General features: G+C 36.9%; 1 protein-coding gene across 1 annotated transcript; it reads left to right on the top strand.

The window, feature by feature from the left end:
- The first annotated feature begins 44,329 nt into the window (after nt 1-44,329).
- CYP718 (cytochrome P450, family 718) lies at nt 44,330-61,809 on the top strand. The gene is made up of 3 exons (XM_089408282.1): nt 44,330-45,275; nt 60,904-61,091; nt 61,513-61,809. Exons 1-3 carry the CDS (start codon nt 44,330-44,332, stop codon nt 61,807-61,809), a joined length of 1,431 nt encoding a protein of 476 aa, XP_089264408.1.
- The last annotated feature ends 10,280 nt before the right edge of the window (nt 61,810-72,089 follow it).

Raw genomic sequence — 72,089 nt, 5'->3', positions numbered from 1 at the left:
TACGGATGTTGTTCTCCTCAAAAAGGTTGATTTGCTTGTTGAGGACCACAAAGGCATTGCGCATATATGGAGCATTCTCTTTTGTCGCATCCCTCTATATTACGTTGAAAAAGAGAGCTCAACTCCCCTCGCCTGCTCATTACGCCAATTACACTAACACGTCGCTCTCAGAAGCACCGCACCTTTTGAAGGATGATGGTATGGAATACACGCACCTAACCATTGGATAACTGCAACCAATGAAGCTGCCCAGATGTCAATTGGATGCCTGATGCCAAAGAAATTCAACAATGTCGCCACGTCTTGAGATCGAATCCCGCGATGGTGAACTGCAAGGTGGTTCTATGGATCTTTTTCTTTCTGTTTCTAATGGCATTGCTGGAGGATTTTGTTCACGTAGATCCGAAGGAAGTTTCCTGTCTCTCAGGCGTCAAGGGTTCAATCCAGGATCCTGCCAACAAGCTCACGCAGTGGACAAGAGACTACTACATTGACAACTATAAAACAACTGGTTCACCATGGCTATTTACCCCGTGCTCTATTTCATTGTATAAGGAGCGTTTCATTAAGATTTTGTCTCTGATTATCTTTAATATGTGAGATTAATTACACTGACATTATGGTGACCAGGAAATCAAATCAAACCTGAAGATGTAGAAGGAGCAGGATCTCGGAAGAAGAGGCCATATCACACGTACTGTCGATCCTCAAGATGGCATGGAGCATCAACATTCTGTTGTGCGCTTCGATTCCCCTGATGAACCAATCTTTCAATTAGTTGCTCGTTTGAATCTATGGAGTCTAAAGGTAACTGCTCGTTTGAAATCAGTATAATTTTTTTTTTTGGATCAATAACGAAAATGAGGGCAAACTAGAGACGGAAAAGGCCTCGCTCTTGCTCATGGTGCTAATCAGTTTGACCGTGGAGCAGAAGTTTTTTTATGTTGATACAAAATAAATTTTAAATTTTAGTTATATATATATAATAATAATAATAATAATAATAATAATAATAATAATCAAAACAAATTTTTGTGATTTCATTATTTTTATTTTATTTTTCTTTTTCTTTTTAATAACAATACCAAATAAATTTTAGTTTTAGAAAAAAACAGCAACAAAACACAAATACAAACTGATAATTTTTTTTTTACAAATGGAGGTTCATAACTCTTGAAAATAATTTATACTTTTTTTTTGGAATTACTTCAAAGGAACTTGCGCGCAAAAGCAACAGGTAAAAAAATTTTCATTTCATTTTGGTTGCTAAGCATTCATACTCATTCTTACATTTTATATCTTTAAAAAAAAGTTCTTACAGTTTTCATGCAGGATTTATACTAAGCTTTTACAGGTGCACGACGATCCAAGTCCCTGCGGATGTGATCTCCAGATATCGCATTCATCATTGAAAGCTTGAAGGAGTTAATTCCAAATGTCGTGACATTTGTCGCTACATTGAAATGTTTTGTTTTCATGATATGTTACCCACACTTCTCCTTCAAAGCCTCATCAGTCATCCATGTTAAAGTCCACTGATTCATTGCCCTCTCCATTATGACTTCATACATGTCTACTATTCTGAGTCGCATACATTTTTTGCCTTCTTTCTAGTTCATCTTTTTCCCTCACAAATAAACCAACCATCTCTCTACATTGCCTTGTTTTCCTCGCCATGCTGATCCACACTGCTTGTCCGTGAGTTCTTTCCATTTATAGTCCTACCAAATCTTTTTGTACAAACTCGCGTTGACTGATGTGGGATTCCTTAAAGCCCACCTTTCAACAAGTCTTGCCCCATCGACATCAACACCTTATCTGGGAAACATACTAGAGTTCCTTTTGAGTACCTAGAGGCTTGCATGCCTTAATGGCAAGTTCTCTCACCGACGATCATGGGAATACATCAATGTCCCTTGATCTTCAGATCTTGCAAGTGGCTCGACCTCAACACATCCATTCGCACTTCGCAAGATGTACTTGGGTACCTTGGCACTCATTGACATCAATGGTGAGTTGCCTCGCATTGGTTAACAACATGCATCAATGGCCGGTAATCCAATGATTTCTATTCATGCTCGACATCAACATATTCATTCGCATGATTAGCATTGTACCATCGGGTTTGTAGCGGGTGAAGACTATACACTTTTTCACGACTCCCTCAGCAGTTACAGTAGCATGCATTCTGATCTATGAGAGTACCACATTTCCACTTTCAACATTTATCTTTTCCATGATTCAGCATCAGCAGTTCAAATTCCTTCATTTCCCAGGATCCAGTTACAACAACATCAGTCACATTTTCCTGATCCAGCAGCAGCAGTAGCTACATTCCTATTGCATAGTTTATCATTCTTGGGTAAGTAGAGGTATGTTGTTTTCTAATATTTAATCATGCAATTCCTTATATGCTAACTTGAATATTTTGGAAAATTCCCTCACCATGCTACATTTCCTTTCATGAGCCATGTCAAGTTGCATGAGGACATGCAACCAATTCAATTGAGGGGGGGAGAACTATGTTCACTACATATTCACTTCCATGATTCCATTTCTTCACCACACTACATATTCACTTCCATGATTCCATTTCTTCACCACACTACATATTCACTTCCATGATTCCATTTCTTCACCACTATCACTCCATTTTTTTTCTCATTTACCATTCACCAACATTTATTTTCCAATGATACTTTGTTGCACTCTGCTTCATACGCAATATTGGCATGCTTCATTAATATTACAAAAGGGCTTTCTTATGCACATTATGATTTCCAGTGAGTGTTTACATTATTATTGAAGAAAAGAGAACAGAAAACGAAATGAATGTTGTTAACACAAGAACCAACATTCTTTGTATTCATGGTTGTCACACAAGAACCAACCATAAGAAAATGTAAGTTGTTACTCATGTCTTTCACATATCCTGGAAACATTCATTATTAAAAGACATCATCATGTAAAGCCAAAGTTCAAGATGCCAAATGTTCTTAAAGAGATCCATGCATGGTTGCATGAGGACATGCAACAAGTTCAGTTGGGGAGGATGTTGGGACTCAGAAATGTCATATTTTCATCCACCTTTTTCTTCACTATTCCTTACATTTCATCATCCCATTAACCTTTTGTCATATCATTTTCATAAATACATTTGGGTTTCACCTTCTTATTTTCCATTTTATTCATTTTTATATTACAAGTGAATTTATGATTAAATATTAGAAAATATACATATTTTTATATATATCTCAAGAATATGTGAGTTTTGTGATGTGTAGGAAATATGTGAAGAATTAATTGCAAGAGACTTCTCAAATATCTCCTCCACCATATTAAGGAGATAATTATGCAAGCCTATTCCTAAGGAGAAAATCATGGAGGATTTGGTTGGCATATCTTATCCATATCTCCTCCACCATATTAAGGAGATAATTATGCAAGACTATTCCTAAGGAGAAAATCATGGAGGATTTGGTTGGCATATCTTATCCAAGATATGTGAGAGATTTGTGGAGGATTCAAAGGGATCATATTTTGTAATAATGGGAAAGTAGTTGAAAATGCTTGAGATATTTGTGGAGGATTCAAAGGGATTAAATCTTGTAATAATGGGAAATTAGTTGAGAGTGCTTGAGAGAATATTGGATATGTAATTATGAGATGGTTATCTTCCTCATGTATATAAGAGAGTGCTCTCTCTTCATTTTGATAATAATGAATAATAGAGAATGGAGATTAGCTTTGATTCATATTCTTTTATTGTTATGCTTTCATGATTTGTAATTTGATTATTGTAATATAATTTGAGATAGTTTTATTGTTGTGAGCTCACATATGTTGTTTGTCATTCAATTCTTCACATGTTGTATTGCTTTTCTTTTATGCAATTTCTTGCTTTCATAGTTAATGTTTCAATGCCTTCTTAGATTAATTTGATTCCAGTAATTTAGATTAAATTAGTTCCACTTCAGTCCTTCATATATATTGCATGTGTCTCGTAAGTCTACGAACCTCGGATTGACAAATTAAATAGTTGGGCAAGTACTACAACAGAATTAAACAAACATATTTTCACCCAACAAGGCCAATATTTCTTAGAGAGCCAAAATTCTTATTGCTTAGTTAAGGACTAACTCTCATCAACTCCATTGTGAAATAGGACGCTGGAAAAGGCCAAAATAAGTGTGGGAGGAAAGAGTATGTATTTTTTGTTCTTCCGGAAAAGTGGAAACAAAAAAGCATTTCATTTTAGAATGCGAGGCCTTCAAAGACAACATGGAAAGTTATGCATATATTCTGGCAGCTACCTCTTGGGATAATCTATTTAGTGAGGGTTTTGTTGAGAAGATGGGATAATTTATTGTGAGGCTTCATAAGAAAAGGGCTGAATACTTTTTTTCCACAGGAAAAAAGCGGTAACCTTTTATATAAAAAATGAAAAGTTACACAAAGCATATGCATTGAAGCATTTCCAGAAGTTGCCCCTTGGGCTCGTGTGCTTTCGCACACAATGCAACGTAGCGAGGCTACCGTGCATTTAGAAAGAATGAGAGAAAAGAGAAAAGAAAGGAGGAAAGGACAGAAAAACTGGTTCCCGGGAGTGAGTAGAGGACTCACACCTCAAGTTTTTCTCCCCTTCTTCTTTTCGACCTTGCGCCACTCTCCTTGGGTGGGCTCGATCGAAGCTAGGACTAACTGTGTTTCTGCTTTCTGTGGAGCTGTATCCTTGTCTGAGTCTGAAGTGTCTGAGGGGTGATGCCGTTTGATCCCTCCCATAATCAGATCCTCGCTTGTCTTCTCTGCCTAATTTGAATGGAGTTGTGAAACCTTGTTGGCTGTAATGTTTCCCTTTTGAGTCTCCTTTCCTTGGGTAGGCTCAGTATTCTCTGTGGGGGTAACTTCCTCCTCTGCTTCTGATTCATCGTCCTCTAAGTCAGGAGGGGGGAATTGCCACCCTTTCCTCTGCTTCCCTTTCTGCTTCTTTTTATTGTTTGCTTTCTTGGCTTCTGGGCATGTACTTTGCAAGTGTCCTGTCAGCCTACAGTTCCTGCATCTGAAAGCAGTGTTTTCGTAGTCTAGTCCTTGCAACCAATTTTGTTGCTTGTATACCAGCCTTATGCTTTCTGGCAGTCCTTTACTTTGGTCTACTTCCACACAAATGCATGCAAAGGTGTAGATCCTCTCATCAGTCCTTTCCAGATCTGTTTTGATGTATTTCCCTATGTTGTTCCCAATTCCTTCCAAAACTCGTTCACTCCAAAAGTGAAGAGGAAGGTTATATAGGCGGACCCAGACCGACATTTTGGAGACAGTCATTTTGTTTGGATCAAAATCTGGAAACCATGGGGTCATAAAAAGACCCGATGTTCCCCAAAACCAAGGCCCTGTACTGATGATTGTATCTCTGACTTCCTTGGATGCGAATTTCACAATGAAAAACCCCTTGGAGCATAGATGCATATCACATCCCATGGTCCAATTGGTGAAGATCCAGTGGAACAGATCCATTGACTTTGGCCAAAAACTGTTAAATCGACAGATTAGTGCCTGTGTTTCATATGACTTGACGAAATCTTCAAGTCCTGTAGAATCAAAGTTTAGGGCTGGGGTTTGCCCTAGCTGATCTACTATGTATGGCCTAGGTGTATATCCACCTTGATCTGGAGGGGACCCTGGATCTCTGTTACCCTGTAAGATGTTTTTGTAAGAGGAGCCTCCCTTGGGTTGATGCTGAGCTGCTGTCTTTTTCCCCTTGTCTCCTCCTGAGGAGCTTGGATGTCCCTGGGGCAGAGCACCTCCTCTCAGCCTAAGGTTTAAAGAAATGGTTGTTTCAGGGCTAATATCGTAGTTTTTCAGGGTTCTGCTGTCCTGAAGGGACCACCTACCACTGACCAAATGTTGGATCTGAACAGGGTATCCCATCAATGCCCATATTTGCTGTTTCAACTACATAATGGTGCTTTCTGCATGTACCCATACTAGACTTGTTTTCCCCACAGGGGGTTTTATAAAAATCTGAAAACAAGTTGATGTTACCTGTTGCTTGGGTTCTGGCTGTGATCCTGATCTGCCTAACCCGGTATCGCGCATATATCCCTTCTGCTATCGATCTGCCTTAAAGATCAGGTCTGTGTGCTCTGGCTCTGTCGTGCCAAGATCTGTTCGCCCTTCCGGCCGATGATGCATGCCCCTCGTTAACTCGGCGGGAGGCAGGGGCGCGGAATTCTGTTCTACCCTTGCTCGTACAGCTATTTCTGGCCAGAGCCCTTCTTCCTCGTCCTTAAACGTGGCATGAAGATCAAACCCGAGAAAGAAATTGCTATTATCTTGCTGATCTGGTCGTTGCTGGGGAGTGCTGTTCATATCATATGCTGTTGCAGTGAATCCACGGACAACCTAGTGGTAAAAACCCCGATACAGGTAAGAAGATCGCGTCCGTGGCTTGAACGTGGGTTGATCTGTCGCCGGGGATCGATCAACCATGGGAGGTTTGTGATTTGGTTCATTACGGGGGTAAATTATTGGCAGAGTTACTGATTTGGCTATTCCAGCAATCGAGATCCCGCAGGGCCTTCCTGCGTTCTCAGTTCCTTTGCTGACGGCTGCGGCCCAGGGGAGATCAGAAACCCTAGCCATCTCTCTGATCCTCAGCTTCCCTCTCAGGACTTGTATTCTGAAAAGGGCTGAATACATCAACCAAATGAAGAAGCAATCTGTCCCATAGGCTATCTTTAGCCTCGTGGACGTTAAAATGATTTTCTTTCTTTCTTTTCAACTACACGACAAATTCTCTAGGTAAAATGCGCCAATTTTGCACACAATAGTTAATGGCTTTGTCCCATTATATCTTTATTGTTTTTTACTTTAATTTAACTATATTTAAACTAAGTGGCAGGGAGTTCCAATGGTCTTGTTCTTGAACATGATCATGATATTGTCAATGGTACATTTCTTAGAAAACATTAATGGTGTGAATACCCTAACACCATCAACCTAAATCCAAATCTTGATTAATTTGTTCGACAATCAAACTGTTTGGGAGGAAACCTATAGTGCTCATTTGCATCTATGCTGCCAGATATATCTTCAATTCTTTCCTTCCTCCAATGTTGGTCTTCCCACAACAAGGAGCAAATGTCAATTCCATTGTACTTTCTCTTGGAAATCTGGCAAAGTCAGAACACTTGCATCTTTGAAAATGCTGTTTCGAATCTAAGACTAACCTCTCTCAGGATAATGGGGTATTACATGGAGATTTGACCTTTATCATTTTCTAGTCTTTAGAGAGTCAAGCCTCTAAAGGATCTTGGTCATAATTTTCCAAGGGGGTTTCTGTGGGAGGAGCCTGTGATGCGACGCTGTCATCTCCCTTTCCCCTACCCATCATTAACTTTTCTACTAGTTTAGATGCTCCGACACTAATATTCAGGCTGAGCTGATCACCCCTTGGGGAATCCTTCGTTGGGCTATTTGGCTCACGGTGTAAGAGATCAACATCTTTAAGGATTCGAAAGTGGCAATCTTCTGGATGCTCCTGCTCTATAGATGTCCCTTATTTGGTTCACTGGTTGGACCAGATCATCTCTATGAAGGCTAGTCTTTGCTCCTCCTCCTTCAGTCACACCTTTCGGGAGCATAATTCTTTAGTGGATCAACTCTTCAAGCGTGGGGTCTTAGCTTTCCCTAGGTATTTCCACTATGATTATCAGGGCCAGAACTCTGTCATGAATTCTAGTTCTTTCATTTTTGCATGATGTATCATTCTTTATTGGTTGTGCTTCTAGTTGATAGCCATCTTCTTTAGTTTTTGCCTGATCATGGTCCCTCTCTTGGACCTCCCTTTATATCTAGAAAGAGCTTCTCTATACATTGTTTCGTAGAAAAAAGGCTTTGTCCTCTATTGGTAATATGCCTTGGCCAATTTAATAATTTGTGAAAGCTAATGTTAGTAAATATATATCACATATCTCTTGATTGATGTAACAACTTCTCTTTTATAATAGAAATTTGTTATTTTTTCCCATAATATATATATTTTTAATTAAATCAAAAATTATAATTACACCAATAAAATTTTAGTTACCCATTCCCCTAGGGCAATAATAATAAGTAATTTAAATTTTATTATTAATTTTTTCTTAGCAATAAGTAAAAATAAATTAAGGACGATAAATTTTCACTCAAATTAACTTAAAAATATATAATTGTCCATGGAAAACCACATAAAGACTTGACCACCTATGAAGACTTTCAAAATTTTCAGTGTCGGAGAGGGACAACCGGTAAAATTTCCAAATTTTTGTAATGGAGGACCATCGATAAAGATTTTCAAAAATTTCCTTAACCAATTAAAACATTTTTAAATTTTGGTTGAGAAGATTTCTGGATAACTATGTCTTGGGTTCATGGATTTGCTCAATATTTTAGGTAAACTTTTCACCTATTTTCCAGGATTTCAAATTTAACTGAAAAGAAGTGAGGAATTTATCAAGCTGAGCAAATCCATGAAAACAATACACAATTCTAAACTTCCATATAGTGAAAGACAACCTATAACGACTCTCAAAATTTTCCACCCTGGAAAACCTCCGATAGAACTTCCAGATTTTTCCTTGTGGTGGAGAACCATCGATAAAATTTGCCTCCATGAAAATTTTTCCTGATCATCGAGGACTACAGATAAAACTTTCAAAATTTTCCTTGCCGTGGAAGGCCACCACCCACCGTGAATTTTCCTTGCCGTGGAATTTCCCTAGATTTTCGTTTCACTCTACACACCTCTGCTTTATAAGTGAAATGCTGCGAGTAGGGAACTCACGTTTCTTAGACTTTGTAATCCGAAAGGGAGAAATGGATTTTCCTTCTTATCATATTAGTGCTTTTGTGCATGGCTGTCTCTTCTTTGCTTGCACCAATGTCTATTTATTTTAAAATAGAGAGAAAGTAGAGATTCATTAAACACAACACTAAACACAATATATTTTATTGATCTCACGGATATTATATATACAAGAATACGTGATCTTTCTAAATCTGAAAATGGTGGATCTAGATTACTAAAAATAGCTAGTACATTTATTAATCTAGGAAATCACACAATACAAATCAGGACAACCTAGAAGTCATGGAAGCATTACTTCCAACACCCTCCCTTAATGCTTACATGTAGAAAATATAAAAAGCCATATTATAGCAATAAATAAATCTTTTTCAATGATATGGTCATCATTAGCACCCACATCCACTCTGGAATTTTACAAACACCTCTCTTTCACCACCACATCTTCGAGCTATCACTTGGCCTCCATTTAAAACGTAACCACCTCCGGCCATCCTTGATGAACTTTGTAGAATTGACACTTCTTAACCTCCCGGAGCGCAACGGGTTAGTCTCGATACTGAACCATCCTATGGAACTGCCGCCATCTGTGAATCCACGGCCCCACAACCTTCATCAGTTATCTAGGATAGCATTCTGGATACAGAGTGTCTTCATTAGACAATTCTACGACTTGACCTTATAAAATAAGGTCCCAGGAGCACGATGGGTCACACCTGCTTAACCTTATTAAGAACTACCTGTGACTAATGTTCCCGAAGCATGATGGGTCACATTGATCTGTTGAATAATTGGCCTGTTCTTTGTGGTTATGTGTCATTTGACATTTTTTATTTTTTTATTTTACTCTTTTTTTTTCCATCAAATTTTCTACCAACAACCTTTTCCATTTTCTAACTTCTCGACAAACCATTATTATAAAATCAAAATAACACCAACAAATACTTCTACGGAGAAAGAAATTGGAACATGAAGATCCCAAATAAGATAGATGTCACAACAACATGCCCCGTCTCATTACAATTGTTTATATTTTGAAACCCGATTTCAACGAACCCGACCTATCAAGGATTTTCAAAATTGGGCATGCCATCGGAAACTTATGTGGACAATCCCATCGTCATATTAAAACAAACAAACATCACAATCAGTGTTTGCATGGTGTTCGTTGAAGAGCCACAACACGCTGTGGAAATTTGCGGCAGGGCTGGACATGGCTCCATTAATCCACTGTTTGCAAACCAAACAAGAAGACTAACAGTGTAATGACCTCTGCAAATGAGATCTCAGGTACAGGAGCTAAAATTTAATCTTCTTGTTCTCGAATCCTGACTCTGACATTCACATTTCTATCACTCAAATTTATCAATGGACAATTGGGGCATTGAAAAATAGCACTTTGTAGATCCTTGGAATTGTAGATCTCTTTAAAAAATGGAGCAAAACTCTAGCTTATGATCCAATCTAGATCTAGAAAACCATAGAAAACCACACTCACACATAGATATAAATAGGGAGAAATAAATCTCACAACAGAAATCAATGGTAACATATTTATATTAATCTATCTATGTACAAAACAATAATACTCAAAACTGTTTCACATATTCTTGGCTTTCCCGCGAGGGAATCAAGCCAGATCTAGCTCTGATACCATATTAGAAAATAGAGAGAAAGCAGAGAGATCCATTAAACACAACACCAAACATAATGTATCTTATTGATCTCACAGACATTACATATATAAGAATACATGATCTTTCAAGATCCGAAAAAGGTGGATCTAGATTACTAAAAATAGCTAGTACACCTATTAATCTAGGAACTCACACAATACAACTCAGGACAACTTGGAAGTCATGGAAGCATTACTTCCAACACCATTAAGCCATATTTCCATACCCACCATCATGAATATGGTATATATGTGGAAGACTTTCAGTCTCTGTATTACGAGACTAGTCATCAGGGAGATCGTTCATATGACCACATGGCCCATGGATTAACTTTTCTTCAACGTCATTCTGATTTTGGATGCATGCTGGAGGAAAGTGAATTCATAGCATCTTCAATGGAAGTCCACACTAAAATGAACCTCTATGCTCAGAAATAGCATCACACAGGATCCATATGGCTTGCTCTCCAACTGGATGACCCAAAACTCCAACAACATAGGTTTGTGGTACAACATTCGTGATAGATTACATATTAGTATAGATCCATTTTAAGCACAGATTTAATATAAATGGAGAGATGAAATTTCTTCACGTAAAAACTTATTTTAAAATAAATGAACTATTAATTTAGATGCATTGTTGGAAGGTACACTTTTTCAATGCCTTGTCAACCAAAAATGCCCATTTTGATAAAGGTCCAATGTTCTTAATACTTTAAACTAGCCCAACTCGACTGGAATAGAACCTGTAATAGAGTTATAGAATTATAGCTCAGGTCAAGTACTTGCTTTAAAACAATATCAAAGAGATTGAAAGTGTACAATAATGAGATGTTTGTAGATTGCAAATTCTGAAAATATCTTGAAATCTAATTATTCAATTCCAGTAATGTAATGAGATGTTTGTTAGCTTAAAGCCCTAAAACCACTAATGTATCTTAGCCTCAATTTTATCCCTTCTTCTATTCAAGGGAGTTGGGCCTGATGCAGAAACTAAAGTCCCTGATTCTAAAAGGCAACGACTTCTCAAGTAATATTCCAAGTCAATTCGATAATTTGACACACCTTACACAGCTATTGCTTTAGAGCCCTAACATTTCCAGTTCTATTCCTTTTGAAATATTTAGGATGCCACTCTCTTATCTATCCCTGACCTTTAACCTCACAAGGAGCATACCTAAAGCCGTTGCTAAGTTGACTAGGTTGAACTACTTAGAGTTTTCAGTTCTTGGGCTCACAACCATGATATTTGTTAATTTTGACAAAATTGATTTTCCTACAAGTCTTAGGAAATAAATTCACCACTCTAAGCATATTTAAATTCATTCTCAATTTGATTTGGGTTTATATCTTTTTCAAAATGACTTGAAAGATAGCTTTCGTATAGCCTTTACCAATTTGAGTCAACTGATTGTACTAATCTGAGTTATGATAAGTTATTTGGTAAGTCTAGATTCACCGTTAATTTTCTTTTTAAATTTATTTTTTATAAAACTTAAGCAATAATAACTTTGTAAGAACAATTCCAAAATTTATAAGAGAACTTCATTTGTTGGATTCTTTATATTTAAGTTTAAACAAATTCTATCAGAAAATTCCATATAACATTGGTCAATTAAAAATTCCATATAGCATTGGTCAACTAAAAGCTTTTATAGAATTGAACTTATATAATAATAGTCTCTATGGGAGTATTTTTGATAATGTTAATGATTTGGTTATATTTGAGATATTAGAACTATTGGAAAATAACTTGCTGGTTTGAAACGTCGATAAAAAAGAAACCTAATGTGATGTATCCGGAAGATAATCTACATAAACTTGGAGGGACCTATCTTTACTATGGGTATTTGCAATTTTAGTACTTTAAATTTTTTATTTGCTCTTTCTAATATATTCTTTAGAAATATATGATCATTTTGGGCCAATTGTACCAATTTTTGAATACTGGATTTAAAGGAGAGCTCCCTTCATACCTCATGAAATTTGGTACCTTGAAAATTTTAAGTCTTGCTTCTAATAATCTCCATGGCACAATTCCTCAATGGATTACAAATTTCACCTCATTGTTTGTTTTGGATTTATCAAATAATAGATTCAGTAGAAGAATACCATCTCATCTTGACAGACTCCAAGGTTTTGTAATAAGTCATTCTTTAGATGATGATGCCTATGGTTTTGATGCAATGACAATTGACATAAAAGGACATGAGTATAATGTGACATATATGTTGCCTACAAATATTATATTCGATTTGTCAAGGAATAATCCTACGAAAGAAATCCCTATAAGCATAAAAAGTATGAGCATCTTGCGTCTATTAAATTTACTTGGGATTAAGGGAAAATACCTACATGATTTAGTGAGATGTTTTTTTTTGGAGGAGTTGGACTTGTCCAAAAATAAATTGAGTGGAGAAATTTCTCTATAGTTCTTTAAATTATCAATGTTGGCTTCTTTGAATGTTTCATTTAACAATCTTTTTGGATAAACCCCCCAAGGGACACAATTTGACACTTTTAATGAAACTTCATTTCAAAGTAATAAGTGCTTATGTGGTTTTCCTTTATCACCATGCAATGATATGGATAAGCCAAAGAAAACAAAATTAGGAGGTGTGGAAGTAACATCAAAAGAGGATGATTGAGTCTTATAGATGAAAAAGTGTCCTTGATACCACTGGGGATGGGAATGGGGATTAATTTGGGGAAGTTGTAGCTATGTTCATTACTTGGGACAAATAAAGGCATTGGGTAGTGGGTTTGCCTCCATACAATAAGAAAAAAAGGCCCTTTTATGACCTTTACAAATTACCTACATAATTCAATAACACTTATCAATATGTTTCATTATCACATTTTGCATTAGTGCTTCCCTTTCTTAACCTTGAACACATACCTATTTGTTTGTCTCTTAGGGAAGGATGATATACAATGAATTTCATCCATGAACCTCTTCTGTTCAATAGAACCTTCTATAATCAGTTCAAGTAATTTATTTTTATTAAGGACATGGGTCCATGGAAAGACCCTAATTACACAAGTCCTAACTTTTAAGGATTGTTTCATACTTCACTAGAAGGGGTGTACTCCTAACTACAATGAAAATAAAGGATAAATTTCTCTAAGAAAGGAGTGAATGGTGAAAACTAATAGGTGAAAAGTGGATAATGTATCATATCTATATTATTTTGTTCATAATCACTAGGTTAACATGGCAAATTATAAGCAATGATTATGCTAATCATTTCATCAGTCACACTACTATTCACTTTGTTAATCGCCCCAATAATTAGTCCATATACCAATTTTGATCTATAAGTTGTCATGGATATTCCACTAGAATTAATCATCACAACATATTCTGTACTACTAATATATTCAATTATGTAGGTTTATTACCTTTGATCACATATTTACTATCACTAGCTTAGAGTTTGAATTTATGGAAATGACTAAATTGAAAAAATGAAAGAATAAGAAAATGAACACACCATCCACAAAAATGAACACAAGATGTATCATAGGAAACTTGAAATAGGATAAAAACCATCTAGAAGGTGAGGTATATGCTTCGCTCTCTTTTCTTCAACTATGAAATTTAAGTACAAGGAAAAGGGGAAATGACTATGGTGTTTCATTTAACATCATGACCTAAATGGATGCTACATAGCCTTATTCCTTCTCTATTATTATCTAAAATACTACTCCTAGATGTTATGCTCAACTATGGAACAAGCACAATGCTAAAAGAATGAAACCCCCTCTCTTCCAAGTGGTGTACTATATTCATCTAGGGTTAGAATTATTGCATCCTCAACCTTAAATTAGTGTTAAGCTTTGGATCTTCTAGAATTTTCTTGAAAGTCCACATGTGACTAGCCTCACATATGTAAATAATGGGGGTTGACACAGCATCCACTTGGTATCCTGGTCGTAAAAAAGGTAGGTCAACTTCCGTGAAGCATAATTTTTTCATATGATCTCTAATTGAGGCGATTTTTGAATCATGAGGAAGTTTTCAATGTATAGAATAACATCAAGGGGTTGGGAGCTATTCTTTCAAACCGTTGACCCCCAAAGAGTTCCATGTGATGCCTCAAATGGATTTGGAAGGTTTCACACCCAAATATCCACACTATGGCTTGCCACCAAAATGGGCCTTGCAAGAAAATCCCTCCAATTTTTCCACTCAAAATGTACCAAGATACATGAAAAATCATGTAGTGATCCATTCTATATTAGATTTTGACACTATGTATTCATATAACTATAAAATGGATTATAAAGTTTACAAAGTTTACAACTGCAACAATGTATCCTCTTGTTCATGTGTAGATGTTTTCGCATAGATTTTCTCTCTTCATTCATGCATATTTTCACCCTTCTCTAAATGTGGATATATCAAATAAGGAGAGAAAGATATAATGATACAATACTAAACTTAGTTAGGGGCTTGTGAGGAAGATGGGAAGATTAATCTATCTTTACATGTGATATTGCAATAAATTGAGGTGAACCTATACTCTTTGCAAATCCTAAGCTATGGATTATATAAGAAATATGAAATAGAGTGATCATTTAAAATCCATCAGGAATCCATGTTCCCTTTTGTATTTATATGAATAATCCAAAGTTGTTATGATAAGAGATCTTAGATAGAGTTAGATCATGGGTTATGCAACAATTTAATCCAATATTGAACAAGATTTTTAATGAAAAGAGCAACAACTTTTTTGGTCTTCATAATGAATCCATGATACTGATCCAAGGGATCAGTAAAGTGCTCAAAATTCAAAGTATTAAAAAGTGCTCGAAACCTATACCATAGTGTATATCTTGACGAACTAAATCTAGCGCAACTTGAATCGCTCAAAACCATATGCTCCCGATATCACGTTCTGATCATTTTCCCAAACAGGTAAACAATTTGCAGGTTGGATGCAAGACTTCTGATTGGGAAGGGTGATTGGACATGTTGACTGTACCTTGTGGGCCAATGGTATGCTGTCAAGTGTCTTATTGTAATTGGTTCAATTTTGGAAAGAAATTGATTGGTGGTTGAGTTTGTTATGTGGACCAATGGTGGGATGCCACGTGGCCCAGTCATGGGCTACCACATGGCACCCCGGGGTCAAACAAAATTTGGCAAGGGGTCGGCCAGAAGCCCGACTAGAATAGAAAGCAAGACCTATTTTCTGGGAGCACAAAGCCTTACCGCTCCACTATTGGGTGGATCTTAACATATGTAGTGGCGAACATATATTTAATATTTAAGTGTTGATGTATTGGGGGACGGGGCCGGGGCTAAGCCCTGGCACCTGATAACCCCACACCCACGAGACCACAGGTAGGGGAGCCAAGGGCTCGAGCTTAGCCCCAACCAAAGGTTCCGACACCCACAATCATTAACCACCGGACCACGACAATATATATTGGAGTGCCAACAGTTGTGGGGGGCTAGAGTTAAGCCTAGCCCACAATCGTGACACAAAACATGGAACCATGGCAGGTCATAGTGGAGAGCTTGACGACCAGGCATGAATAAATAGGTATAAATCCCGGTTATATGAAACTCCATGGAACCAATTGCTGAAGATTTGGGGGCTATGCCGACAGGGTTGTGCAGTTAGCCCAAGCCCCTGGGCGCATGGACCATGTGGCCTTATTGCTCATTTAAACGAAGTGACATTTTGCACCCAGTTCAACGCGAATCTTGTTGGTTCCAGGCGAAATTGTCGCTTGACACTTCCTGGAAAGGTATTATTTGTAGGATGGTTAGTAGGTCAGTGCAGTTTGTAGATTAGTTAGCAAGGAAAATTTCTAGAGAGCATAATTTCTTCAGTTTTTGGCCAAATTGAGCCCAACAAGAGCTAAGCTCATGGCCCAACCACGGGTTTTTGACTATTATGAAGCCATTGGAGAGATAATATTTACATTCTAAGCACTGTAATCCATGTAAACTCAAATTTGAGCACTTAATGAAAGAGGCCCAACAATGGAAGCTGAACCAAGAGATGTAGCCCAAGAGAGAGGTGAACTCCTTTATCATTTTTGCTATTATGTGTTTCTGATATAGTATATTTGTCTCTGTTTATGCTGTTAATTAAGTTTAAAAACCATTATTTTATATGCTTTGTAAAGTGATCCATTGCCTAAAATACATAAATATTTTACTTGCAATTTTTCCATCACCTTTAAGTTTGCTTTACAGACTAGTTTGGTATCAGAGCGCAAGGTTATTTTGAAGGTTTGATTTTGTTTGCAAGTGTTTTTTGATGCTTACAAGGTTGAATATTAAAAGAGGATAAGGAGAACTTGTGGAGCCAAGGTCTCAAATTGTTTCAAGGAAAACACACATACCTCAACCTTCACTAGTTATGGTACATGAAGAAGGTCCTGAAGGGATGTCTGAAGATGAGAGAACTTTCAGAAAATATTTCTTTGAAATGTATGAAATGGTAAAAGTTCTTTATGAAGAGAGGAATTCAAGGTTGCAAGGAGAGAGCTCAAAACCTCCAAAATGAGATGGAGGAAAAAGAGACAAACCTCCAAAAGGGAATGGAGAAAATAGTGTCAAGCCATCGCCTTCACCTCCATCCTCATCCTCATCTTCTTCTACTTCTACCCTTTCACAAACACTTCCAAATTCTCCATAGGGACATGGTAAAACTCCTTTGTTAAAGATTGATATAAAGTTTGAATTGCCTATGTACAATGGAGAGGTAAATGCTAAGAAATTAGAGAATTGGGTTCGTCAGATTGAAGTGTATTGCAAGATACAAATAATCAAGGATGATGAGACAAAAATTCAGCTTGCTTCTCTTAGGACATGAAGAAAATTGGTAAGGTTTTATCCTCTTGGAATGATTTTGTTATTGCAATAAGAAGTCAATTTTATCCATTAACATACATGCAAAAAATCTATAATGGATTGGCAAAACTTTAGACAAGATAAGGGTCAAAATGTGCAAAGCTATACTCAAGAATTTAGGAAAATAACATTGATTTTAGGTATATATTTATCCTCTCAAGACACTCTACTCAAATACATTGGAGGATTGCATAGTTATTTTAGACACATAATTATCATGTTTAACCCTACAAAACTAGATGAAGTTTGTGTACAGGAAACTCATTTAGAAGCAAGAGGGAATAATATTCGTCAAGAGAGCAACAAAAATCCATTCAAGAATGGAGACAAAGGAAAGGGGAAATTGAAAGGAACAGGGAAGAATAATGCTTCAGTCAAAAAAGGAGGGAGAAAAATCACATGTAAACACTATTGAAAACAAGGTCATGATGGACACCAATGTTGGAAACTTCATTATGAAATGAGACCCAAAACATTTAACAACAAAGGGAAAAAAAAGATTGCTGCAACTACACAACATGATTTAGTATCCGAATCCGGGGATGAAACAAAGATCACAACCATGGAATTTAAAGGTAAGGAATCTATTGCAAGTACTAGTTCTTCAATTAGCGTCAATGAAACTCAACATGAAAAATAAAGAATATATCTTTTCTACATTAGAGTCATTTCAAAACATACCAAGATAGATACATTGCTTGATAGTGGATCGCAAGAAAACCTTATTTCATAAGACATTGTTAAGAAATTAAATTTGGAAACCACTCCTCATCCTAAACCTTATCCTTTAGGTTGGATATGTGATAAGGCAAAATTGCATGTGACAAAAAGATGTAAACTGAGATTTTCCATCACTGCAAACTTTATAGATGAGGTAGAGCTTGACGTTATTACACTTGACATTTGTGGTATTGTTTTGGTAAGCCCATATCTATATGATAGGAGATCCATCTTTCATCGCCATTAGAATAAATATCACTTGTTTAAAGATGGGATTGATTACATTGTTAGAGCAAATAGCAAGAAGTTGGATTTATCACTTGTGAATGCTAGAAAAATGAAGAGGCTTGTTAATGCTAGTGAGAATTTTGTACTCTTGATGATCAAATCAAAAGATAATTTTGAAAATGAAGCCTTCCAAGGATGTGTTGCAAGGTTAAAATATGATTTTATTGAGGTTGTTAACACCTATGATGAGATGTTTCAAGAACCCAAAGGATTGCCTCTTAAAAGAGCAATCCAACATGAGATCCAATTGCAGCAAGATTGTCCTCTTCCAAAAATTGGCATGTATAGGATGTCAGTTCTGGAGAATGAAGAAATCAAGAGACACATCCAATAGTTTCTTGACATAGGAGCCATCAGACCAAGCACATCACCATGCGGGTCTCCAATTATTTTAATACCAAAGAAAGATGGGACATGGCACATGTGTGTGGATTTCATAGCCTTGAACAAGATTACAGTAAATAATCGTTACCCTCTTCCTCAAATTGATGATTTACTTGATCAGTTGAAATATGTTGTGTATTTCACTAAGTTGGACTTGAGAAGTGTTTATCATCAGATTAAGATCACTGAAGGAGACATATATGGAAGAAAACTTTCAAAACAAATCAAGGTTTGTTTGAATGGTTGGTTATGCCACTTGGGCTTTGTAATGCCCGTGCAACATTCATGAGAGTTATGAATGATGTCTTAAGGCCTTTTCTTGATGATTTTGTGATTGTCTACTTAGATGACATATTGAATTTCAGCAAGAGCTGTGAAGAACATGTCAGGAATTTTAGGCAAGTCTTAGATGTCTTAAAGAAAGAAAAGTTTCTTTTAAAGATGTCTAAATGTGAATTTGGAAAGAACTTGTTAGTGTATTTGGGACATATTATTGGAGGGGGTGAATTGAAGATAGAACCCTCAAAGTTCAAAGTCATTGTAGATTGGCCTAAACCCAATATTGTAACAGAGGTTAGAAGCTTTTTGGGAGAAACTCAATATTGGAAAAAGTTTATTTCTAATTTCTCATCAATTGCAGCTCCATTACACGCCTTGACAAGTGTGAAACATATTTTTTAGTGGGGAGGTAAACGGTAGAAATCCTTCGATGCATTGAAGGAGATAATCAGTACAACTCTAGTACTTGCACTTCCTGATTTAAGACAACCATTTGAAATACAAACCGATGCAAGTGACTATGCCATGGGAGTGGTCTTGATGCAACATGGTAAGCCCATTTGTGACCATTATGAAACTTTTAATGGTGTACTAGTTAACTATCCTGCATATGACAAATAACTGTATGCATTGGTGCAAAGTGTGAAAAAATGGAAACACTATTTTATGAGAAAGGAAACTATCATTCATAATGATCATCAACCATTGCAATACTTGCAATCACAAACCAAGCTACAACAAGGAAGGCATTTAAGATGGATGGTTTTCTTGCGGCAATTCCACTTGGTGATAAGGTATAAGAAATGTATCTATAACAAAGTTGCTGACATGATTTCTAGACCAATTGTTAGTGATTCAGTTATTCTTAAGCATAATTTTATCATGCATGAGAGCTATGTTGAACAATATGCTTTAGATGATGATATTAAAGATGTATATGTAACTTTGTGTCAAGGCAACCAAGTAGAGGAATTAGATTACTGTGTGCATGATAAAATTTTGTATCATCTTGGCAAGCTATGCATTCCACGGGGTGAAAGAGACAACATCATAAGGGAAGTGCGTATTTTTCTTATTGCTGTCCATTTTGGTGTAGGAAAGACGACGACACAATTACAAAGGTATTGTTATTGGTCTCGTATGAATGAAAGTGTGTCACAATATGTAAGAGGATGTTAATTATGTGCTACTAATAAGCATTGTCGGCCATAAGTCGTTCTTGCGGACAAGACCGACCTCCCTAGTATCTAATGATATCTAGCGACAAGCAAACCAAACAAATCCTATCTTTCTCTAAATATGCAATTTATAAATAAAGGCAAACAAGTGTTTTAGGCCTACCTTGGGTCCAATGCAAGTTTGTGGAAGCCTTGCTCCGTTGATCCAAATGAGCTCCCTTGTAGAGAACCTGCAAACACAAACACGCACACAAATTAAATAACACCTGAAAAGCCAATATAATAAAGCATACTTAGCATGATGATCAAGGAATTCATGAAACAAATCACATAAGACAATTTGTTGAGAAAAATGAATCTGATTGTATTAACTTAAATCAAAGAAGAACTTTACAACCTTATGCCTTGATGCTATACAAGCTCCTCCCAGGGTCCAGCAAGAAGTCTCCTCTACTTTGACAAGTTTCACTCTCTTCCCAATGAAGCCAAAAGGTATGTGATCTCTCCTCTCAAGCTTAACTAGGAAGTCTCAATTCCAACAGCATTTACCCTAAAAAATGTTCAGCTTCTAACCTCCCTAGCAACCAGCCCAATGCCTTAATTTATAGTGCAATGGAGGGAAGTTACTAGGTCCTCCTTCAAAGGGATAAAGCCCTCCTTCAAAGGGATAAGCTCCTCTCATCAAGGGATTAGCTCCTTCACTTTTGGGATGCATGAACCACCTAGGAGTGAACCATCCATGTCAAGTTTCCTTCTAGAATCATCTAGAATTAACCCAAAGTGAGTTTTTAAGAATAAACTTGCGCCTTTTTGACTTTCACAGGGGTCCGCACCCACTCCTTTACACACAGAGCGGGCAGGTCCGCAGGTAACATGAACAGGGGGTGCGGGACCGTAGGCAACAGTGAGAGAAAGTGCAGAACCAGAGCTTTATTGATTTTTAAGGTCTTTCTCTCATTTTCAAAGCTTGACATGAAGAGCTGAGGTTTGAGACTTGCTAAGGAGGATAGTATGAATGATGATAGGCCCATACTGACTGCAAATAGTCATGGTGACAATATTTTGTGTAACAGATTGCCCTCTAAAGTGCGAAGTCTGTAGTAGATGAGGATTTCATTTATCATCTAAGAAGAGTGAAGTACTTTATCATTTCGAGGATCATATTGTGGAGAGCCCGGTTGGAACCTGTAAAAACATTCAATGCAAAATATATATATGAGATCATATCATCGCTGAGGTAGGCATTCCCATACTCAGATCAAAACTGACTAGAAAACTAGCTACTACTCTGATATAGGAATGATCTTGTAATACATCACAAGTATAGACACATGTAGACACAGTATGGATGCAACCATCTATTTATGAATAGTCTACTGTATAATGAATACAAAATTCCTCGCAGCCTGGATGGTGGAAACTAGATCCAGGGTCTTGATTTCTACTTCTCGAAATAGTACGATTCTAACCATGTGAATGAATGTGTCGAAGTCGAACACGGTAGAAACCACTTGATTACCAGTCAATGATGTAAACTGTTAACAAGTGTGAGAGAAACCACCCTTAATGTCAATGGCTCTCAAAGTACTCAGTACAAACCATGAGATGTGAATAGATGTGTTGATGTCGAACATGTCACGGAATCCTTTGATCGAAGGTCAGTGATGCAACCTATCGTCGAAGGCGAGAAACTTGCCATTGAGGCATGCAGATCCCAAGGTACTGACGATTTCAAGATCATCTTTCTAGATAAAGAGCTGAAGTCAATAGAAAGCGATCCGTCGTAGGCAAGCCTACAACACGAAATCATAGATCAAGTTTGAAGAAATTTAGTTGCAAGGACTGACTCAGGGATGGTCAAGATGGATGACAGATATTTTGCAGATGAATGGTTTATTTGCACTGACCTCTTGAACACATAACGACACAACAGATGGTTTGGTGACAATTGACCCAAAGTTAATACCCAAAAACCGGCTGAAGACTTTCAATATGGTTTGATCAACTGTTAGGCAAAGGATTTCCCAACCCAGGTGAATAAAAAGTGTCGTGTTCAAGAGTGGTTACAAAGTATGACAAACAGGCTCATTTTTCTCTCTTTTCCCCCACCATTTCTGGCAAGTACCTCTTTATTTTTGACAAGCTTGAGGAGGATAATATTTTCTTGATTATAAGCTCATCCTTCGGATGAGTCCAACTTAGTTTAAATTCGAACTCTAAGAAGGAGTGGTCCGTTCCTGTTTGTAATTGAACATGTCCTTTACTATTAAATTTTAACGAGTCCAATATAGGAGAAACTCGACGTTTTTCAATTTTAGGGAGTCTGAAAAAACTTAAGAAAACTCCATGGTTGCCCTTTTTCGTTAATTTGTGTCTCCCAAGCCCGAAAAAGTATAAAATAATACTTGAGAGAACCGCTTGATCATTACGACCAAGGAGTACTTTTCATATTTAGTGGCCCTGATCTGAAAAAGTAAAAAAGCGATCAAAGTCACGTCGTTTTATTACCAATATCGAACTTGAAATGACAAAAGTCTGGCAATCTTTTCATGTTTATATGGTCAGCAAAGAGCTGTAAGTGGATCGTCTTTTTAATTCCATTTTAACGAGTTTAAAAAGAAAAACTCAGCAATCTTTTCATATTTTGAGAGTCTGAAAAGAGCTTAAAGGTGACTCTAAGGTTTCACTTTTTTGTAAGTTTTAACGAGTTCGAAAAAATGATAAAAATGTACTCATATGTCCGACTTTCAATTTAATTTACGAGCAGGAAAAGACGGAAAGAACTCAGAATTTTCATTTGTTTTACGAGAATGAAAGATAGCAAAATAATCTCTGGATTTTCATGAGTTTAACGAGTCTTGAAAATAACTGAAATTGACTCAAGATAGGTTTCATTTTTACAAAAGCTTGAAACAGAGAAAAACTATGCTTCAAAGTAGTTTCATTTTTACACAAGCTTGAAACAGGGAGAAAACTGTGCTTGATGCCCCCTAAGCATAACTGCTAGAGCGCATGCCCCCCAGCTTCATTTCATTCAACCAGGTGGATGAAATGAAGGTTTAGTTACGAGATCATTTGAAAAACTCGACCTAAAACTGTAAGAAAATTATGCAAAAAACTGAAATAACTAACCTAAATATACAACTTAACATTTATGAGATCTGTTGAGATTGCAACAAGATGATGGAGCTTAGTGAAAAGAGTCGCCTTCACTAAGTGGGCCCGCAGGCTATTTTTGGCGCAAGTCTATTTTTAGACATATGGATCATGTCTATGGATTGCAGGTTGCTGTTTATGGATGATTGATCAAGTTGGGAAAAAATAGATGGACTTCTATTTTTGATGAAAGTGTGAGTGATCACAGTGTGAGTGATCAAAGTCTATTTTTAGACTGGCTGTCAAAAATAGAAAAGTCAAATATTATTGTCTCATAATAATATTTGGACTATAAACTTGATCTTATTCTCTTGGATCACTTGAGTTTGAGCTACAGAGGTGGCACATGCAGCTGTCAGAAGGAAATACGCTTTTCTTATGAGTCAGTTGAGTTGTTGCATGCATGACTTCAGTTAGAACTCAATCAGTTGAGTTTGGTGGAGTTGATTGTGGAGTTGATGGAGTTGTGTTCAGTTTGACTTAGTTAAACTAGTTGTAATTAGTCTAACTGCAAATAGACTAATGATGAGTTGTTAAACTAATTATTAACTCATGATGCAACTAATGAATACATCAGTTAAATCAGTTGCATGTCAGTGCATGTTCAGTTCAACAGGGACAGGTGGTAGAGAATCAGATTGCTATCAGTTGTGACTATAGTTGTGCACCAGATCTTGCACAATCAAGGGATTGAGTATGCCAATGAGTTTGCTCATGTATTTTCCCAGTATTGTAGCCTTTGCTCACGTCCAACAAAGTGTGAGTGATTATTTTGAGGTGAAATACGAGTTTGGTAAGCCATTCTCATCAGTTCTTGAGCAGGTACTGAGCAGTGGAGGCAGGCAAGCAGTGGAATAGATTTGGAGATCAGATCTGAGTTGTATTGTGTGTAACAGGTGGAGCTGGTACTGGATTGCTTGTGATAAGCATTGTACTTTGTAATGTTACATGTTCTCAATCATTAATATACAGATAGTTGGGGTTTTTAGCGAGATGCTTTCCCCGGGTTACATACTGTGTTAATGTGTGAATGCTCTTGATGTTTTATTGTTATTGATGATCAACATAGAGGAGCTTATGTATTGTGTATGTATTCCGCAATAGTACATGATCAGGATAATCTCTGTTGAATATGTGTTAAATTATTCAAAATTTCTATAAGATCTAGTCAAACTCTCGACTCAATTAGAGGAGGATTTGTTTCATTTTTTAACGAGCTTGACACAAGAAAAGAACTATGCTCAGATTCGGTTTCATGTTTACGCAAGCTTGAAATGAACAACTATGCTTGTTATAAGTTCGCATGCCCCTAGCATAATGACGCAAATCAAGGTACATGCCCCCCAAGCTTCATTGCATTCAACCAAGTGGATGAAATGAAGGTTTACTTTCGAAATCTTGGAAAGACTCGTGGGAGTTGTTTCATTTTTTAGTGAGGTTGACACAGGAAAAGAACTATCCTCAAAACCCTTGTTTCATTTTTTAAACGAGCTTGACACAAGATAAGGAACTATGCTCATAACTACTCTATACAATCTACCTAACAAGGAGCTATACTCTAAAAACCTTGATTCATTTTTTAACGAGCTTGACACAAGACAAGGAACTATGCTCTAAAATCCTTGATTCATTTTTTAACGAGCTTGACACAAGACAAGGAACTATGCTCATACTCACTGATTCATTTTTTAACGAGGTCGACACAGTAAAAGGAACTTTCCTCGAAACATCCAATTTCATTTTTTAACGAGGTTGAGACAGGAACAAACTATCCTTGCTTCTACTCTCCACAATCTACCTATATAACCTATGACCCTTTGTTTCATTTTTTAACGAGCTTGACACAAGACAAGGAACTATGCTCATGACTCCTTGTTTCATTTTTTAACGAGCTTGACACAAGACAAGGAACTATGCTCTAAAATCCTTGATTCATTTTTTAATGAGGTTGACTCAGTAGCAGGAACTTTCCTCGACTAACTGATTCATTTTTTAATGAGGTTGACACAGGAAAAGAACTGTCCTCACACTCACTGATTCATTTTTTAACAAGGTCGACACAGTAAAAGGAACTTTCCTCGAACCAACTGATTCATTTTTTAACGAGGTTGACATAGGAAAAGAACTGTCCTCATGACAGCCTGTTTCATTTTTTAACGAGGTTGATATAGGAAAAAACTAACTTTCCTCGAACCAACTGATTCATTTTTTAACGAGGTTGACATAGGAAAAGAACTGTCCTCATGACAGCCTGTTTCATTTTTTAACGAGGTTGATATAGGAAAAAACTATCCTCGCGCTCATTGATCATGGCTTCCAACTGGAAGAAAAACATGTCAATGGACACACCTTGATCATGGCTTCGAAGAGGTCTTCATGAGAAGGAAGAATAGTTCTCTGGAAGGAACACATGTCAAGGGACTCAAAAGGGATAAGAACATCATGTTCAAGTAATCCCATAGAGTTTTCCATGTCAATTACCGGATCTAAATCAAAGGAAGATGAGCAAACAGTGAGAGGCTCACTTACATCGGTAACTGAAAACATGGGACCAGTTGCCACATAATTAACCCGTGGCGGGGTAGGTACGACTTTAGAATCAGGAACATTTAGGGGTGTCATATTATTGGTAGTTGAAACAAGACTAGGGAACGAAAGATGGTCTACAGTCCCAATATTTCCATTGTGAGGGAAAGACATCACGCGAAAGAGTGTCGATACGACAGCTTTCATTGCATAAACATAGTCTTGCCCAAGGAGTAAATTGAAATCCAAGGGACCTCGAACTACCATAAGATCAATATAGAAAGTTTTACCTTCCAAGGTAATAGAAAACTTAGGAAGGATCCCTAAAGGTTCACTAATGGTTATGTTAAAAGCTTTTAGATTCTGCGTAATAGGCGCCAGCTGAGGGGAACCCAAAGCTTTCCAAGAAGTTGAGGAAAAATACTAACAGAAGCACCTTCATCTACCTGTGTGAGGTGCATGTCCCTACCACCAACCTTGACAATGATTTGGAAAGGGATGGAGGAAGGAAGACGAGGTTCTGTCAGTCTATTCCAATCAAAGGAAAAGACCTCAGTATTTGGAGGGGGTTTTGTAGAAATAGGTGAAATGCCCCCCGGCATAGAAGAGTTTGATGTAACAAGAAGAACCTGAGCGGTATGAAGTTCACTCTCTAAAGGGACAGTGGGATTGACCGAATGTGAAATTGAATCGACCACTTGATCAACTAAAAGATCATCAACCTGAGTGATATGAGTTTCACTCTCCAATGGAAGAGTGGGATCGACTGTACTTGAAATTAGATCAATCACTCCGTCAGTTGACGGTAGGTTGGGAGAAAGTTTACGGTAACTAGTTGGAAATTCTTGCTGTGGAACAGTAAGGTTTTCCAACAATTTTGAGGCTTCATCCATGTGAGGGAAAATGTGAGTTTGATGACTCCCTTTGCATAACTTACAAGGAAACCTAAATTTACCCTTTTTCCCAGGAACCTGGACTATCACTGGTTGATGGATCAATGGAAAGTTGATGAAATTTTTCTAACCATACTTCCAAGAACTTTGGAATACCAGGACAATTGATAAGGAAGTTGTCACCCTTACAAAGCCTGCAAGGGTATTTGGGTTTACGATGCATGTTGGAGGTTTTCTCAACACAATTAACACTTACAGCCATGGTTGGTTGGTTGACTTCTTTCTTATCTTGCTTCTTCTTCTTCTTCTTCCCTTTCTTCTTCTTCTTAGCCACCTGGTTACTAGCGTCAAGGCTTTTACCAAGCGAAGAGGAAGAAATGGAGGAAGAAACATTAGGTGAAGAAGGTAAAGGGTCAACAGAAGGTTGGTGATGTTGAGATGGTGAACTCTGTTGAGGTGAAGCATTCGGTTGAGGTGGAACAATTGGAGTATTTGGGGCCAACGAAGTTGAAAATAACCATATCGGTAAACCTATTGTAAATCCAGGTAATGACAAAGTAGCCATATAAGGAGGACCAACATTTTCAAAGCAAGGAAAAGTACTAGGATTCTCGTTAAGAGGGGTTCCTTGGTTGGTAAATTCCGGAACAGTTGCCATTATATTCAACTTCAGTGAATTTTATTAACAATTTAAAACTAAAATTAACAATTCACAATTCACACCTAAAAATTAAAATTCACAATTCACACCTATGGTCTCTAAAAGTAAAACAAACAAATTAACACGCGATATCAAATCTAGGAGTCAAACCACACACAAACAGTAACTTTCCGTACCAAAAACACCAGTTGGTGATGAAATCCAATGTCGCAGAATTCAATACAGAAATGGCGGTTGGAACAGTTACCCCGCCAACCTTCTTAATGAATAGACTGGCACAAGTTTCTCCACTAAACCGTCTCGAGTGAAGAGAACCCCCAGAAAATCCAAGTGAGTCTAGTCGACGTCTGCTCCACGTACAGTGGGATCTTCCCTCCACCATCACCTTAGGAAAGAATCCTATAGAATATGGTCACTATGGTTACCAATGGAAACAAATATACCTGGGGGAACAGTCTACGATCCGATACACATGCAAGGGCAGAGTAAAAAGCTCAATCCCCTTGAAGGCTCCTTGACATAATCCAAGGTTTACCAACAAGTGACTCCAGGCTCCTCGACAATGGTCAATCCGAGGTTTACTGTTTTTAATACATGAATATCTTCTATCGTTCCCAATGAGGAAGGATTGATTACCTCACTGGTTCAGATATGATCTCGTGCTTCTCCTTTAAGAGGAGCTTTCCCAGAGCATAGATGTAACAATTGGAATTTATTTCCTACCGCAAGATCGACTACTTGTTTGTTTTACTGTCTTGGAGAGTTAACTAAAACCTATTCCAAGACACTAGCCTAAGCTAGATTGGTGGAAAGAGTCCTAAAAATGCAAAAATTACTCGATAAATTTTAATTAAGCGCTGTGTTATTTAGGCTGTTATTACTCAAAAGGGTAAATGGGTATGAAACTAATGGTGTTATGACCCGACCCAAAACTGAATGCAATCGAATATGATAATGTAATCTTTTCAATTCGATGAATCCTAACTAAAGTAAGGATAGAGTTTCCATTCACTTCCAACAATGCAAAAAATTGATCACTAAGAGAAAATATAACAAATTATCTAATGCACTAATTTCATCAAGAAAAACTAATGCAAATCAATTCCAAAACAGTTTTTATTTTTATTTTTGTGTGTTAAAAACAAGCATAAAAATATGTAAATTCAAATCAAAGAAAGCTGATCTAAATCTACAATTGATTTTTCAGAATGTAAACTATGCAATTGTAATCTATGCACAATTCACTTGAAAAGTATGCAAATGTAATCTATGCACATTTTTAATTCATATTCTGGAAATGAGAATTCTAATTATGCAAATGTGATCTATGCAAGAGAATTCTCAACCACAAGATGATTCTAATGTAATCTAAGAACCGATCAAGTGCAAGTCAAGAAAATTGGGTGAGAGTTCCAAAGATCAAAAAATAAAAACACTTAAAGGCGATTAACACTCATACACAATTTCCCCCCTCGGCGAATGAGGGGGAATTTTTTTTGCAAAAACAAAAGCAAAAAGATGCAAAATTGTGAAAAGATTGAGACAAACCTCCAAGTAATGACCAAAGGAAATCAAATTAAGAATTTCTCAAAAAAGAGACTCAAAACACCCAATTGATAAAAGCTTAAAATAGGAATGCCAATGGAATTAACCTAAGAAAAGTTCCTGACAAGTCACGTGCAGATCTGGGCAGAGGCTAAAAACACATAAACAAATCCTAAGCTCACTGAAAGAGAAAATCATAAGTTTTTCAAAATTTTGACAGGGTCTGCAGGCTCCCAGTTTACCCAGGTGCGGGAACGCTCTGTGTGTAAAGCAAAAGTGCGGATAGGTCCGCACTGTGTTACAAGTAGAGGGTGCAGCCCTCTCCCAAAAGTATGAAAAACAAAAAATAATTCAAGATTAACTAAACCTACCCAATCCCACACACATCAAGCCAAAAACAGAAACAAAAACACAGTTTCTCAAGTCAAAGTAAAAGCAAAGGAAAAATAAAAAATTCAAGTCCCCAGTGGAGTCGCCATTTTGTCGGTCGGATAAGTCGTTCTTGCGGACAAGACCGACCTCCCTAGTATCTAATGATATCTAGCGACAAGCAAACCAAACAAATTCTATCTTTCTCTAAATATGCAATTTATAAATAAAGGCAAACAAGTGTTTTAGGCCTACCTTGGGTCCAATGCAAGTTTGTGGAAGCCTCACTCTGTTGATCCAAATGAGTTCCCTTGTAGAGAATCTGCAAACAAAAACAAGCACACAAATTAAATAGCACCTGAAAAGCCAATATAATAAAGCATACTTATCAGGATGATCAAGGAATTCATGAAACAAATCACATAAGACAATTTGTTGAGAAAAATGAATCTGAATGTATTAACTTAAATCAAAGAAGAACTTTACAACCTTATGCCTTGATGCTGTACAAGCTCCTCCCAGGGTCCAGCAAGAAGTCTCCTCTACTTTGACAAGTTTCACTCTCTTCCCAATGAAGCCAAAAGGTATGTGATCTCTCCTCTCAAGCTTAACTAGGAAGTCTCAATTCCAACAACATTTACCCTAAAAAATGTTCAGCTTCTAACCTCCCTAGCAACCAGCCCAATGCCTTAATTTATAGTGCAATGGAGGGAAGTTACTAGGTCCTCCTTCAAAGGGATAAAGCCCTCCTTCAAAGGGATAAGCTCCTCTCATCAAGGGATTAGCTCCTTCACTTTTGGGATGCATGAACCACCTAGGAGCGAACCATCCACGTCAAGATTCCTTCTAGAATCATCTAGAATTAACCCAAAGTGAGTTTTTAAGAATAAACTTGCGTCTTTTTGACTTTCATAGGGGTCCGCACCCACTCCTTTACATACAGAGCGGGCAGGTCCGCAGGGAACATGAACAGGGGGTGCGGGACCGCAGGCAACAGTGAGAGAAAGTGCAGAACCAAAGCTTTATTGATTTTTAAGGTCTTTCTCTCATTTTCAAAGCTTGACATGAAGAGCTGAGGTTTGAGACTTGCTAAGGAGGACAGTATGAATGATGATAGACCCATACTGACTGCAAGTAGTCATGGTGACAATATTTTGTGTAACAAGCATAGCAATAGAAAGTTAGGATTGTATACTCCACTTCCAATTCCTTCTCATCCTTGGGAAAGTGTTTTTATGGACTTTGTAGGAGGGCTGCCTATGTCTAAGAAAAATCATGATTATCCTTATGTTGTGGTGGATTGTTTAAGCAAGATGTATATTTTGATGCCTTGTAAGAAGCAGGTTACAGCTAAACAAATTGCACAAATGTTCTTTCAAAATGTATGGGTACATTTTGGGTTGCCCAAATCTATTATTTCTGATTGAGATTCTCGATTTTTTGGGAAATTTTGGTCAAGCTTATGGGGACTCATGGACACTAAGTTGAAAAAGAGCACAACATTCCATCCACAAACCGATGGTCAGACATAAGTGGTGAACAAAACGATAGTACATCTTCTTCGTGGTTATTGCAACAAACATCCTAAGCTTTGGGATGAACACTTACACTACATTCAACATGCTTACAACTAGGTAAATCATTCTTCGACTCAAACATCTCCATTTGAGACATACTTTGGATACTTACCAAAATTTCCTTTAGATTTTAGCCTTGGGAAAGATGTTGCTATTGATGGTAATAGTGACATTGATAAGGCCAAGTGACTCATTGAACAAGTTCAATTGGTGCATCAGATGGTTCAAGAACAATTGGAAAAGAGCCAAGCCAAGTACAAGACAAGGCATGACAAGCATCATGTTGAACACAATTTTCAGGTTGGAGATGAAGTTTGGCTTTACATTAGCAAGGACAGGCTTAAAGGAGAAGGCAAAAAAATGAAACCAATAAGGTATGTACCTTTTAAGGTTCTAGAAAAGATTGGTAATAATGCCTTCCGGTTGGATCTTACGCCATATATGAAAATGTAGGCAGTTATTAATGTTGAGAATTTGAGATTATATGAGCCTCCTTTAATTGATGATCAAGGACAGCATGTTCATATTCCTTCAATAGAATATTTAAGTCCCGAATTTCTTGATTAATTGCAGCAAGACACAATCCTTGACAAAAAAACAAGAACTTCAAAACAAGGGAATGTAGAGTACCTTCGTGTGGTACTTAGAGGCACAAATCCAAGCAAATACAAATTGATTGAGATTGGAAGGGTGAGGGAACTGTACCCTCATCTGTTTGTTGGCTGAAAGTATTCTTTTGGAGGTCCAAAAGCTTCCAATGGGGAGGAGTGATCTAAGGGATCAATAAAGTGATCAAAATTCAAAGTGTTCAAAAGTGCTCGAAACCTGTACCAGAGCATAGATCTTGACCACTTGAATTCAACACAACTTGAATCGCTCAAAACCAATATCGTATGTGTTAGCGTTCGAATTTTCCTCAGGCTGAGGAAGGAAAAACTCGAGGCAACATCAAACCACGCTTAGCCTCGTAGCTAGCCCTACGAGGACAGGAGCGGGCTCTCTCCGGGTCTATCTCGGCGAAAGGTTTTCAAAGGGGCTGAGATGACCAATAAGGAATACTGATCTTAGGCTAGATATTAAGTGCAGAGGTTTAAAGGTGATTTTTTGGGATTTTTTGTTGAATCAAAGGAAAAAGCAATTTTGGGTGCGGGGATGAGACACAGTTTCTGCAGAGGTCTGCTTGGAGAAAGATAGGCAATTGTTTTGATGCTTTTAAAGTGATGTGGTGAATAGATCAGACAGGTGAGGAGCTAAGGAGAGCAAGCAAGAGCAAGGGTTCTCCTTAAACTGAAGAAAACATTGAAAATTAAACAAATTTAAAGGCAGAGCACAACAAATTTATGGATTCTACCTTAACACTTCATTTGTTCAATTGCAGAAGATGAGAGATGGAAAAATGATACACATAACAAACTTACAAGTACTGAAAGAAGCACACCATCAAGACATAAATCCACAAGAATTCCAAATAGTGCTGCAAATCCCTGGTCTTCCCTTTGCCAAAATGCTGAAGTAAAATGTACAATAAAGTCTCAAAGCCTCTTCCCAAAGAGTCCAACCTCTCCAACCATGAAAATGATTTGGAAAATACATATTATAGACCATGCCAACCCATTACCTAGCCTCTAGGGGTCGATCTCATCATCCTAGGAGCTGTTTCAACCAATTCTAAACAAAGCACTATAATCTAGGCAGTCAAAACAACTTGCCTCTATAAGCTAGGAAACCAATTCATTCATTAAATTTTTGCTATTTTATGAATGAATCATCTAGAATAGGTAAATAAGTGTCAAGTCAACATAAAATTACATTAATTACATCAAGGAGGGTGAAAAATCCCATCACAAGTCAAAACTGGTCAAAACTGGGCGAATTCCTGAGCTGGAAGGTGAAAAATGTGCAAAAAATCCTGATGCGTAGCGCGCCTTTCCACCTACTTTTGGGGCACTTCCCGGCATCCAAATTGAGCTCAAGTTGGCTTGTTGGAAAGCCCTGGATGTCTACTTTCCAACCCAAGTGGAATTTTCTAATTTGATGTCCATTTGCCCCTCCAAAAGTGCATTCTCCCAAGGCTGCTACCTGTGTGTCCAAAAAGGGGCAGTGAGGTCATTTTTTGCATGTTTTTTGACCTTTTGGGGACCCAAACCTTGATGAAATGCCTTGGCAGTGGCTGAGCAGATGTATTTCATCATGAAAAATCCAAAAATGCAAACCTTTCTTGAATTGGACCTCCCCATCTTCAGGGTAGCGCGCAGCGCGCTACGCGTTGAGGGCAAAAACCTGTTTTTAATACAAAAATTTCAAAATTGACAAAAACTTCTCCAATTTTTTTGAAATTTGAGCTGGGGGTGTCTCATCAAGTACCATGCTCCTTCAAAGAGGCTTCGGCCAAAATTTGGAGTGGATCGGGCCTTTTTCTCCGTTTTAGTGCCTTGCTCAATCGCCCTTTAAGGATCTTCAGTTTCGCTTTGCAAACATGCATGCGGGCCCAGTAATGATTCTTCATATGGCGGAGCATATCTTTGTCTCTGTTTGCCTTGGCTAACAATTTCTCTAAATGAGTGTTCACCCGGATGAGCATAGACTCTCGCTCAATAGGTGTCAAATCACCGGGTCTCTTGCGGGCCAAGTTTTGGTCTTCTCGGATTCACCGCAACTCATAAAGAGTTTGTTCATCTTCTAGCTGTTTGTTGCGCTACTCCAAGTAGTTGATTTTCCAATTGGCCATTTCCAATTTCTGTTGCAACAAGTGATTCTCAGCCTTTTGTTGTTGAATGACCTCCTTTAGCTCCGAGCTAGGAGAGCTGATATCAAGGTCAATAATATCCGTGTCCAGATCTCCTGAAGGTCCCTTATCAAACATGGGTTGCTTGCCTCTTTCCTGTACCTGTGCCTGTACCTGTGCTGCAGAAGGCGAGACCCTTTCCACCTGATGTGGAGATAATACTCGCTGCGCTGATGAAGTCAACGAGACCCCTTCCACCTGATGTGGAGATAATACTCGTCGTGTAGATGCAAATAAGGCCCTGTGGCCTCTCTGATATGTAGCATATGAAGGAGCGCTAACATGCTCGGGCTCAGGAATTTCAAACTGATGTGAAGGCCCTCCCTCATCGTGGACAATCTCGGGAGGTGGCTGTGGCACCGTGAAAAAGTCGCGAGAAATGAACTCCTCCCAAGCAATACCCTGCTGTGCCAACTGATGCATCACTATGATCTTAATCAATGCATAATGATAGATGCTCTTATGTTGCTGTGCTGGGGTCTTCCTTTGTACTAAGGGCACCATCCTCTCTATGTTGCGACACATGAAAAATGGAAGGTTCATCATACGTAACCTTGTAAAATGCATTAACAAACGGATATGGTACGAATAGAGACGTGAAAATCTGCCCTCACAAGTGAAATATCGAATGATGAGTCTCATAAATGGTGCATACTCATCCCTTAGGAATCTGAAAGGAAAAACAACGGTTAAATGTCTCATACACCCGGGCTTGATATATGGCTCATAGTGAAATCTGTCTAACTGCTGGCGCTTATTCCATTCCTCCCCTACATTTGGTATCCCAGTGGCCTGAGCAATAATCTCGGGTGACAAGGTGAAATCCACTCCAGCAAGGTTTACATGACCATTCTGCAAATGTAGGACAAATAAACGAACTAGGTCTCGGTGATGCTGGATTTGTGAGATCCGCTCACAATATTCAAAACATGATTGATACCGAAAATAGTTCATTGCAAATGGACAAGCTTGCAAATGAGCCAAAGAAGTGGGCTCCTCCTGACATGCCGACCACCTTTGCCACTGTTGTGATACCTCCTTGGCACCTCTATTTCTGGTGTAGAATCACTTTCATAACTTTGCTCATAAGCTGACTCGGTTTCTGACATATTGTTGAAGACAAGATGGCTGGAATATATATGCTGACTGTGCACACAATTGACTGTAGACTTTTTCCTGTTTTTCAAAATGCTGTGACCAAGGGGACACAAATACAAGGGAATTGTTAGGGAAGGGGGAACATTAGGGACATAGGGGCAATGGAAATAAGCAAGGAATTTAGGAAAGGGAAAGGATATAGAAATTCTGATAATTTTTAGGGTTTGGGGTGAATTAGGGGATATTATGTTTGTAATAGAAGGGAGGGTTTAGAATTTCGTAGAGGGATAGTGTAGGGTTCTATGAGGAATTTTTTTTTAAGGAAAATGTTGGTGAACATGGGGGGTAGGAAACACAAAAGTGGGAAAACCTTGGCAGCATATAATTTTGAAAACCCTACAGCAAACTAGACCTTTGAATTCTCACAGCAAACTGAGGGTTTTTACATTTAATTTTCATGGCATAGCTAGCATAATTTATTTACATACATCTTGCAAAACTGAGTACAAACCATGGACATGAAGCCTACCTGTGTTTTAACTGAGTTAGAGGAGGAGTTGCACACTTGCTGGCGAATTTCTGAGCAAAAATCCCAACACGTAGCGCGCCTCACCCAACGCGTAGCGCGCCCCTGGTGCGTAGCGCGTGAGTAAATTTACACTGAAAAAGGTGTGCTGATGCGTAGCGCGCCCTGGGTGCGTAGCGCGCCAATGCTGATGCGTAGCGCGCCCCTGGAACTAGCCCGATTTGCTCACCAGCTTGTAAAATTGCCCTAGAATGGATGCACTTTGCTCTTGAGATGTGAATGGGTTGGTTATGAGGAGAAATGCCTTTATATAGACTCCCTTTTAATTTTTACTTGACCAAAACCCATTTTGTAATGTTTGGTTGTTGACACTTTTTCAGATTAAATAGGCTCTGACTTTTTGGTTTCCCTTTAAAAACAATTGGTTGAAATAATGATTTCTTCTGATAATTTTTTGCAGGGATAGCTCTGATATGCTCTGGCAAAGGAGACCCAGGCTGCGCTTGAACATTTGGAGAACTTGAAAATTTTGACAATTTTTTACAAAAATGAGATGGTGACTTATCTTCAAAACAAAGTTTTGAAGAGAAGTCCTTATTCAGCTGTATAATGACGAAAATTATTGAAGTGATGATCTATCAAAGACATCCCTCTGGCCTTCTGGTCTTCTAAGACTTTTCAAGACAAAATTGACTCAACCCTAGACCTAAGGCCTCAAAATTTAAAACCTAATTGTAAATGACCTTTGAAGACTTATTTTAATAAACAGGCCTGAACCAGCAGTGCCAAGCACGAGGGGAATAAGTGACACAACCCACTCCATCAGAGTTATGGCATGCCTAATGAAATGCAACTGATCAAAACTGATGGGACACCTAATCATGAAATGCAAAAGAGCTTTGATCTCTGATGGAGGGATAACTAGACCGACTCTAACAGTATGCTCCCGATATCACGTTATGATAGTTTTCCCAGACATCTAAAAAATTTGTAGGTTGGATGTAGGACTGCTGAACTGGCAGGGTGATTGGATAGGCTGAGTAAATTCCTCTCGCTCAATGCATCAACAATTTTATTAGCTTGAACACTAATGTTCTTTAAAACAAAGAGAAATTTTGGAGATATTCAATCTGCTTGACATGTTTTTGACTTAATTTAGGCTACTGCATAATGTACTGTAGAGCATGATTATCTGCATATAAAACAAATTCTTTAGACTTTAAATAATGCTTCCATTTCTTTAAAGCTTGTACCACAACATAAAACTCCTTTTCATAAGAAGTATACTTCCTCCTTGCCTCATTCAACTTCTCACTGAAATATGTATGGGCTTATCCTCTTGACTTAATACAACACTAATTGCTTCTCCACTGGCATCACACTTTACTTGGAAAGGCTTTCCCAAATCTGACAAGATCAACACAGGTTGTTCTGTGATATTCTTCTTCAATAATTAAAAGCGATTTTATGCTTCAACAATCCATTGGAATGACTGTTTATCTTTCTTTATGGCCCCCACATTTGGAGCACTCATCTCGTTGAAGTTTCTAATGAACTTCCTTTACAAAATAGCCAAACCATGAAATATTTTAACTTCACAAATGATTTTAGGAGAGGGCCAATAAATAATATCTCTTACCTTTTCAGGATCCATATTTAAACCATCCTTGGATATGAAAAAGCCAAAATAAACAAGCTATGTCTTCAAGATGAACATTTCTTCAAATTGATGAGAAATTTCTCTTGCTATAGCTTCTATAAACATACCTCAAATGCCTCAAGTGCTCTTCTTTGGACTGGCTATAAACCAAAACATTATCTAAATATACAACCAAAAAATTCCATATGAACCCCTTTAACACCTCATTCGTAAATCTCATAAAGGTTCTAGGCGCATTTGACAACCGAAATGTCATGACCAATAATTCATACAACTCATCATTGGTTTTAAAGGTTGTCTTCCACTCATCTCCCTCTCTAATCTTGATCTAATGATATCCACTCTTCAAATCAATCTTAGAGAAATAGCTAGCACCACTCAAACAGTCCAACAAATCATCTATGTGAGGTAAAGGAAATATGTACCTAATTGTAATATTGTTCAATGCTATGGAGTATGTATACATGCGCCAACCTCCATCTTTCTTAGGACTCAACATTATCGGCACTGCATATGGACTAAGGCTCTCTCTGATCAGTCCTTTATCTAACAACTCCTGCACTTTCTTTCTAATTTCTTCATTCTCTTTAGGGGTCATTTTGTATGCAACTTTATTTGGTAGACTTGCTCCTGATATTAAGTCAATATGGTGACTTATACACCTCACAAGTGGAAAATCATTAAAAAAAATCATCCACTATGATATCACTATACTCATTCAACATATCTTGAATCTCAAAAGGAAAATCAGTCACAATAGTGGAAGTAAGAATTACCCTAGGTTTACATACCAAAGCAAAGCTTACCTCATTATCTTCCATTTGCAACAAAAAATCTTTCCCATTCAACAACAATGCCTTAGAATCATTGTTCTTTGATGTCCCCTCTTCTTGCAATGGAAAAAAAGTATGGTTGATGCCATCCTTATAGAATTTGTAGATGTTCTTCTTCCCATCATGCATAACACCTATATCAAACTACCACCGTCTACCTAATAAATTTTTTCACACATCCATGGGCATGATATCACACATGATTTTATCCTTGTAGTTTCCTATCTGCAACTCCACTTCACACTATTCATTCACCAACAATTGATGACCCTTTTGAATCCATGACACCTTATAAGGTGTTGGATGCTTCATCTTCTTCAATTTCAACTTCTCCACCACTTCTGTAGACACCAAGTTGTCCATGCTGCCACCATCGATCACCACCTTGCAACATTTCCCTTGGACTTTGCAAACATTCCTGAACAATGCCTTCCTTTGAGTTGGTTCAACAACTTCCTTTTCTGGTTTCAATAAAACTTTCTTAAACAATAAAGACTCTCCTGTCTCTAGTAGATTTTCTGCCTCCTATACCTTTGGTTCCCCTTCTTTTGTTGGGGCAAAAACAACACATCTCTGACCTACATCCTTTTCTTTTTATTATATTTATTTATTTATTTTTTTTATATTTATATTTTATATTTTATATATTTTTATATTTTATTTTTATTTTTATATTTTTATTATTTTATTTATTATTTATTTTATTTTATTTATATTAATTAATTTATATTTATTTTTAATTTATATTTATTATTTTATTATATTTATTTTTAATTTTTAATTTTTTGATTTTATTTATTTATTTATTTTATTTTTATTTTTATTTTTTATTTTTTGGACATTCGTACGCCAAGTGTCCAAGCTTGCCATACCTATAGCAACACATCTCTATTCCTCTTCCCCTTCCTTTTCCAATGGAAAATGGTCTTCGACTTCTGAAGTCTCTCTTGTTGTCGTTGTGGAATTGAGCTATTACCTCCTTCCTTTTGTGCTATAGATCTCCCTCTACTTGACTTCTATCCTCTTCCTTTAGTAGTACTTTTTCCTTTTCCAAAGTGCTCCCTTGCAAGCTTCTCCTCATGCTTCAAAGCTAACTAGTATGTCTCATCTACTATTCTAGGTGTTAACACATTGATTTAATCTTAGATGTCCATCCTAAGACCATTAATGTATCTCGTTGTATTCTCCGTAGACTCTTCCACATATCCAAACTTGAAATTCACCTTATAAAATTATTTCATATACTCCCTTATAGTCATCAACCTTTGTCTGGGATTTTGCATTTGCTTGAATAACGTGAGTTGATAATCCTTTTTCAAGAACTTTCCTCTGAGCTTTGTAACCATTCTATCCTAACTCTTTATCTTCTGCTTATTCTTCCTTCTTCTTTCAGCTTGTACACCATCCCACCATAGAGTTGCATGTCCCTTCAATTTGGTAACATCAAACTTGACCTTCTTCTCTTCATTCATCTCTTCATACTCAAAGAATTTATCCATCTCTGTAATCTAGTCTATAATATCCTCTAGATTCATGTTGTTAGTGTAAGAAGATATATTTGGTTTCGCTTTTGTGACAAATCCCATAGCTGCTTTCAATATTCTGGCTTCTACAAGATCTTCAATTACTTCTTCCTTTGAAGATTCTTTTTCTTCCTTGCTTACATCTTTGGCTTTAGTTTCTCTTTGTTTACTGGTTTCCATTCTTTCTTCCAATCGCTGCATAACTCTCATCACTTTAGCATTGAATACATGCCTTTGTCCTCTCTGACTTCCTCTAGCACCTCATTCAATTTTGTGAGCCATGGTCAATTAATTGTTCCTAGAGAAGATGCAAGACCTTCTTAGATACCAACTAATGTAGACTTTAACTTTCTAACATTTTATATATGATGAACTAGGCCCAAAAATGCCCCTTTAATTTCCCAAAGCCAAACTAAAAACAATACGACTGAATATATATATATATATATATAACCAAGGGAAATAAAATATAGCCAAGTCCCCAAAGAACCATTGCAGCCGAGCCTCTTTATAATAATCAAAAGAGAAAGGGGGCTTACCTTTTGTTAAAACCACCAGCTCAAGCCTTGTTAATAGCCATCGAGACCAAGCATGTGTGTGTGTGTGTGTATATATATATATATATATATATATATATATTGGTTAGTTCTTTACTTTTTAATTCTTACTCTCGCTTCTCTCAATGCGACCACACCACAAGACCTGGTCCTCGCTCTCTTGTTTTTTGATTCTACATGTCATCCTAGGCTTACGTCACCTTAACTGTTCCAAAGTGCACGCAAGGAGGATCCTCTGGGAGACAGGATCTGATATTTTCCCGTCAAGTGTTGACCTCGGCTCCTATAAGTTGTAGACTCAGTTCCTTTTCAAAGCATGCTCGTCTCGTCTTTCCAGGAGGAGTAAACAATACCTTCATGGTCCCACTCATTATCCACATTATCACGACTTCTTTCTTATTATAAAACCTCACACGTAAGCCCAACATCCAATCATCCCGATTGTTCCCTTGTGCACCCCTCTTTCGACCTTCTAGAGAAAAACTCTTGGGACACGTCAACCCAATATCATCTCCTGACAGATTCTTGTTGATGGAAAATCGATTTTGTCTCCTATCCTTTGTTAACAGATGGACTCCCATCAATGCTTAAAAAAACTAAGTATTGATCACTCCTCGTGTGTACTTTGTTCTTGGCTTATTGCACTCTTAAAGCTCCTCCTTCACTCCTGCAACCTCCCACTCCGCAATATAAAAGTGACGCTTAATTTCTCTGTCAATACAATTCTCTGTAATGTTCTGTGTATGTATGTGCAACCAACAAGTAATATAGTGATTGCAAAAGGACTTGTTTTTTTATTATATATATATATATATATATATATATATATATATATATATATATATATATATATAGATTCAGAAGAATCTCTCTCTCACTCCACACTCTACCCTCTCTGATTATTATTATTAATCCAATAATTATAAGAATACATAGTGTTAGTCCAGATCCACGAAGATAGGATCAGATGGACCAATTTGGGCATTATTGAACAAATTACAACCATTAACTAATTTTGATGCATTACATGGCAAACAAAACAAATTCTATCCTAACAATCCACTCATTAAGGAACCAACTCCTTTGGTAAATATTTTGACCTCTCATTCAATTGATTTTTTATGGATGCCCTTGCATCAATATCTATCCTAGATCTAATAATAGGGAGAAATAAGGTGTTCTTCTAATACAAGGTCCTTAAGGGAAATTCTTTGAGAGAGTTGTGGAGCCTATGATGCTAATATAATTCATGTTGACATTGTCTAATCATTCTCAATTTGGAGATAAGTATAATAATAAGTGTGGATTTCCTAGTCAATCAAAGAAAGTAACTAATATAGACCCAAATAGGGTTTAGCTTTTTCTAGTGACATGCTAGTGCTCATTCTTGACTCTACAGATGCACAGCATTGCATACAATGAGTTGGGGCTAGGTGCAATTCTTGTGCGGCTTTGGTAGAATAGATACCCTCCACTTGCAACTACTTAACTAAAGACTAAATAAATTGAACTATATTAATAAATATCCCATAATGTTAAATAAGTGTGTTAGCCTCAATCATGTAAGAGGAAACTTACATAAAAAACAACACAATAATAATGATAATGATTAAGAGAAACCGACTCTCTTAGTGAAATATAAGCATACATATGATATGCTTTACGAATATCCTCTGTAATAGCTCTACAACTATTTCTTTTAAATACTTTAGGACAAAAGATAGAGATATCATACCTTTTACATAATTAATTTAGGTAAATTTGTTTTAAATTACTCTAGGATTAAGATTAGGAACATTGGATGGTGGAATCTAACCAATATTCAAAGTTAAAAAAAGGTAAAAGTGTTGAGTGAAAGAGTGATAACCTTTGCACATCAACATTGTTTGTAGTTGTGCTTGGCTAAATGGATGTAAAACTGAAGGGAAATAAAATGATACATTTTTTTACCGGGACTACTAATATGAACTAAGTAGTGAAACTAGTGCAAGAAGATAATATCATGAAATAAAATCTTGGAGTTTGCGAATGTTATAGTAGGAAGAAATGCTCTAATGAGTTTAAATAGAATGGAAATAACAATTATTTCATTATAGTACTCTTGTTTGTCAAAATCCAACTGAACAACCCATAAGTCCATAATACAACATTATGGAAAAGGTTTTGACATCTTTAAGTAACTTTGTTTCTCTACTATTATAGTCAAGTAACATGATTCTTATCCATTCATAACGTAAAAATAACACTTTGGAATGTACAAAATAATAACACAAAAAAATAAAATGCATTTAGGGTGCATGTAAATAACAACTCTCTCATCACATGACCACTAAGTTGAGTACACAAACCCACAAATCCATAATGTAAACTTTGTAGAAAAGGTTTAGAGATATCCAAATAACATTGTTTCTTTATAACAACTAAAGCAACACAACTCTTATTGATTCATAAGGTAAAATAACATTTTAAGCTTTGTGACATGACAAAAGGATCTAATGACTTTAGAAAGTAGTGAAATAACAATTCCTTCATCAAGGGACTATTGTGTATTGAAGTCCAATACACAAACTCACAAGTCCATAATACATAATATTGCTTTGTAAAAAAGGTTTAGACATAAAAAAAAACATAGCTCTTATGGATTTATGATGTAAAGTGACACCTTACATTTCGCAAAATAATATGATAAAATGATCTAATGAGTTAAAAGAATATGTAAATAACAACTATCTCATCGAGAAACTATTGTTTTTCAAAGTCGCATATACCAATTTACAAGTCCATGATATAACCTTGTAGAAAAGGTTTGGGCATTATTTATGTAACATAATTAAAACAACATAATGAACTTGGTGGGCCTCCTTGAGTGATTCACAATTATAATAACAAGCATAAAGTTTTGTGGTCAAATCCTTGAAATGTTTACGTCTTTGTTTATGGGCCTAACTGAATGACTACTACTTTATATGTGAACCTATACTCAACCTATAATAATTTACACAATCAAATTTATATTAGATGCTATCCTGAAAATAAGAAGAAATACTCATAATAATTTACAGATTTTTTTTAATATAAAACACTATCCTAAAATGAATAAAAATACCTAAAATTTCTTAAAAGTAATATATTTTACATAAGAAAAAAAACAAAAAACAACATGATTCACAAACATAAAATTCTACCAACTTGTATGGAATCTCTCTTTAACAGCATTATTCACGATTCTTTTTCATAACCAAACAAATGACTATCAATACACTTTGCACAAACCTAGATACAATGTTTTAATTAAATATTCATATCATGTGTAAGAGGTGCATGAAGTCTTCTAGAATCATTGAAAACATACAAGTGCCTTTGAAAACCTATCTGTCATAACCCTAAATGTCTAAATTTAACGTTTAATGTCGCTATCACACACAATGCCTAAATTTAATGTTTAATGTCGCTATCAGAAAGTCTCACATAACCGAGTAATCGATGAAAAACTAGTTTATAAAATGCCATGATCACTTGAAAAAGAACGTTATCCGATATTGCGTTTGCATTTTCACAGCCCCACTTGACATCAAATATTTCCAAAACTAGCTTGATACCTGTCGTGCACCCGACTACTCATATTTAATATTTCTATGTTAAGCATGTTATGCATGGAAACTTAGAAATTCATTCATAACATTTGTATACTAAGCATTGAAACTTGGAAATTCGGTCATACCAGTTCCGTCATGCTCGACTTTCATGGTGGCGAAGCTGTCGCTGGATTATAAAGGACCCCACATGGAGAAATAACTTTAAAAAATTCAACATGATTGGATCATTGCTAAGAGTATAATATATTTGCATAGTTATATGGATTCATGGCTTCACATACAAGAATGGCGAGAATACTTCAATGGATTTCATTGAGATTCGAGAGAAGTTGACATACATGAGAAGTTAAGTTTCTGCAACATGGTTATGATAATGATAAGTTTCTGCAATATGGTTATGATGATTTTGAAAGGATAGTTATGTTGTAAATGATTTTAGTTCGAATGGTTTGGTAATAATTTGATTTTAATGTGCGGGTTTGAATTTTTGTTGGATATGTTGTAGCTATATAGTTTATAGGATTTATTAAATAGTTATATATATGGTGTAAAGGATTTAACATTTACGAAATAGTTGTATTTGATATAAAAGATTTTCGCTGGCTTTTTTTTCTCTACAAAACTTACAGTATTTATCTGGTATTAAGATATTGTAATTAGGCAGATTACAATATTATACTTAGTGTATAATAGTATACACACTAATAGTATAGTTGTATCTAATGTAATAGTAAGATTCATCCTTTAGCTACTCTCCCTATATTGTCCTCCTGGCATAAACATGATTATTCTTCATGGAATTTTGATAGCCACAGTAATTGGATTTCTGTGTCTGAATCAATATCTCAAACGTTGCAGAGGGCATATGAATCTTCCACCTGGGAACTTGGGTCTGCCTGTGATAGGAGAGACCCTGGCGTTTTACAGAGCCCAGAGATCAAACAGGCTCTTTGAAGATTTCTTTGGGAAGAGGGTTCAGAAACATGGGAAGGTTTTCAAAACTGGATTGATGGGATCTCCCACCGTTGTCTTCACAGGGGGTGCAGGCAACCGTTTCTTGATGTCCAATGAATTCAAGCTGGTGGTGAGCTCGTGGCCCAAGAGCACCATAGATCTCATGGGCACCGGTTCCATCATGGAGAAACAAGGGAGCGAGCACCGGTGCCTTCGTGGGGCTGTCATGGCGTGCTTCCGTCATGGGGAGGTTCAGGAGACATTTGTGGAGAAGATGAGCTCCGTCATGGAGCGCCACTTTGTAAGCCATTGGAGGGGGGAGAGCGTGGTGCGTTTGTTTCCATTGACAAAGCTGCTCACTTTTTCCTGCGTCTGCAATCTGTTTCTCGGGCTTGAAGATGGCGAAGAGGTGCAGGGTTTCTTGAAGTTGTTCAAGATTGTGTTGTCTGGCTCTCTGTCGATTCCCTTGGACTTGCCTGGGACTCGGTACCGTCGGGCGAGGACTGCTCGATCCGACATCGACCGGTTCTTGTCATCGTTGATTCAGAGGAGACGAAGGGAATTGGAGGAGGGGAGAGCCTCTCCGGATCAGGATTTGTTTTCAAGACTGCTGACTTTGAGTGATGAAGATGGGAAGAAGTTGAGTGACAAGGAGGTGATGGATAACATTGTGTTGTTTATGTTTGCTGGCTATGATACCACCTCTCTTGTTATGACCATGATGTGCAAAATGTTGTGGGAGCATAAGGACTGCTATCAAAAAATGCTACAAGGTATGATACAAGTGAAATTGATTTTGATTTCTATGGTGGAAAAAAAAAATAGTTTTCAATTTGAATTATTTTTAGAAATTATGGTTAAAAATGATTTAATTAAAGTTAAGTAGACTTCAAACTATGCAAATGGGACATAATGTCAATGTATACGGTTGTTTTTTATTCTTCCATGTTAGTTTAAGGGTAAGTGTTTGAAAAGATGGTTGAAGGGGATCTAATCATCTTATCCCAACTTTAGTGTTTTTATGACTTACATTTCAATATAGTTTGATTAAGAGAAATCAAGGTCATGGATTAAGGGGATTGGTTTAAGTTAAGAAAGACAATTGACTAATTCACTCCCTTGATATTTGATCATCTTTTCACTTAATTGCTTTATCTAAATCTTATGAATTGAATCAAAACTTCCCTCTTCAAACTCTAGGCCTCCTAAATTCCCTTTTGATCGTACTAAGCAATTACATAAAATGTTAATTAAGAGTTGAATGTGATAAGCAAAATTTCAATGCACATGGTTGTTGTTGTTTTTTTCTTCTTCTTTGGCTTCCTAGTTGTCCTACCCCACCCCAATCCTCCTAAAATGGTGACCTACATTACTGTAGAATACCTCTTGGCCAATTCATGGGTGGGCCTTCCAAAAGATGGTAAAAGAGGCCCTACTTGTCATACCCCAATCCCAATCTTCCTAAATTCATGAGCTAGATTTCCATATAATAGACCTTGCCCACGTTAAGGATAGGTTGTTCACAAGATGATCAAGAAGACCCTCTTGTCCTATTCCAACTCCAAACCTCCCAAACCAATGGCCCACATTGCCATAGAATACTTTTTTGCCCCTTTTGGCTTCAACCTTTCAAAAGTTGGTAAAAAATTCTCTACTTATTTTACTCCAACCCAACCTCCTAAAACATTGCTATGTATACCAATGGGAAATCAAGGTTGTGGATTAAGGGGATAGAGGCAATCCTAAGAAAGGTGATAGTATCTCTTGAAATTTTATCATCTTACTACATCACCCCTCTATCTATCTCCTATCCATTGTACAAAACCTCCCTTGTTGGAACCAAGGACTCTATTATTCTCATTTGAGCATAGCCCACAAGTGACATAAACTAACTATTGAGAGATGAACATGACAATTGAACTTTTAAATCATATTAGTTTTTTAAATATTTTCACTTTAGCAATAGACATAAATAAATAATCTACATTGTTATAGAATACCCCTTGCCCACTTTAGGGGTATTCTTTTCAAAATACGATTAAAAGGGCCTTACTTGTCCTACCCCATCCCTAATCCTACTAAATTGACAAGTTGCATTTCCATACCATACACCTTCTCCACATTAGGGATAGGCCTCTCAAAAGATGCTTAAAAGGAACCTGCTTGTCCTACCCAATCCCAATCCGCTTACATCAAGGACAAACCTTGCCCACTTTAGAGGTAAGCCTTTCAAGGATGGTTAAAAGGACCCTAGTTGTCCTCTCCCAACCCCAATCCTAAATTAATGACCCACATTTCCATAGAATACCCTTTGCACACTTTAGGGCAGGCTTTTTAAAATATAGTAAAAAAGACTCTACTTGTCATATCCCAATCCCAATCCTCTTGAATAAATGAAATACATAACATTTTGTAAATAGAAACATGGGAAATCAAGGTCATCAATTGAGGGGATTGGGGCAATCTAAGGAAGGTGATTCCCTCCCTTCAGATTTTATCATCTCTCTATCTAATACCTCTATGTTGAATCCCTATAAGGAATCAATTCCTCCATTAACCCCATTTGATTATATCCCATAAATGTATGAAAATTACATCGACAATTGAACCTAACAACCAAACTTTCAATCCTTATGGTTGTTTTTGTATACTTTCTCACTTTAGGGTTAGAACTTGTTAGAAACAATGGAAACCAAGACACTACTAAGAGGGGGTTGAAGCAGTAGTGTGACCCAATTATAAAACTCTTAACAAATCACACTTCTCAATCACTTTAGCAACCATTCATGTAATCAACATCATAACTCAATAATGTAAAACATAACATCATAATCATTGTCACACACATGTGAAACATATATATAAAGACATGAATCTTCTTTTTATTACTTCGAAAAACATAAGCTACAACTTGCTATTACATCATTGCCCCACAAGCTTCCACTTGTAGGTTTATCAACTGCCATTGAAAGGAACTTCTATCCATGCTTATTTAATAGAGGCCGTTGAAAGGGACTACTGCCCCCACTCATTTATCAACTGCTTTTGAAAGGGAATGTTTCCCCTGCTCGTTTATCAAATTCCACTGAAAGGGGCTATTGCCCCTACTTGTTTATAAAATACCACTGAAAGGAACTACTGCTGCCCCTGAGCAAGCTACAACTTGCTTGACCTCACCAAAAACACCATAAAATCACCTTCATTAGTGTCTGATCGCTAATCTAAACTACCATACACACCAGCAACATCAATTTTGATTAATTTTTTATTTCACCATAAAAACATCTTTGCTGAATACACTAAAACACCATTCGCCAATTCATTCTCTGCCTTCGCAAACACCTTTCATTCACCAAAATTGATCTCTGATTCACCCTTGATGCAAGCTAACATTATGCATCTCATTGCACCAATAACATACAACTTGGTTGTTCAATTCTATTTGTAAAGGAATTTGGACGAACATTTCTGAAATTAAACTTTAGTTATCTTCAACTCCAACTTATGCTTAATTTAAGGTTTGATCTTGATTTCTTCTTGTTTTTTTGTTTCTAATATGTTCTCTTGATGTGCAAAATAATTCTTCAATCTTTGCTCTGTTGTCTTTGCGAGAAAACTTGAGACAAACTACTCAAATCTGTAATTCAGGTAATTTTCTAAATTTGGATGACCACCAAATTCTGTCCATTATGCCATTAACGCTGCTAACTCGTTCATGCTTGTTTTTAATCTTTTATTCCTCCACCAAATATGGCATATAACACCAAATTCCACATGCTTCCAACCCTTTGATGCTAAACCTTCAATATAGACCTGAGCACTTTTCTCATAAAATTGTTGCCTATGTCCATTGTTGGGTCCCTTTGTGTTGTAGCCCGAGGGCTTAACTTTCATTCACAAAAGTTTTCACACCCATAGTCACAAAGCCCACATAGAACTAGGTGCAGGCCCATTCTTTTAGCTCCCAACCTTTATTTCTTTTAATTTTCGAAAAAAAACTCTTGGAAAAAACTCTGTGAAGTGCCTTGGTTTACCACCAAGATTGTTTCTTTCGAGATGGCTTTCTTTCAGGGTCATTTCTTCTAGGGTTACATGCCTCATGGGACCGTGCCACTGAAACCTGCACCAATAAAAATATCATCGAAATGTTTTTTTTGCCACGTCCTCTTAGAACGAAACTATTGTCGTCTCCTACCATCAATCTTCATGTTTTTGGGCTTCTATCTTCTTGGCAAAAAATTAATGGATTGTGAGTGGTTTCTTCCAAGGAAAAATTCTTCTGAGGTTGGTTTCTTCTAAGGGTTGAGTTTCCTACGAGATTACATCACCTATCACTGTTTGTTGTCACTTGATTGACACGTTGTCCAATCATATTTTAGTCGAGTTAAGTTGGCTTGCCACCTGTGATCTGGCATGTCCACCTTTGAATTTCTTTCATGGTCGTTCTCCAGAGATGACATGTCACTGCGAATTATGTGCAACCTCTGCTAGGATGCCACATGTCACTCATTGAGTGGTGCCATGTGTCACCCATTTTTGGCCCACTTGGCCACTCCAAAATTTCAAATATGCATGCGACATGTCACACTACGATTGGACCATGTCATGCTGATGTCATTCTACCACTATGTCTCCACATCATCTCTACGAGCTAATAAAATTGTGCCATGTGTCTTCCATGTTTTCAAGTACATGTCACCTTTGTTAACTGTTGCAAATCTTGGGTTGCAAATTTCAGTGAGAACTCAATGTGTATCTTAGAGAAAACCTCTGAGGAGTATCTTCCGAGATTTCTGTCTTGGGGTGGAAACTTCAATGACTATCTTCGACTCTTTTCAACTAACATCCTTTCATTTCACCACTTTATGTTAAATCATTTTCCGCTGATGGCTTTTCACAACATCCTCTTTAGTGGTTTCATGGAAAATAGGGAGGAAATCATGCATTAATCTAGGTCATTGATATGATATTTGGCTATTTGGATGATACCACCCCACACGGGGCTCCCCCTATAGTTAACCCTCGAGCGGGCATGATCCCTCACAATTTCGCCGATGGAGTTAAGGGGATGCATGGCGCACATCTACTTACAAACTTGCATGAGGTTTAATTTTCATTCTCTGCCAATTACTCTCCTAATTTCTCTTCCATGTTTGGAAAAAATACCAAACCTTTCACCACTTTGATTCTAATGCGAAGTTTAGCTGTGCAACTTTTGACTTTACGGATCCTAATCTTTGACTAACAATAACTTCTGATCCAGGATGCCATTTGTAGACTTACATATACCACTAGAAATCTCTTTTAAAGCTATATCCATATGATTAGTTTCCAACGGTACTTGAGATGACCCGCTATACCAGAAATGGCTCTAAAGTCTATGCACCTTCACCATTCTTCTTGCAACCCATTAGAGAAATTTTGAGGTAAAAAGTGGGCCTAAAAACAAAAATATACTACAAAAATCAACTTTATAAGAACCAATAGGATTCAATATGATGATGTCAAACATGGGGGATGACTCACCCTTTTTGGAGTGAAAAGGTAAAAATATAAAAAAGATTTAAAATAAAAAATAAAAAAACTATTTTTTCAACTCGTATTTTCAACTTATCTCCCTACAATTTTAATCAAATTTCAAGTGGGAACAATCGTTGGATGCGGAATTCAATTTTACATCCAAGGAGTACCCATGTCGCATATTTTTGATGGACTCTACTACACAAAAAATGTGAAATACAGGAGAAAAAACATGATTGCAATAATGTTTTTTCATGTATTTCACATTTTTTGTGTATAGAGTCCATCAAAAGTATGCAACGTGGGTACTCCTTGGGTGCAAAATTAAATTCCGCATCCAATGAGTGCTCCCAGTCAAATTTGAGTAAAATCATAGGGTGATAAGTTGAAAATACGAGTTGAAAAAAGTAGGTTTTTTTTTTTTTTTTTTTTCCTTTCAAAATTTGATGAGGTAATCTAATCTTATTTTATTATTTCCACTATTATTTTATAATATTGCTTATGAGGCCCATTTTAGACCTCAAAATTTCTCTAATTCACATGTTCCTTTGACATGCTTGTCAATCAACCTATGACACCAATGATCTTGGCTACTCAATGTGAACTCTTTTGAAATCCAGCTCCTAATGCCAACAACACCTTTGACATCAGTGACAACACATTAATGATTGACATCAATGAAAACATATTCTAACAATCTGCCCCTTTTTCATTGATGGCAACACTATACATGGTTACTAAATATGAGTGTCATTGATGGCAAAAGTTGATCACCGTGCAAGAAATATACTCTACCCGGTCTACAATGTTTGTCCATCTCTCCCCATGGTATGTACTACCTCTCCCCCTTTGACATCAATGACAAAGGATAACTCTTCACAAACCTTACTTTATAAATTTTCAACACTTTGATTATCATGGTGAATTTCTGTATATGCACATGCTTGTTCTTTTCTCCCCCCTTTCTTTTAAAATAACTACATTGATTAACCATTCAAAATAAAACATCAATAGCAAAGATACTCTCCCTTTAACTCATATCCCTCTATCATTCTTATCCTATGGACCTATCAACTGCTTATTCATACGCTGAAAACTTTAGCATTAGAGGAATTTTGAGGTCTAAAATAGGCCTCCCAAGGAATTTTATAAAACAATAGTGGAAATAATAAAACAAGATTAGATTACATCGCCAAAATTTAGAGGGAAAAAAGAAAAAAAACTATTTTTTCAACTTATATCCTTATGATTTTACTCAAATTTTGAGTTGGAGCATTAGTTGGATACATAATTTAATTTCTCATCCAAGGAGTATCCATCTTGCATATTTTCAATGTACCATGCTACACGAAAAATGAGAAATACATGAAAATTGTGATCAATCATGTTTTTCATGTATTTTTCATTTTTCATATAGCACGGTCCATCAAAAGTGTGCAACATGGGTACTTCTTGGATAAGGAATTAAATTTTGCATTCAATGAGTGCCCCCGCTTGAAATTTGAGTAAAATTGTAGGGATATAAGTTGAAAATATGAGTTAAAAAAGTAGTCTTTTTTAATCTTTTTACTTTTTTACTCAAAAAATGGTGAATCATCTCCCATGGTTGAAATCATCATCTTGAATTCTATTGGTTCTTATAAAGTTGATTTTAGTTGCGCATTTTTGTTAAGGGGCCCATTTTTTACGTCAGAATTTCTCTAAAGGTATCTCTGATTTGTTCTAAGTAGCTTCCTTTATGCCTTATGGAGAATATTTAGTTAAAAGAAGAGTGAGTAATCACTCCCAATCTCATCCTCAAGTAGTCAAGACGATGTATCTCTTGTTAAAACAACTTATATATGTACAACTGTGCCACAAGAAAAATTAGGCCTGCTGGTCTAAGTCTCAACTAGGCACAATTCATATTTGTGCTTCTTTGTTGTGGACTCATGCACCTAACCTCTAGCAACAACAACAATCTATCCTATGCATGATCAACACCATCAACTTGTCAAATGATAAACAATAAAATACACCACTTAAAAGTTCTTATATGATAATCATAGAGTGACTCTCTCCAATGTAGGCCTATACTAACAACTCAACATATACTTCACTTGATAGAAATATAATGGTTGCAGACTCACCATATAAATTTTGACTTAACATAAACATTAGTAGCATATAAATTGGGACTCTCTCAACCACACTTGGACTAACAATCTCCTAGTGATAACATGAATACCATACTCTAACAAAACTCTAGTGATAGTTAATATCAATTGATACTTTATACCAATTGTTAATATATTTGAGACCAATGATACCAATTGCTAAGTAATTGTTAATTGAGTATTCTTCCCCCGTGTCCATGCTCTTTTCACCAATATTTGTTCTCTTCCAAAAATCTGATGTCTGGTACCAATTACTAATGTAACAATTTGGAAGCATTACTATAGTCATACTACTCATCATATCTGCAACAAAAATTTTGATCAATCAAGCAACATTAATTTGCAACAAAAACACCATCACCCTCTGACTTGCAGACTTGTACTTAAGTAACAAAAAATTGATACCAATTGTTAATTGAGTAATCTGATACTAAAATGTTTACTTAAGTATGCTCCCCCTATGTTATACTTGCACAAGAAAAGGAAACTTCGGCAGTAAACAAATCATCATACCTATTCTGTCATCGCCATCTATAGTGAGACTGAAAAATTTACCTTAACCTTCAGATGCATTACTTGCCATGTTCCTTTATACACTTTGCATCTGAACTTTATGGATTCTCTTGAAGTAATCCTGTCCTTTTCAATGAAGAGGTAAAAGGGATCTACTCCCCGTGAGTAGATTATCTCCCTTTTTCTTCCACACCTGGGTATGCTAGGTTTTTACTTGGTAAAAACCATAAGATGATAACCTGCACTAGTTTGGTACTCTTGCCTCACTGAGTGACTTCCTTCCACAATATGAACACACAAACCATGACCATTCCTCTTATTAGCACCAATTAAAGCCAACCTGCAAATTATCTATTGCTCTTCTTTCTCACTGTTTGTGCTTGCTTTTTGCTTGTAGTGCATTGGAGAACTGACTTGGCTGCTGCCGCTCCTTTTGTCTAATTGAAGTCTTCGTTTGTTGCAACTTATATAAGAGATATCAACCACAAGAATCTCAGACTCTAACCTGTTGATTTTCTAACAAAATCCAAGAAAATAAATTTCCATTAGATAGAAATCAGAGTTTTGTTGCATCCTTTCTTCCTTTGGTATGGTATTTTCATTGTTGACATAACTATACTTTTTTTTGGTCTTCAACACAATCCATGCCTCTGTTTAACTTGTTCTAGAAATAAGGTGTAATCTTTCCAAGTTTTCATATAGTTGTTGTGTGCCCATAATTTCCACACTTGTAGCATTCATCATTAATTTGAAAAGGGGCAAAGGAGTTTTTCCTACTAAAGCTCATGCTCATCCAATTTCTTGGATTGATACTCGCTCTCCTAGTGCTTTCGGGCCTCTGACAATTTTTCCTTTGAGGGGGAAAGGCTCTTTGTGCATGGTTGTTCAAATTTCTCTGAGCAACTCATGGTTGTTGCTGAGATAGAGAATTCCACCTATGTTTCTACAACTTCTTTTTCCTTTCTGGGCACTTGGAGGAAAAGTGCCCTGCATTACCACACAAAAACATATGAAAGGTTGCATACCTTTGTCTTTATTTTTGGAACTCTGTTTGTCTCCTTGTTCCTGTGTTAACTTCCCTACTAATTTAGTGTGTTAAGTTTTTATTTAACAAAGCTAATGGGTTCCTTTAATGTTGTTGTTGAGTTACTTCCACAAATAAAGCTTGTCCTATCCTGAGGGGGGATTTGTCTGCCTCAAATTTCATCCAAAGCTTCAGAACTCTTTGCACGCTTCTGATATTTCAACAACTACTCTTTTAATATACTGATATCAACTTCCAATTTTTGATTTGAGGTTTTAAGCTTCTTGATATCCTCAAAATATGGTATGATTCACCTTCTTAAATAAATATTTTCTTCAAGGTCTTCCAACTCAATAGAGGAGCTAGATTCGTATGCAAAGTCTATTTCATTCGCAACCTATACAATATTTTGTTCCCTTGCTGACTCTAGGGATTCTTCTACCACTCATGAGATATACTATCTTCTTCTCTATCATAGGTGAACCCATTTACTTCTTGAACAATGTCTAGATATACTATTGCTACCAAAGTAGTTCCTTCTTTACTATTACTAGATGAGAAACTCTCTCTTTCATCAAAACTTGCAATTAAGCAACTTGAAGATAAATGACCTATTGTTCTACAATAACAACAAAATAAAAACTTTCTTGTTGATTACATCACCTATGAAACCTCTGAGTGTTTATCAATAGGATGACCATTGTCTACTCCATTCTCCAGGGAAAACCTCTTGAAATAATCAACAGCTAGAGTGTCTTTTTCATAGATGGTCTAAAATTTATCCCATATATATTTGGTAGTCTCACAACAGATTACTCTCTCAATCTGACTTGGAAATTCCTTTCAAGATTTCCTCCTTGGCTTGTTCATTAAAATCATTATATTTTAATCCATTCTCCACAGATAGCCATACATCCAAATCAAGAACTTTCAAATAGATTTTCATTGTTACCTTCAAGGTTGTATAATTTGACCCATATAAATATGGAACTCCATTCGAGGTAATTTAGTCTTGGTTCTCCATGATCCCTGATATTCCTTCCAGCTGTTAAAATGGTCCTGAAGAAATCTGGTTGCTCTGATATCAATTTTAAGAAACAACATAAACCATGACACTACTAAGAGGGGGCGTGAATCAGTAATCTGACCAAATTATACAACCCTTAACAAATCACACTTCTTAATCACTTTAGCAAACATTCATGTAATCAACATCATATCTTAATTATGTAAAACATAACATCATAATCATTGTTACACACATGTACAACACACACATATATATATATATATATATATATATATATCAATCTTCTTCTTATTTCTTTGGAAAACACGAACTACAACTTTCTTTTACATCACTAACCCACAATATTCAATTGCAGGATTATTAGTTGCCACTGAAACAAACTTCTATCCTTGCTCATTTATCAACTGCCACTGAAAGGGTCTACCAACCCTACTCGTTTATCAACTGTAACTGAAAGGGGTTGCTACCCCTACTCATTTATTAGCTTCCACTGAAAGGGACTACTAACCCTCCTCATTTATTAATTGCCATTGAAAGGGACTACTACTGCCCCTGATTTGCAAGCTACAACTTGCTTGAATTCCCTTATTCATATTTCATCCATTTTCAAACTAAAATCATGAATGCCACTTCCTTTCATACATAAATAAATAAATTTATCACTTCAAACACTCACCAAAAACACCATAAAATCACCTTCATCGGTCTAATTACTAATATAAGCTACCATACACACCAACATAAACAATTCTTATCAATTGCTAATTTCACCATAAAAAAATGTTTGTTGAATACACCAAAACATCATTCACCAATTCATTCTCTACGTTAACAAACACCTTCCAAACACCAAAATTGATCTTCGATTCACCCATAATGCAAACTAACATTATGCATCTCATTGCGCCAACAACATACAACTTGGTTGTTCAATTACGCTTATAAAGGGATCTGGACTGATATTTCTGGAATTAAACTTTAGTTATATTTAGATCCAACTTATGCTTAAACTGAGGTTTGATCTTGATTTTTTCTTATTTTTCTACTTCTCAAATGTTCTCTTGATGTTCAAAATAGGTCTTCAATCTATTCTCTGCTATCTCTATGAGAAAACCTGAGTTAAACTACTCAAATTTATAATTCTGGTATTTTTACAGGGTTTATTAGAGGTTTTTAAAATTTGGTTGACAACCAAATTTAACAATTATGCTAAATATACCTCCATTTTTTTTCATTTCGCCACTAATGTTGCTAACTCGTTCATGCCTATTTTAAGCTTTTATTCCTCCATAAAATATGATGTATAGCGCTAAGTTCCACATGCTGCTAACCCATTCATGCTAAACCTTCAATATAGGCTCGAGTAATTTTCTCATAAAACCGTCGCATATGTGCTTCAATGGGTCCCTCCGCACTAAATCCCTAAGGGCTTAACCTTCATTCACAAAATATTCCGCACCCACGGTCACAACACCCACACAGAACCAGGTGCATGCCCATTCTTTAGCTCACAAACTTCGTTTCTCGAGAAAAAATCTCTTGGCACAAACTTTGTGAAGTACCCTAGTTTGCCATTGAGATCATTTATTTCAAGATGGGTTTCCTTTGGGTCATTTCTTCTGGGGTTATGTGTCCCATGGGACCGCGCCACTGACACCTGCACTAATAAAAATACCACTAGGATGTCTTGTTTGCCACGTCCTCTCAGAACGAAACTATTTCAGTCTCCTGTCATCAATATTCACATTTCTCGGCTTCCATCTTCTCGACAAAAACTTAATGGAGTATGAGTGGTTTCTTCTAGGGATAGTTTCTTTTGGGGAATGAGTTTCCTCTGAGATTACGTCACCTATCACCATGCACTATCACCTACCTGACACATTGTCCAATCATATTTTAGTCAAGATAAGTTGTCTTGCCACCTGTGATCTAGCATGTCAACCTTTGAGTTCTTTTAGGGTCGGCCTCCAGGGATGACATGTCACTGGAAATATATTGTAACCTCTATAAGGATGCCACATGCCACTCAATGAGTGGTGCCACATGTCACCCATTTTTGGCCCACTTGGCCACCCCAAAATGTCAAATTTGCATTTCATGTGTCATGCTTTGGGTGGACCACATCATGCTGATGTCATGCTGCCATCATGTCTCCACATCATCTCTACAAGCCAATAAAATTGTGACACGTGTCTTCCATGTTTTCAAGTACACATCACCTTTATTAACTACTACAAGTCTCAACGATAACTCAATGTGTATCTTGGAGAAAATATCTGAGGAGTTTCTTCCGAGATTTTCGTTTGAGGATGGAAACTTCAACAACTATTTTCAACTCCTGTCAACTAACATCCTTTCACAGTGTCACTTAATGTTAAACCATTTTTTACCAATGTCTTTGCGCAACACCCTCCTTAGTGGTTTCGTGGAAAATAGGGAGGAGTTTTCACTCTAATATGGGTTGTTGATCTCCTATTTGGTTGTTTGGCTAATACCACCCAACATGAGGCTCCCCCTATAGTTAACCCTTGACCTGGCATGAGCCCCCACAATTTCGCTGATGGAGTTAAGGGGATGTCTGGTGCACATCTGCTTCCAAAATTGCATGGGGTTTAATTGTCATTTTATGCCAACTACTCCACTAGTAGCTCCATGTTTGGCCAAAACACCAAAAGTTTGACCACTTTGACTCTAACACCAAGTTAGTTGTGCAACCTTTCCCTTTAGGGCTCCTAATATTTTCCTAGAAATAACTTCTGATCTAGGAGGCCATTTGCAAACTTCCATATACCACTGTATTTTTTTTCAGAGCTCTATCCGTTTGAGCAGTCTACAACAATACTTGAGATGATCTGCTATATTAGAAATGGCTCCAAAATCTCTACACCTTCACCATTCTTCTTGCAACCCCCTGTGCCTTTGACATGCTTGTGAATTTTCCCGTGACACCAATGATTTTGGTTACTCAATGTGAACTCTTTTGACATTATCCCAATACCAACAACACCTTGGACATCAATGGCAACACATGAATACTTGACATCAATGAAAACATAATCTAACATACCTTTCATATAATGGCTAACTAGACATTAAAGTAGGTCTAAAAGGCCCTACTTGTCATGTCCCACCCCAAATCTCTTAAATCTATTAACTACATTTCCACATATTACCAATAAGGGAAATTAAGTTGATGGATTAATGGGATTTGGGAAAGCTAAGAAAATTGATTGTCTCTCAAGGTTTTGTTGTTTTACCATATAACTCCTCTATCTAAGGTCCACTCTTAATTGAATTAAGACCTCCCTTTATAGATTTAAGAAATATGCTACTCCCATTTCATTGTATCCCATAATTACATAACCTACTCATTGTAACTTGAACCTTAAAACTGAACTTGCAATGCATAAAATTGGTTTAATTTCTCATTTTAGGGACATTCCTTTCAAATAGTAGTTTACCAATCATTAAAGTGGTTCTAAAAGGTCACACTTGTCATGCCCAACTATTAATCCTCTTAAAGTGATGACCTTCAATGCCACATATACCCATATGGAAAATGATAGACATGGATTGAGGGGATTAGGGAAAGCTAAGCAAGGTAATTACCTCTCTTGAATTTTTATCTTCTTACTACTTAACCACTCTATTTAACTTTTCTCAATTGAATCAAGACCTCCCTTTATCGAGCCAAGGTATCCTTTATGCCCATTATGCCTTCAAAAACATTGATGACCTCCATTGTATCATAATACTAACAAGTTAAATAAAACATGTCATGGATTGAGAGGGTTAGGGTAAGCCAAGTAATGTAAATTTCTCTCTTGATATTTGATCATCTAACTACCCCACCCTTCCCATTTGAATCAATACCCTCTCATCATTGGCTCAAAGAATCATTTTCTCCCATGGTATCCCCTAGCCCCCCTCAATCACATCCTTAATTTCTAGCTTGATTCGTCTAAGGCCTTATTTTATATGATCGTAGCCCACAATTACATAAAGTACCCATTGACCATGGAACTTAATAACTGAACTTGAATGGATTATAAAAAAATATAATTTTTTTCAAATGCCTATTAAAATTGCACACATAATGATGTTCAATAATGTAGTTTCAAATACATGGGAGTGTAAAAAGGAAAATCATACAAGATAAACATTTGAAAGTGTTTGCATGACAAAGCTCTCAACTAATTAGTTACAAACATTGCTATAGTTTATGTTTTCTTAAGCCCTTAGTTTGATAATTTCCCTCTATGTTTTCCCACTTTAGGGGTAGGCGTTCCAAACATGGTTAATCCAACATTGATGTGGGTCAAAAATGTTTTACTTATCCCATGGCACTCTTAATCCTCCTAAATGGATGACCCTCATTGCCATATAATACCAACACGTTCATTCCCATACGACGTTGACAAGGTAAATTAAGGTCATGGGTTGAGGGGGTTGGTTCAAGCCAAGCAAGGTGAAAATGTTATATTTGTCCCATATGCTTCTAATACTCCTAAAATTGTGACCTTCATTGTCATAAAATACTAATAGGGTAAATTAATGGCATGGATTGAAGGGATTGGACCCAATCAAGCACGCTGAAAAGACCTTAGTTCTCCTACCACACCTCTGATTCTTCTAAATGGATGGGCTTCATTGCCATACAATATCAATATCGTAAATTAAGGTCATGGATTGAGGGGGTTGAGGCAAGTTAGGAAAGCTCAAAAAGGCTTTACTTTTCCTTCCACCCCCTCAATCGTCCTAAATCTATGACCTCCATTAGCATAAAATACTAACATGGAAAATCAATGTCATGCATTGAGGTAGTTGGAGCAAGCCAAGTAATGTGAAAAGGCCATACTTGTCCTACCACACCCCCAATTGTCCTAAATAATTTTTCTCTATTTCCATATAATATCAACAAGTTAATAGTCCAATGAGGGTAGCTCAACTAGTTGTCACTAATATTGCAAGGCATTTGGCTAGTTCCATGTCAATTGGTGTCAGTGTCAAATTCCCCTAGTTTAAGCACACTGCTACACATTGATGTGCTTAGTAGAGATACCATCCATGAATGTGAGAAAGCATCCTTATGTTTTCTTGGGAGATTTTCTTTCAAAAAAGGAACACCAACAAGGTAAATCAAAGTCTTAGATTGGAGGAGTTGGGTAAAACAAGCAAGGCGATTATCTCTTTCGATATTTTTTCATCTAACTAGTTGTCTCCTCTATTTAGCCTTTCTCAATTAAATCAATGCATCCCTATATTTAATCAAAAACTTCTCTAACCTCATAACCCTCTCAATGACATCCTCAATTGCTTTGATTGCTTTAATCATCCCATCAAGTATTCAGTTCAATTTTTATCTCCCAATAATCTTTTATGGAATTCCCTCCATACACATTTTTCCAATTCAAAAGCATCCCTTTTTTCCTAAATATCCATTTTTTAAATAAAATTTTCAAATCTCTCCTGATACATCTCCCTTAAAATTCAAATGCCTCCTAATATATTTGTCTTGGGCTACAATCAAGTTAACTTGGATTTCCTACTTCCTTTGTTTTGAAACTTACCTAAATCTATATCCATGAATAAATTAAAACAACCCAATAGAATATACCAACCCGCCCATATTACTAAGCAATATATTATTTAACTTTCAAATAATTTTACACCCCATATCAATATTAATACATCATTAATACACATGTTAGGATATTTCCTAACCAATAAATCCCTCGTGGATGAGCCTGGTGACTTCTTTGATTTGATAGGTTAACCTTATAACTCCTTTGATTGGGTTAGAGCTCACAACTACATAAATTGCACATTGACCATGGACCCGACCACATTAATGGATTATTAAAATCATTAGTTTTCATTATTGCAATTACATAAGTTACACATGGACCAAATTGACCTAACCACTTAACTTTGATGCAATATTAAAATACCATTACATTTTATTAGATAGTTTATTGCAATTGCATTAATAATGATTATGAATGATATATTTGAAATGCAAGGAATGCTAAGGGAAATGAATAAAATATAAGTAACTGGAAGTGTTTGCATAGCCAAGTTTTTAAATTGGTTATAGAAATTATTATACTTTCTCGTTTCTTGAGTCATTAATTTGATGAAAGCCCTCTATATGACAGAACACAAGGAGATACTCAATACCAAGCAACCTAATGAAAAATTAAAGTGGGCTGATGTGAAGAAAATGAAGTATACATGGCGTGCAGCTCAAGAAACAATGCGTTTAATTCCTCCCATTTTTGGTTCATTCAAGAAGACAATAGTTGATATGGAATTTGAAGGTTACACTATTCCAAAAGGATGGAAGGTAAGTCAAAAGGCATTTCAAAAAATCCATAATATAATGGAAATATATACATTGTGTATTTATGCACAAATGAGGCACACTGTTTATTTGAAAATATATGCATTGTGTATTTATATATATATTTTTTTCAATAAAAAAATATTTTCGGTAGTAATTATATAAGAGAAGTTTTGTCGACGTGTTTCGAACCATCTAGTGTGATTTATCATCAAAACAAAACAAGATATAAATATAGTTCGATAGTAATTAGATAAAAGAAGTTCTGTCAACACATTTCGAGCCATCCAATATGATTCATCATCAAAACAAGATATAAATGTAGTTCATCATCTATTTGTTATAATTCTCTTTTAACACATTTATTTTTTTAACATTTTATAAATATTATTGTTCAACTAATAAATGGAAATGTTTTTGTTAGGTGTTATGGACTGCTTCAACTCATTATGATGATGAATATTTTCCAGAACCAGAAAAGTTTAAGCCATCACGATTTGAAGATAGAATTTCACCACACATATTTGTTGCTTTTGGTGGGGGGCCTCGTTTATGTGCAGGGTATGAACTTGCTAAATTGCAGATTAAAGTATTTATGCACCACCTCATCACTCGATATGAATGGTGTGTAATGGATCCCAATGAAGGAATGAAGATGGATCCTCTCCCTATTCCAACCAATGGAATGTGCATAAGACTTGTAGAGAAACATGGAATGTAAACATATTGTGAAATTAATCCTTTGAATTCACGACTTCTATTGAGTTTGGTTGAAACAAAATGTTTTTTAAATAAATAGTTAAACATCATACACAAGAAGTGTGTATACTTTCTAGGTAAGTTGTTAGACATTTACATAAGTATGCTAGAATGTTGTAGAAAGTGAACTCTTTATAGGTTATTGCTTTTGTTGGATTGTGTGGAGATTTAAATTGGGATTTAATAATTTAATATTTATTTTATTTTGTATTTTTATATGTGAATTTTAATAGTGAAAATGGTTAGTTAATTTTTTCCCTTTGGTTGTTTAGAAAGGGTAACATTTAGTATTGATGTGATGATTGATGAAAGTTGAAATTTTCCAAAAACTAGAGTTTTAAAGAAATGAAAATAGTAAATTCAAGTCAAATTTATTTTTACCATTTTATCAAGTCTTTTTATTATCCTTTAAACATTCATAATGGCCTTTCCATCCACATATAGTAGGCATTCCTCTTTTAACACACGTTTATGATACTAGAAGCTAAAATTTTCTTTATTTTAGTATATTGTTTACATGCGCTAACTCATTTTGTGGAAATTGGAATCCCATTGGTTTAAAGGAAGCACATTCTCTATAACTTCTCATATACAGATTCACTATCTTAAGAGGTTCAATGAAATTTTCAACAATTCTTCTTCCTTTTTGAAATACTAATCAAATTTTTCACTGATATTCAAACAAATTATATATTGACATGTCATATATATTTCATTTTTTTGCATACACATTTATTTTCACAATGAACATTTTTATACATCTGGAATCATGTGACATAAAAACTCTATACATAGAATGTATTTATTTCTTCCAATGTAATGATGAGATAATGCTTAATATTGGATATAGTTTCCTTTTTTTAAAAAGAAAAATCTCGTGAGGAAACTTATGGGATGCTTCCTCACGTATGTTGATGCAATTCTAGTAAACATATTGGTGTAGAGTAGTGCGCCTCACCCAAGGCATTTGAAGCAAGCCCAAGATAACAATAGAAGTAGAAAAAATCCCAACAATGTTTGCAACAACCAATTTAGATAACTCTTTGGGCTTAGAATTGAATCTAGTTATCATGGATATTATATAATTTCCCTTATAATGTAGATTTAAATTTATTTTATGCCAAATGATCCAAATTTATGAAGGAACAAAATGAAATACAGATATAAACACAAACACAGAGCTACAATGAGGAGGTATGTAAGCACTGTGAATCCTATCTAAGAAGTTTAGCACCATCACAAGGATATTTTGAGACTACCCATTTGCTCCATTCTATCAGAGGAAGGAGGCAAACATTTAGAACTTGGAAGGTTACTCCATTTGCTGCAAAACTGACAAATTTGCTACGTTTTTGACTATTTTTGTCGTCATTTTCAAAATCATTTTCTAACCAAATGGAAACGAATTTCAAAAACCTGAAAGATTTTTTTTTTCCAAAAATGGGTCAAAGAACAAACACCTTCTTCGTTTTATGCACAGGTGTTATAGATTGGAAAATTCAAATGCATCTTTAGAGCCTATGTTTTAGGTTCATTAGGGGAATTTTGAGGTCTAAAATGGGCCTCCTAAGAAAAATGTACAACCAAAATAAACTTTATAAGAAATAATAAGATTCAAGATGAAGATGTAAACCTTGGGTGATGGTTCACCATTTTTGGAGTAAAAAAGTAAAAATATTAAAAAATAATAAAATAATAAAACTATTTTTTCAACTCGTATTTTCAATTTATCTCCTTAAGGTTTTACACAAATTTCGAGCGGGAGTACTTATTGCATGCAAAATTTAATTCCTTATTCAAGGAGTACCCATGTTGCATACTTTCGATGGACCCCGCTACACGATAAATGAGAAATACATTTTTCATGTAGCGAGGTCCATTGAAAGTATGCAACATGGGTAATCCTTGGATGAGGAATCAAATTTCCGCATCCAACGAGTGTTTCTGCTCGAAATTTGAGTAAACCCATAGGGAGATAAGTTGAAAATATGAGTTGAAAAAATAGTTTTTATTTTTTCCCTCTAAAATTTGATGATGTAATCTATTATTTTATCATTTCCTTAGTAGGCCCATTTTAGACCTAAAAATTCCGTTAATGTTGTCATTTCCCGTTTTAGTTATGATGTTTAGGTGCGTATTTTGAAAAGATTGAGAAGAATTTTTTGAAACAGAGAGAGGTTTCTCTCAAGGACACTCTCATCTACAAAAACCTCCTTTTGTTTTGTAACAACAATCAGGACTCAGGAGATATGAGCTAGTTTTTTACCCCTATTTTTCCAGAAATTTAGTCCCTATTTCGTAGCAGACTTGTTGTGAATGCGCTGCGAAACTAGACAATCATCTTTTTGAGTGAGTTATCTTAGTAAAACATGATGTAATTTGTTTTTTAGGTGTTAGTAATTGTAATAAAACATTTGGACACTCACAAGCTTGATTTGGGGCTAAGGAATTAATGTAAATGCTTAGAAAATAATTGGTTTAAACAAGTCCCTAGTTTTTAACAGTTAGTTCTATTTTCCTTGCAGAAGTTAGGAACAAAATTCCTAATGAGGAATTCGACCCATGGAGGTGGGAACTAACTATTTTGAGTCTATATTATGATGTACATGTAACAGAAAAGGGGTTGGTCAGTGTGAAGAAGCTAGTTTGCAAATTTTTCATTTTTGTATCATTTCCTCAAGTGAATAGAAGAAGGCAGAAGGTGTTTTGACATGGATTCTTGTGTCAGATGTCTGTTGGTATGTGTATTATCTTTGTTATCATGTTTTCTTATGTTTCCATGGTGTGAAAACAATTCCTCATGCTCATCTTAAATGATTTTTGTAGAATTCACATTGTGCTCTGCTTTATATTAACTGAACATTCATGTGTTTCCTTTTATGCTAAAGGAAATTTGAATTCATTTTTAGTTTGATGCTCTTATTGTTACCTTTTGATGCTGACGAAACTTGGTTAATTATCAATAGAGATGCCTAGTGAGCACTAGTATTGCAGCAATAATGCTGCAACTCCTGGGGCTTCCTACTTTACTTTTATCAACCCGGTAGTTTGTAACAAACTTGGAAGCGACGGTGTTGTATGCACAAGTACTAGCTCTTACTGCAGGCTGTCACTTGGTCAGTTGGCACAAGGTCACTAGGAGCTTAAGACAACTTCTATGAATTCTCAGAAGAAGCTTTTAACTGTGATGAAAGAAATCTAACTCTACAGAGGCTATTCTATTTTCAGAAAGAGAAGGAAAACTGAAATGTAACGCAAACCCTAGCAAACCCTAATTTACCTACTAACCCTACTTTTGCAGGAAAAGAGATGAAAACTGATTAAATGAGTGCCATTGACTATTGAAAAGGTAAATTTCATTTATTCAAGCTACTTCTGAAAAGAAATGAGAAGAAAACATCTTTTTGTGCTTTTGAGTGTTTTTATGTGAAATTATTATGCTTGTGATTTATCTGGTTGTGATTGTGCAGAGGTTTGGTGGTGAAGGAAGATGGAGTTGGCTTTTGCAGAGGTGGAGGAAGGTGTGGAGAGGTCCTAAGAAGCCCCTAGTACCCTTCTGAAGACTTCCATTGCAATCAGATTTTGAAAAACCACTTATAGGGAATTCTACAGGAGGCTGCAGGGGATCTACAGGAGGAGGCCGAGAGCTATTTTTGGAGTTTTGAAGGTGGAAAAATGTTGGGAAAGGGTAAATGAAGGCTAGATGAAGGTGTTGAGGTGTTTGGATCTTGGCAAGGAAGATCAAGAAGGAACATGATGGTTGGATTTGTTCAAATGGCAAGAGGGAAGCTTATGGAGAAAAATGCAGAAATTAGGGCAGATTAGCGAAATGTTGCGAATGACTTGGGAAATCTGTGAGAAGTGAGCTGATGCTGGATGCTTTATGGATGTATGGTGAGCTGAGGTGTCTTTCAAGAGATCTACACATCTGCTTACAAAAACTGATCAAAGAAAGGACTAACTATACCATGAAAACAAAAATTTCTCCAGCTTGACCTAATTTCTAACCTACAAACAGAAAATGCTGAACAATAAACTTTGAACATAAAAGCATGCAGAGAGATCTATGGTAAAAGATCAGGAAATGATCTAGGCAACTGAATCTGAATCAATATATCAATCTTTCCGAATCAAGTCATCACACTAGCAGTTGCATGGAAGAGTAAAATTGTGTTTTTGGTGGCAGCAGTAGTGCCTTGACCTCAAATCATAGTCCCAAAAAGGGAGAAAGGAGACCAGGGCCTGCTTTGGCCTTTTTGAATCTTATTATGTCACTGCATTAACCTAATTTGATAAACTGAAACAAAAATAGCTATGCAAACCATCAAAAGCAACCTAATCTAAACAAAGTAAAATGAATCTATGTAACATAAATTAACTCATGAACTGAAGCAAAAACATATAAGTACAAAGCAAGAGGTGCTGGGTAGCTTGGGTTGGGCCCTAAACCAAGAGATTCAGCCCTCTGAAAGAGATCAATGCTGGCTCAAAAACTGTTTCATCTCCATTATAAAAAATAATAGTCACATTACATAAACTGTTCTAAAAAAGGAACTCGAAAATAAGCTGAACAAGTACTGCAAAAAAGTGCGAACATTCTAATAATGACTGGCTAACCTACTGAGGCTCTAAGCCCCCTTATTTATACAAATGGAGCCCTCCAATAGTCCTCCTAAAATCAAGGAGCTCGGTTTCCCAGAACTGGAGATAAACAACAGTCCTTCTTTACTTGCTCGGCTGCCCCTTGGAATGTGGACCTTTGTGCTCCGAGTTGCTGATGGAGGATTCGACGAAAGGGGTCATAAATGAAGGAGACACCCCCATACAAATATTCTTCCCTATTTCCCTCGAGTATTTGCTACCATTTGCTCATAAATCCCTTGACTTTGTCCAAAAAATCTGCATAAAGCACACATTAGACTACATGGCAAAATGACTAACCCAATTCACTCTATTAGCATAAATATATTGAAAACCATGCAATAAACTAATGAAAATGGTGGATTAAGTCGAATTAAGAGGCAAAATGAGCCCATATAATTACCCATTTCTGGGGCTCATCATCACCCCCCTACTGAATGGGTTGCTCATCCTCTGAGCAACTAGTCTAACTCTTCATCCTTGATGGCTCTGACAGATTCCCTGACATCCCATGATTCTGATGTGATATATTCCTCTTTATCATGGAATCCTACCTTTCTATCCACCTCTTCCCATTGTTTCTGTTCTTCCTCATCTTTTACTCCTTCTAGCAATCCTAGCAACAGTGGAGGACTGAATTTGAGGCTAATCCAATTGGCCTTCAAACTTTGCATAGAGTGCTTATATAGTGGCACTCTCCTCATGGCTTCCCTCATCTTGTTTGGGGAGTGATACTCCCGAATCCGTAGGCTGTGTGGCAATGTGTTCCACCTTCTCATGCAGGCATGAATGCAGTCATCTCCAAACAATATCTCCATGTCCTCAAAATGTGCAATAGCCTGGGCCTGCTTATCAACATAGTCAGGGACAACTTGAGGATTAACTGCAAGGTGTTGGTGGGCATAGATGAGAGCCATGGGTTCTACTTTAATCATCAGGGGTTCATTCAGCTCTTCTGCCATCATTTTCTAGATCTCTACTACCCTTTTCTCTTCATGGCTCATCCAAGATGCCATGGCCATCAGCTGCAAGTCTCCCAACATAGCATTGGGATCCCATAGGTTCATATAAGTAAGGGCCAGGTTGTGCATGTAAAACTCTGCTAGTTTCACTTTTTCCTCAGTTGAACTGTGATCACATAGATGCATGAATTGGCCATAATCCTGAAAAGGTATTGTACCCCTCTGGGCCAGTGTCTTGATCTGAAATTGGAGCCACTGATCCTTGAGGTACACTGCATATGATTTGGCTGCCTTCCTGCACTGTAATGCCTCCATAGCCCAGATGGCCATGCAGGCTAATTGGGCTTCCTTTTCCTGTAGCTACCTTCTCAAGATCAACACCTCATTTTCTACTTGGGATTCCCTTTCCTGTTGCTGTCTTATTAATGTCTCACTGTCTGCCTGGGGTTCCTGTTCCTACTGCTGTCTTTTTAAGATTGACAGCTCATTTCCTCCTTGAGGCTCCCTTTCTTGCAGCTGCTTCTTTAACATTTCATTTTTTGCCTCTAATTGAGCTCTTCTGATGCTTTCTGTATGCCTGACCATGCCCGATTCTTTGCCCATTTCCCTTAATTTGTTTTCCATGTGCCCAATGTCTTCCACCCCTCTTGAATTTGCAATCTGCATCCATGTATGGGTCCTTACTCTTTCCTTTTCCAACTCAAAGAAAATAGGGACTACAAACTTTTGTGGGATGATCTTCCCCCTTCCAGAAGGTTGTAGTAAGAGCCTAAGTTAGGCTGAGGTCCAGGCTCTAGTATCTCTTTTGCCTTGTCTTCCTCCTTGGTCTGTTCTTCTGCCTTCTTTTCAACTTTTTTAGTCTCTCGGAGCTTAGTCGATGTCTCCTGTAGAGAGGTTTGCACCTCCCGTAGGACTGTTTTAGAGTCCATTAGTTTGATCCTTTCTTTCCAAGTAGAGGTCTTAGGACTTCCTCTTTCGTAAGTGATGGGGGTTTTAGATGGAGATTCCTCCTTTGTTGCAGTAGGGACATCCTTAATGATGATGGGCTCCTTTGAAGGTTGTTGAGGCTTCCCCATCTTTATTCTGTTTCTCTTTCGAGCCTTGAGGTACATAGATGGTTGTCTCTTCCTTTTTCCTTTGGGCTTGGTTGGAGTACTAAGTGCAACAAGAAAAAATGCTATCTCTCTTGCTAGTGTCTCAGGAGACACTTCTTCTTGCTTTGCTTCTTCTTCTTCATCTACTGTTTTTCCTGTTTCTGCTGGTTTTGTTTCTACTGTCTCTGATTTTTTTTTCTCCTCTGCTTGCTTAGTTTCTACCTTTCCTGTGGCAACCTTTTTCTGCACTGTCTTAGGCTTCTTCCTTTCAGTTCTTGGTCTCTTCTTTTTCTCTGCTGTGGTTTTACCCTTTTCTGCTTTTGATTCTTTCTTCTTCTCTGCTTTAGGCTCATCTTTGGTGGTGTCATGTTTCTCCTCTCCTATTTGGTTTCCTTCTTCTTTTGTGTGGGGTTCCTCTTCTTCCAATTGAGTGTTCTTTTATTCTTCATGGATTTCCTTCTCAGCTTCCTCTTTTTGTCCCTCCTCTTCACTTCCAGATGGACTAAGGTCATTAGTGAGAGTTTTTATATCATCATCTTTAGTCATGTTCCTGAAAATCTCCTAGGCTATGGGGATTGTGAAAGTGTGAAGGGCATCCTCCACCAACAATTTAATTAGCCCATGGTGAGCCAATTGGTCTGGAACCCTTGCCTTCAATTTGGTGCTAGATTCTATTAAGGATTGGAGGAGAAAATATGGAATACTAAGTTTTCTGGATGCAAGAAGGTCCATGCCATATCTTAGTTCATGTAACAGTCTAAAATCATACCCATAAACTATGCTGTATCTTCCTTCACAGGAGATATATTTCATGATTTGATAACTGACCTCACCCCATGGATAAGGTATACTTGTCCTCCTGATGCCATTCTTATCCTCCACAGGATGTTCATTAGGCTAGAAAAAGGTCTTTTTGGCCACTTGACCCAATAGTTTTTCTTCTTTGCTCCAGGGTAGCCCAAGTGGGAGACCAGTGACCCTACTAATGAATTCTGGTGTGAGTTCTATGGTTAGACCCCTGAAACCGACAGTGGCATGGGTTTTCGAGTGAGGTTTTAAAGACAATAAAAATTCCTATGTGACTTACTCATCATACCCATGAAATTTTTCAAAGAAAGGCATCCAATTTTCCCTGGTAAAGAGGGCTACCACTTCTGGATGTTCATGCAGCTTAGTTGAATTCAGAGGCTCCTTCCTCATAAAACCCCCTGTCATGATGTTCAGAGACTGCTGGAATGTCTCAGGTGAGGAGGAAGGCAACAAATTTCAAACCCAGAAACAGAGGAACAACTGAGGTTTTCTTTCTGGAACCAGAGAGAGAGTTTTTCGTGTTCTTCTTTATTAACAAAAACAAATTGCAACTTTCCTTCTTTCCAAACTCTGTTATTAAACTTACGTTACTTCTTGTTCTGTTTGAGGGAAACAATATCTTAAAAAACAGATAGTATACAGAACAATGTTTTCTCCTTTCGTAAAATAAGCAGACTACCCAATGCAAGTTCACTTTTTTTCTTAGGCTTAATTTTCTAGAGCAGCATCATCTCTTTGCAGAGGAGAATACCACGGAGGAGAAAGAGACAATATTTTAGTGTAAAGAGTAAATGGAGAAACTTGTATATAAATATTTTTTAAAAAAACACAGGAAAACTCTGTTCTCACTTTCCTTCCCTTTTTCAACTCAATACTTTTCTTCAAATCCCACCACCTTTTGTATATATATGGAAATGCAAAGTGGGTTTTATTGAGCCTACCTTTTCGAACTTGAATTCACCATAAAATCCCGAATTTTCCTCTACGATGCTGCTCAATGGCCCTCCTGTAGAAGGGCTCTTGTAGGACTGTGTTTCCGCTCTTGTAGAGTCCAGTAATGCTCTTGTAGAGCCCGATAAGCGGAAGGGTTCTGAAACAAAAAAAGAGCGACTATTTCGAGGCTCTGGAGGTGGTAGGTAGGTTGCTACAACCGAGAGCTCGCCGATACAAATGAAAACAAAGGTGGTGGAGGTGGTCAACTGTAGCGTACTTAAGCTTACAGGAGTGTTCTGTGGTGACGAGGTGAGGTGGCAGGAAGGGTACGTTATCCCCATCTGGACCATTGGTCCCTACTTTAGTGCCATTATGAAACTTCATGCCGCTTACCCGCAATCACTTCCATCATTCCCGTTAGATGTTGCCACTACCTGTTTTGAGTTTTTTTTTTCTTTTTCGAGTGGATTGATCACACGTGCTGATTACACCCACTGAGCATTGTTTGGACTAGACGAGGCACTGTTTTAACTGGACGATGGGTGTTGTTTGAACTAGATGAGGGTGGCCAGTTAGCTGGCCACCGATCTCATTTAATCACAACCATCTCACTTGTCCATGTAGTTTTTAAATTATACTCATGCAACAGAGGAACAAGTCTAGTCACTTACCTGTTAGTCGCTACCGTGTTGTTGCATGCTCAGACTTTGGCGTTATATTCATGGATTGCTGTTGCTGGCACCTGTGGCTTATGAATTGGTGGCTTGGCTACCTCGTACTAGTGATCTTTAATAATGAACAACTCCTTGCGTGTTTTATAAATTTGTGGCTGCACTAACCCTACCTCTGGAGCTCGATTTTTAAGGGGATTAGCGGCTACAGGAATCCTGCAGGATTTCTTGTAACTGCTTCTCCCTCTAAAACTTTTGGTTGAGGGTTGAGATAGGAGTGGAGAGATAGCTGAGGAAGGTTCTGTTGGTCAAGGAAAAGCAGCTGGTATGCATTAGGTAAGAGTTAAGTTAATGGTGCTGCTTTTTTATTCTTCATTTTTTTTTTAAACAAAAGAAACATGATTTCTGTGTTTTCTGCAGGAAAGAAAGAAGCGAGTGGAAATGTAGTGGTACAGGTATGGAATGGAGAGTAAGGAGGATGAATGGTGGTAGGGGGTCCATAGGTCTTCTGGACAAGTTTCTAGCCCTTTGATCCTTTTCTTGACTTGATTTCGAGCTTTCTGTGGTTTCTACAGGAGCCTCCTGTAGAATGCACAGAGCCTCCTATAGGATGCATAATTTCCAGAACAGGTGAGACCAGGGACTGGGAAAAGACAATAGCGATGGAGAAATGGTCTATCAGAGGTGTATTTGGCTCGGCCATGTCCCTTTTTCTTCTGTGGCCCTCCTGCAACCTGCAATGCATTCAAAAGAAGTTAATTTTTCTGTTCTTGTTTTTTCTCTTTTTTTTTTTTATGAGACAGTTGGGGCACCTCCAGGAGGTTTTCACCCTCACTGCTTGCCCTGGGTGCCTCCAAGGGGAGGTTTTCACCCAGGGATCTTTTATTCTCGTCATTTTTCTTAGGGTGTGGGTGGAGTGGAGGCAGAGACTTGCTCCACTACCAACACTGTTTTACTCAGATTCTCAATGAATTCTTGCTTGGAGAGGGGCTTCCTGTAGATTTTCAAGCTATGCCCATTGAGAAGCTTGGGGATGGCTTCTTCATTGATGGTCCTGATTAGAATTGAACCATTGTCATTTCACCTTTCTACTGTGTATGGTCTCAGCCATCTTGTCCTCAGTTTTCCCTT

Source organism: Pinus tabuliformis, chromosome 2_2 (genome assembly GCF_031772625.1).
Source record: "Pinus tabuliformis cultivar Carrire ecotype Pingquan chromosome 2_2, CPIR1, whole genome shotgun sequence".
NCBI classification, from domain to species: Eukaryota; Viridiplantae; Streptophyta; class Pinopsida; order Pinales; family Pinaceae; genus Pinus; species Pinus tabuliformis.
Note: the sequence above shows the minus strand (reverse complement) of the source record. Positions and strands in the feature narration are given on the sequence as shown.

What these genes read in the sequence shown, in the direction of transcription:
- CYP718 (XM_089408282.1), top strand. Translation starts at nt 44,330, where the DNA reads ATGATTATTCTTCATGGAATTTTGATAGCCACAGTAATTGGATTTCTG. An exon ending in CTATCAAAAAATGCTACAAG is followed by an intron (nt 45,276 to 60,903) that starts GTATGATACAAG and finishes TCTATATGACAG; the next exon opens with AACACAAGGAGATACTCAAT. An exon ending in CTATTCCAAAAGGATGGAAG is followed by an intron (nt 61,092 to 61,512) that starts GTAAGTCAAAAG and finishes TGTTTTTGTTAG; the next exon opens with GTGTTATGGACTGCTTCAAC.